Here is a 72,089-nt window from a genome sequence, read left to right as displayed (position 1 = left end):
CAAGTGAAAATGAGTCAAAAGGAAGCTAAAATAGACAAAAGAAATCTGCCCAGTAAATTACCATTCGCGAACGCGAAGGGTTAGATGTGAACGCAAAGCTGAAGGACAACAAGCCTTTGCGAACGCGAGGTGCTGTACGCAAACGCGAAGAAGAAGGAAGCCAACCTTCGCGAACGCGAAGAAGCAGGAGACAAACCTTCGCGAACGCGATGGAGATTTCGCGAACGCAAAGTGTTGTTCGCGAACGCGAAGAAGAAACTGGGCGGAACAACTGGGCAGTTCTGGAATTTCATGATTTTGACCCCGGACCATTTAATACACGACATAGCTCATTTGTAGGAGATCTTTTGGCTTATTTTTCAGTTCCTAGACAAGAGAAGACAAGTTTTGAAGCTAGGGTTCTTGCACACATACTTGGGTCTTGAAGATTTGAAGCTTTTGATTGAGAATTTCTTACTCATTTATGCTCATTTCTTCATTTTCTTGCTTTGTATTGAATATTTAAGTGTGTAGTATTTTTTCAAACACTTGAATCTTGTTTATGGGAATATTCATATTTAAAGTGTGGATTAAATATCTTGTTGTGCTTATGTATTGAACGATTTTTATTTATTATGAAGTGAGTTATTGTTCCTTTAATTATTCTTGTTCTTTATTATTTCCAAAGGGATTAGCTAACCCTAGGACTCACCCATTAACTTTGAATTAATTTTGGGAAAGATAATTTGGGGTTGGGAAAGATTAATTAACAAGAACTTGAGGCTTTAACCCTCACTTTATAGATTCTACCTAGGGATAGGATTGAACTACTTGTAGCCATATTCGGGTGTGCTTAATCTTTAAATTATTTTAGGGATAATTCAATTAGGAAGTATTGTTAGTTTTCGAGGGAAGATAATATAGAATTATTATCCGAGGCTAATAAATAATAAACTCGCTCATATTTATAAAATTGTAAAATATATTGGATCGTTACTTGAGTATAATTCCCATTGTATCCATACTTGTAGCCATTGATCATTTTACTTTCTTTCTAGATTAGTTTACATTTTCGCATTTAGCTATAATATTTTCTCAACAATCATTCTAAGTGTTTTGCATTGCATAATAAGTGATAATTCTCTTACATTCCTAATCGCCTACATATTATTCTCTGTGGGATTCGACCCCGAATCATAGTTGGGTAAATTATATTGCATGCGACCGTGTCCATTTACTTTTTAGTAGTGGATTTGGACGTCATCAAAATTGGCACCGTTGCCGGGAAACAATTTGGAGTAATTTAGGTTGTTTGAGAAGTAAGCGTAAGTGCTTTGATCCAAACTTGCGAATATTTGTGTAATTATTTTCTTATCTTTGTTTATCTTCTTGTTTGTTTCTTGTTTATTTTCTTAATTTTTTAAAAAAAAATGGCATCATATAATGAAAATTGGTCGGATGGTAGTTGTGCATACTTTGATGACCCTTGTCCTTATAGTGGAGGACCACACTCGTGGCAAAATTGTTTAAATTCTCCCGGGGATGGATTGTGCGCACAATCTCAAACCCATGAGTGGAGTATTTGTGATAAATGTGGCCGTCAAAATGATCATTGGGATAATTGTGCTTATTTGTCCTTCCCTTCCCAAGCCCCCGCTATGATGATTCTACTTTTTGTGATGAAAATTATAGGGATATGGTAGTGGAAGAAATTTAGCATGGTCAAAATGGAGAGTTTAAGCTCATGTTAGAATACCTACTTGAAGGAGGAAACAAAGAGCAAAATGCCTTGGAGGAACTTTTGGAAAATAGTCTCCAAAATGATTTGGTGCTTGAAAGGTCGAACTTACAAATGGGAGAAATGCTTGAAGCTTTAGAGGTCCAAAAAGCCTCGGAAGTGAATGATAGCCAAGAACCTTACTTAAAGGTTGAAGCCGAAAATCCCTTTTTGGCACTTGATCAAAACCAAGAAGAACTCTCAAATGCTCAAAATGAGAAAATGATGCTCATGATGGAGGCCATTCTTGAAAATGAGGAGAAGCACCACTTGTTACTCGAGGACTTGAAACAAGGCTTGACTCAAAATGATGATGATATCCGCAACTTGGAAAAGCAAATGGAATCATTGATTGAGGCTCATTATGCCCATCAACTTGAGAGTGTAGAAAGAGATCAAGAAGAGTCCTACTTCGAGGAAGAAAGTGAACTTTATTTTGAGGAATCAAGAATTGAACATCCGCCAATCGACTCCATGAGTGTTAATGATGCAAAAAAAAATATGGAATTAGAGTCAACCGGTGTAAGTGAAAATATGGTTGAAGTTGGCTCTGGTTCGGGGGAAAAAAGGATGTCAAAATTCGGGAGGAATTGCAATTTGAAGGCTTGAGGTCGCATTCCAAGCATTTTTCAACCATGGAATTGCATGGTGATATGGGAATTGATCTGTGTGAATCCATATGGAAGTGCAAATAAGAAAAGCAAGAGCCATACATTTTGCAATTTGCATGTTCAAAAAAGCAAAATGACATTCCTCACATGAGAGACAATAAATGCAAGATGAAGAAATTAATGCTTGGCTTGATCATCTACTTACCACCCCCACCGTTCGTGGTCACAAGCTTGATTCCAAGTTAGGTGCCCAGTTCATATCGTCTAAGTGGCGAGAAAAGTGGTAGAGTTGATCTGTGTCGTGCTACGACATTAAATGCGGCGCTTGGTGGGAGGAAACCCATCGTTTTCGAATTTTTTGGTCATTTTTTGAAATTTCCTCTTTTAGAATAGCTTAGTATATTATTTTTGACTAATCTGCCAAGTTTTAGAATTTTTGGAGTTGATTTGAGTAGGTCAGGGTGACCGGACAGCCAAAACCAGTAGTTGTTGGAAACTACAGACACAATGCTTCGCGTTCGCGGTGGACCTTCGCGTTCACGAAGGTTTATGAAAATTTAACCTTTCGCGTCCGCGATGAGATCCTCGCATTCGTGAAACTTTGGCACTTTTTACTCTTCGCGTAGGCGACAAGGCCCTCGCAAACGTGTAAGGTCAGGTAAGCTAAAATATTATAAACACGGGAAACGGGCACTTGACCCCTTTTTGGCTCAGGAACAACTCTCACTACTCCTTAACCTTCAAAAAAAATCAAAAAATCAATTCTCCATAATCTTCAAACTCCATTCTCAAGCTATGTAATTTCCTCTCTTTTCTCTTGAATCTTTCTTCCCTTTCTTGGTGTGAAACAATAGAAGGGCAGCCATGGTTGTTTGTGCTTAGGGTTCAAAAATTTGAAGTCTGAAATGTCAAAATTGTATGTGGAATTTGTTGTGCTTGCTGGGTGAGGATTGATTGAGTGTGAGTGTCTTTTTATTAAGAAAATTTGGGCAAGACCTGTGCTTCAATGGTCTATAAAACGAACAAAGAAAATAAGGGACCCCAACTATTTGAAAAAATGCCTGAACAAAAAATAGTGCTAAGCGAAGAAGATGACCTTCGCGAACGCGATGGTCGGCTCGCGAACGCGAAGGCCAAATTTCTGGGAAAATTTTTTTGACCTTCGCGAAGGCTATGGTTTGCTCGCGAACGTGAAGGTCTAACTCTGGGCAAAAAAATTTGCTCTTGGAGAACGTGATTGTCTTCTAACGAACGTGAAGAGCAATCACTGGCGGTCCCAAAAATGAAAAAAAAATAATAGCTTTGCACAGCTTTGCCCGGGACCTTTTTCGCACATTTCTTTGGCCTAAATACTTCCTAATATATTGTTTTAAGTGTCTATATGAGCTTTTAACATTGTTGATATATTTTGTAGGTATTTTGGGCATAAAATGGATCCTGTACACAATGAAATTGAGCAAGAACATGTCCTTGAAGCTGAACAAGAGGAACCTTTTGATCATGATCGGTTTCTATCTGCAGCATGTGAGCGGAAATAGGATGAACTCTTGTCAAAGACCATCGTCCGGGAAAGAGGCATATACATGGAAAAGGTTGAAGCTAAAATGTCGGGCTTCTACACAAAATTGGTAGAAAGCAGGTGGATTTGTTTTGCCGAGCAACCAAATGATGCCAATCACACAGTAGTTTTGGAATTTTATGCAAACGCCTTGAGGACCGACTTCCAAGGTACCTTAGTTACTACTGTGAGGGGTGTGCAAGTCCATTTCAGCCCTGAGGTAATCAACAGAATTTATGGCCTTCCCAATGCTGATAATGAGGTCTACAGAGACAGAGCTAAAGCATGAGGAAACCAGTGGTTAGTAGACAAATTACATGATGGGGTGACCCCGAAATGGATGATAGTGAACAAGGGACTTGATTCTCTTGATTTCATGACTGAGGCAAAGATATGGCTCTCTATTATCTGTGCAAGAGTCTTGCCTTCTACAAATGACACTGATGTGACACCAGAGAGGGCACTAATAATTGCTGCTATCACAGATGGGCTACCTATGAACGTGGGGGAGCATATTGTTAGAGAAATCGAGGAAGCCACCCATGGGAGGTCCAAGAGCATATTCTTCCCATCCTTGATCACTCGACTATGCTATGATGATGGGGTGTTAAAACGCCCAAATGATGTTGAGAAAGCCGATGATCCATCCTTTGCTGAAAAGGGGACCTAGTGACAAACAGAAAAATAGGAGAATTGATGTGGCATCCTCTTCATTTGGGCAGTTCTCTGAGGCCACCACCGATCCCGCTGGATCCTTTGCACCTGCACTAGAGTCATTTGACCCCATGGGACCACTCCAGACCGTCCCTCACACTATGTGTCACTTATCCAGTCAGATACACGGAGTAGATGCACACATTAGGCAACTAATAGCTGGCCTTCCTACTGGCCCACCTGGGGCTAGCACATCTACTGGCACTGCTACCCCACTATCCCTGGATGGCGTGGTCCAAGAGCAAAAAGCAATAATTGGCAAGATAGAGGCCACGAACAACAGGTTGGAAAATATGAGCCATCGGTAAGGGAAGATTGAGAAGCGGCAGAAAAAGTTCAAGGAGCATGAGAAAAAGAAAAGAAAATTTATGTACAAAATGATGTACAAGCTGAGTTCATTCTGTGGCTCACATGAATCAGAGGACGATGATGATGAGGATTTGGAGCTCAAATTTCCCACCACCTCCAGCTCCGAGTGATGCAGTTTCAGGGAGCACCTCCTTCATTTTATCTTGTTTTGTTTAGTTGCATTGAGGACAATGCAACACTTTAGGTTGGGGGTGGCTCATATATGATGGATGTATATGGAGCATGATCATTTTTGTGAACTCGTGTAGATTAGTTGACATTTGTAGTTTATTAGTAATATTTCGTAGTTTAATTCTAGCATGTTAGCATTAGCATTTTCTTGTTAGTTTTTATTTTTCATAGTAGTATTAGTGAAACTCCTTGATTTTTCTTTATACCGCGGTTCTTTTCCAAGGAAATAATTTGTGTCGAACCAGGTGACTTTTCCCTATGATGGATGGTGTGACAACTTTCTTAAGGGATTAGTCGTGTTTAATTTCTTTTGTCTCTTTAGGTAAATTTTTTTTTTTAGTTAGTATAATAGCTAGTAGTGAATAAATTGGTTATAGGGTGTGATCTTTTATCCATAAACCAACATGTGGCTTGTTTGATACCAACATGATTTAAACCTTGGAATATGAAGTTTTGATTTTTAAAATAAAAAATGGTTGAAGTAATAATCCTTGTTGTGACTTTTAGGTTCTATTTTTGGCTCGTTGATTCATTAAATAGTCTTTTAGGGTATATATGATTTTCTTTGGGTTCATTAGTCTTAATTGGATTTTGGATTTATATGCCACTCGAGTTTGCATGTGCCATGTGGGGTGAGATTCGTTATGAGTTCTTTTGCATTATTTGTAGTCTAGAACTTGCCTGGAATGTGCTTCAAGGCAAAATCCTAGACTAACTTGGGTTAAAAAATGATGTTAGGCCTTCCTTGGACCGTTATTGTGCCTTAAATTTCCTACCCTTGCATATTTTCCCTAGTCAACCCCTTTTGAGCCTTTAAACTTTTTATTTGGCAACCATGTTACAAGCTTTAACCCTTTGTTCTTTATTGATCTAGATTTTGGCACCCTACCTCCCTAAATACTTTAAAAGTGTAATCATAGGTTAAAAGCCTAAGATTGGGGGTGAAGGTTGAAAAAGTTGTGATGTGAAAGTTGCTTAAAAGGTGAAAGGTAATAAAAATAAAAAAAAATAAAAATAATATATATATATATATATATATATATATATATATATATATATATATATATATATATATAAGGAGTTGTGAATAAAGGGAAGAATAGGTGTGGAATGAAAAGTTAAAAAAAAGATGGAAAATGTTTTCGAAGGAAGTGTGCATTGATTGTTGCAAATTGTAGTGTTTAGGGAGGTTTTGAGTCACTCTTATCCAAAGTGTGCCCTACCCTAACCAAAAACCAACATTACAATCCTTTAAGTTCTACTTGATTTTGAACCAAGTGTGTCTACATTAGTGGAGAAATACATGAAGGGCAAGCCTATGGCACTACTTTTGTGCATTTGAATATCTTTGTGAGAGTGGGAGTTAATTCTTTCCATTTGATATCCCATATGTGTTTAAATTGCAATCTATAAGTTGGGATTCTCTCTTAAGTGTGAGGGCACATGAAAATTTTGAGTTGTGAACTTAATCCAATCTCCAATTGGGAAGAATGAACAAAAGAAAATTGCTTGTGAAAATGAGGCAAATTTTGAAGCTTTAGTGTCATGACTTGGTTGCTACTTTGATTAAAAGTAGTGTTTGAGCACTTGAATTGAAATGAAATTTGTGAGAAGTTCTTGGCGATTCATATGCTTTGAATTAATTCTTGGTACCAACCGAAGTCATTAGATTGTGCTTAAGTTGAACTTTTTTGACTTGAAATGATGTTTGGTATGCCATTAAGCTTAATTGATGATTTTATTGAAGGATGTTCATATTTTTTAAATTGTTTGAGGACAGCAATAGTTGAAGTTTGGGGGTTTGATAAGTTAGTATTTTACCCACTTATCTCTTCTTGATACTTAGGCTTTTGTATGATTTTGATGAGAAACTAAGGCATTTATTGAGGTTTATTGGCATATTTCAGGTATCAAGTGATTTAGAAGTTATGGTGAAGAAACCAAGTGAAAACGAGTCAAAAAGAAGCTAAAATGGACAAAAGAAATCTGCCCAGTGAATTACCCTTCGCGAACACGAAGGGTTAGATGAAAACGCGAAGGGTTAGATGCAAACGCGAAGCAGTAGGACAACAAACCTTCGCGAACGCGAGGTGCTGTACGCGAATGCCAAGAAAGAGGAAGCCAACCTTCGCGAACGCGAAGAAGTAGGAGACAAACCTTCGCGAACGCCACGGAGATTTTGCGAATGCGAAGTGTTGTTCACGAACGCGAAGAAGAAACTGGGCGGAAAAATTGGGCAGTTCTGGAATTTCGAGGTTTTGACCCCAGACCATTTAATACATGACCTAGCTCATTTGAAGGAGATCTTTTGGCTTATTTTTCAGTTCCTAGACTAGAGAAGACAAGTTTTAAAGCTAGGGTTCTTGCACACACACTTGGGTCTTGAAGATTTGAAGCTTTTGGTTGAGAATTTCTTACTCATTTATGCTCATTTGTTCATTTCCTTGCTTTGTATTGAATATTTAAGTATGTAGTAATTGTTTCAACACTTGAATCTTGTTTATGGGAATATTCATATTTAAAGTATGGATTAAATATCTTGTTGTGCTTATGTATTGAACGATTTTTATTTATTATGAAGTGAGTTATTGTTCCTTTAATTATTCTTGTTCTTTAGTGTTTCCAAAGGGATTAGCTAACCCTTGGACTCACCCATTAACTTTGAATTAATTTTGGGAAAGATAATTTGGGGTTGGGAAAGATTAATTAACAAGAACTTGAGGCTTTAATCCTCACTTTATAGATTCTAACTAGGGATAGGATTGAACTACTTGTAGCCATATTCAGGTGTGCTTAATCTCTTAATTATTTTAGGGATAATTCAATTAGAAGATATTGTTAGTTTTCGAGAGAATCTAATATAGAATTATTATCCGAGGCTAATAAATAATAAACTCGCTCATATTTATAAAATTGTGAAATATATTGGATCATTACTTGAGTGTAATTCCCATTGTATCCATACTTGTAGCCATTGATCATTTAACTTGCTTTCTAGGTTAGTTTATATTTTCGCATTTAGCTATAATATTTTCTCAACAATCATTCTAAGTGTTTGGCATTGCATAATAAGTGATAATTCTCTTACATTCCTAATCGCCTACATATTGTTCTATGTGGGATTAGACCCCGACTCATAGTTGGGTAAATTATATTGCATGCGACCGTGTCCATTTACTTTTTAGTAGTGGATTTGGACGTCATCAACGAGTACTTATGTGCCACTAATTTATCTATTTTTCCTTGATTTCCCGTTTTTTCATATTATCTCTTTCCCTGTATTAATTGTTACATGCTCCCATTTGTGTTCCCATGCCTAATTGCTACGTGTTAGACATTGTTTTCTCTTGTTCATGATATTGTTCTTTCCATAGTTCCATTATCTCCTATTATTTGCTTAAGCTGTTTTACTGGTACCTTTCTGCTGTATATTCTGAATTGGTCTCGCTGTGTAGCATTACTTATGTGAACCTTCATCGTGTACAAGATTCCTATTTGTGTCAGTTTGAGGTTTAAGTTTTGTGAAAGGATTCTATGACTTAAATTGAGAAATATCTGTATATATTGAGTAATTAATATTGATATGGTGGGATCGGGTTGCACGCCACAACATGAGGAATAAGGGTGATTTGATATTGAACGGTGGGAACGGGTTGCACGCCGCAACAGGTGTAATAAGAGTGGATTGTTTGGTGGAATAAGGGTCAACTATGATTGTATTATTGTGATATGGTGGAATCGGGTTGCACGCCACAACAATTTTATTTATATTCACTGTCATTTATGCTATTATGAGGATATAAGGGAGGAATATGAGATGTACGGTGGGATCGGGTTGCGCGCCGCAACAACCTATGTGTTTATGTTTCTCCCCGAACTGTGTTAGCCTTATGGTATTCTCTTTTGCACTTAAGGATTGGTAATCTATGAACACTGTTGATATATCTTCGGGAGTTGACGTATTTCTTGCAATTTACTACTTTCTTCTATTCTGCATTTCCTATCCTGCTTTTATTATATATACTGCATACAGGTTGTAGTGTTAGTGACCAGCCTTAGCCTCGTCACTACTTCGTCGAGATTAGGCTCGGCACTTACCAGTACATGGGGTCGGTTGTACTGATACTGCACTCTGCACTTCCTGTGCAGATTTTGGTGCTAGTCCGAGTTGATCGTGAGGTTGGTTGCAGGATTCGTCTGATAGGAGACCCAAGGTAGATCTGTCGGCGTCCGCAGACCCTGACGTACCCTTCTATACATTATACTTTACTGTTTCTTTCATTTCAAAAACAGTTGTATCTCTTTCAAACCTTTACTTGTAGAAAAATCTTAGAAGTTCATGAATTTTGACTCCAGATCTAGGTAGTAGTATGTATATATTGAGGTTGTTATAAATTTCCGCACTCATTTGTAACTCGTTATAGCTTATTTGTTATTAATTACTGAAATGTGAAAGAATTGGCTTAATGATTCTCTAACGTTGGCTTGCCTAGCAAGTGAAATGTTAGGCGCCATCACGGTCCCGATGGTGGGAATTCCGGGTCGTGACATGTTGGTATCAAAGCACTAGGTTGCCTAGGTCTCACAATTCACGAACAAGCTTAGTAGAGTCTGAGGGATCGGTACGGAGACGTCTGTACTTATCTCCTAGAGGCTATAAAGTTTAGGAACAAATTTCACTTTTATTCTTCTCTGTTGTGGGATTTTGTTTTCTCAATACTGATTGAACTCTTCTACTCTTATTCTCTCGCAGATGGCGAGAACACGTACCACTTCTTCAGCTGAGCAGCAGCCAGAGCCTCCAGTGACAGCTCCTACGAGGGGCAAAGGTCGAGGCCGAGGCTGTGCCAGAGGCCGAGGTAGGGGCAGGGCTCATCCCAGAGCCCGATCAGCAGCCCCAGCCATGGAGCCTCAAGTAGAGTTCGATGAGGAGGTTTGAGCCCAGACTGTTCTTGTTGGGCCATCACAAGTTCCGGAGGGGTTCATTGCCACCCTAGTGCTTCAGGACGCTTTGGTCCATTTGGAGGGCCTTATGGAGAGTGTGGCCCAGACTGGCGCATTTCCCATGGCACCAGCCGTCTCTCAGGCTGGAGGAGGAGCCCAAACTCCTGCTACTCACACTCCGGAGTAGATGGCTCCCCAGTATCAGACTCCAGTCGCTCATCCAGTCGGAGTAGTTCAGCCGGTTGTTGCGGCACAGACCGGTGATGGGTCAGCGATGTCTTCTAAGGCTTTGTGGATATTGGACAGGTTTACCAAGCTCTTTCCAATTCACTTCAGTAGTGCACCTTCAGAGGATCCCCAGGAGTATCTTGATAACTACCATGAGGTGCTACGGAACATGGGTATAATAGAGACCAATGGGGTCGATTTTTGCTGCATTTCAGATGGATGGTTCCGCCAAGAAATGGTGGAGATATTATTTGTTGACCAGACCAGCTGGGTCGCCTGTTATTACTTGGGACCAGTTCTCTCAGCTCTTCGTTAGTTCGAGCGTCTCCAGCAGGGCAATATGACTGTTACTCAGTATGAGACCCGTTTATGAATTTCTCACGTCATGCTCTTCTTTTGCTTTTCACCAAGAGAGAGAGAGGGAGAGGAGGTTTATTGACGAACTTGCTCAGACTATCAGATTGCAGATGGCTAAGGAGACTAGGAGTGAGATTTATTTTCAGGCGGCTGCCAATGTCACTAAGCGAGGCGAGATGGTTCTTGCATAGGGAGGTCAGGGGTTTGACAAGAGACCTCGTCATTCTAGTGATTTCAGCGGTGCCTCACCTAGAGGCAGGGGTACTTTTGGTAGGGGTCATCCTCCCATGCCATTTCATTCAGCGCTTTAGGCATCCCACAGTGCTTTAGGGAGTCGTGGTCCTTATGTGCCTCATTCTGGGCAGCCAGCCTATAGTGCACCATCAGCTCCTATCAGTGAACCTCCTATTCAAAGTTACTACCATGGTCCTTCGGCCCATTCAGGTCAATCTCAGTTTCTATCGCCACAGTACCAGGATGGATGTTTCGAGTGTGGTAGTTATGGGCATATTAGGAGGACCTATCCGAGATTATTGGGCATCCCGCCACAGCATCAGGGTTCTCGTACCATGGTTCCGGTACCAGTTGCTGCACCACCTACTCAGCCAGCCAAAGGCAGGGGTCAGGCAGCTAGAGGTAGAGGCCAGACTGTTAGAAGTGGAGGTCAGGCCATTAGAGGTGGAGGTCAGCCAGCTAGAGGTCGTCCCAGGGACGTAGTTTAGGGTGGTAGGGCCCATCCCCGATGTTATGATTTTCTAGCCAGGCCCGAGGCTGAGTCATCTGATGTTGTTATCACAGGTATTGTTTCAGTTTGCAATAGAGATGCTTCAGTTCTATTTGATCCGGGTTCTACTTACTCCTATGTGTCATCCTATTTCGCTTCATATTTGGTTGTGCCTCGTGATTCTTTGAGTGCTCATGTGCATGTGTCCACACCAATAGGAGATGTTATTGTTGTAGATAGTATCATTCGTGTGTAGTCACCATTGGGAGTCTTGAGACTTGTGTAGATCTTTTATTTCTCGATATGGTCGATTTTGATATCATTTTGGGTATGGATTGGTTGTCACATTATCATGCTATATTAGATTGTCACACCAAGACGGTGACATTAGCCTTGCCGGGGTTGCCTCGACTAGAGTGGAGAGGGATTCCTGGCCATTCTACCAGCAGGATTATCTCTTATGTGAAGGCTCGGCATATGGTCGAGAAGGGGTGTCTAGCTTATTTGACTTATGCCCGTGATTCTAGTACGGAGGTTCCTTCCATGGATTCAGTACCTATTGTGCGTGAGTTTCCAGAGGTGTTTCCTGCAGACCTGTCGGGGATGCCACCCGACAGGGATATTGATTTCTGTATTGATTTGGCTCCGGGCACTCAGCCCATTTCTATTCCTCCATACCATATGGCCCCGCCAGAGTTGAAAGAATTGAAGTAACAGTTGCAAGATTTGCTTGATAAAGGCTTCATTAGACCTAGTGTCTCACCCTGGGGTGCACCGGTGTTGTTTGTGAAGAAGGATGGATCGATGAGGATGTGTATAGATTATCGACAACTGAACAAAGTCACCATCAAGTACAAGTATCCATTGCCGAGGATTGATGATTTATTTTATCAGCTTCAGGGTGCCAAGGTGTTTTCGAAGATTGATTTGAGGTATGGCTACCATCGGTTGAGTATTAGAGCATCTGATGTCCCTAAGACAGCTTTTCGGACTAGGTACGGGCATTATGAGTTTCTGGTGATGTCCTTTGGGTTGACAAATGCCCCAGCAGCATTCATGGATTTGATGAACTAAGTGTTCAAGCCTTATTTGGACTCCTTTGTGATCGTGTTTATTGATGATATCTTGATCTACTCTCGCAGTCGAGAGGAGCATGAGCAACATCTCAGGATTGTACTTTAGACTTTGAGAGCTAGCCAGTTATATGCTAAGTTTTCAAAATGCGAGTTTTGGTTGAGCTCAGTCGCTTTCTTGGGGCACATTGTGTCGGCAGAGGGTATTCAGGTGAATCCTAAGAAGATTGAGGCAGTTCAAAACTGGCCTAGACCCACTTCAGCTACGGAGATCAGGAGTTTCCTGGGTTTGGCGGGCTATTACCGTCGATTTGTGGAGGGGTTTTCATCTATAGCAGCCCCATTGACCAGGTTGACCGAGAAAGGTGCCCCGTTCATATGGTCAGACGAGTGTGAGGTGAGCTTTCAGAAGCTCAAGACTACTTTGACTATAGCATCGGTGTTGGTGTTGCCTACAGGTTCAGGATCTTATACGGTATATTGTGATGCATCCTGTGTTGGGCTCGGTGTAGTATTGATGCAAGAGGGTAGGGTGATTGCATATGCATTGCAGCAATTGAAGGTTCACGAGAAGAATTACCTTATCTGTGACTTAGAGTTGGCAGTCATTGTTCATGCACTGAAGATTTGGAGGCACTATCTTTACGGCGTGTCGTGTGAGATTTTCACGGATCATCAGAGTTTGCAGTACTTGTTCAAACAAAAGGAGCTCAATTTGAGGCAGAGGAGGTGGTTAGAGCTATTGTAAGATTATGATATCACCATCTTTATCATCCCAGGAAGGCCAACGTGGTGGCCGATGCCTTAAGTAGGAAGTTAGTGAGTATGGGCAGCCTTGCGTATATTACAGTCGGTAAGAGACCACATGCATTAGATGTTCATGAGGTTGGATGTTTCTGAGGCCAGTCGTGTTCTAGCTTGTAAGGTCGCTCGGTCTTCGTTGTTTGAGCGCATTAGGGAGCGGCAGTATGATGACCCTCATTTGCTTGTCCTTAGGGACACGGTGTGGCACGGTGATGCCAAGCAGGTTACTGTTGGAGATGATGGAGTTTTGAGGATGCAGGGTCATGTTTGTGTGCCTAATGTGGATGGACTTCATGAATTGATTCTAGAGGAGGCCCACAGTTCCCGGTATTCTATTCACCCTGGCGGCGCCAAGATGTATCAGGACTTGCGGTAGCATTATTGGTGGAGGAGATGAAGAAGGATATAGTTGCTTATGTAGCTCGGTGTCTAAATTATCAACAAGTAAAGTATGAGCATCAGAGACCTGGTGGTTTGCTTCAGAAGATAGAGATTCCTAAGTGGAAGTGGGAGCGTATCACTATGGATTTCATTGTTGGACTTCCACGGACTCAGAGGAAGTTCGATGCAGTTTGGGTCATTGTGGACAGGCTGACTAAGTCAGCGCATTTCATTCATGTGGCAGTTACCTACATCCGCGAGATCGTCCGTCTCCACGGTGTGCCCCTGTCTATCATTTCTGATCGAGGTATGCAGTTCATCTCGCACTTTTGGAGAGCATTACAACATGAGTTGGGCATGAGGGTTGAGTTGAGCACAGTGTTTCATCCTCGGATGGACGACAGTCCGAGCGCACTATTCAGATCTTGGAGGATGTGCTCTGTGCATGTGTTATAGACTTCGGAGGATCGTGGGATCGGTTCTTGCGCCTTGCATAGTTTGCCTACAACAATAGCTATCAGTCGAGCATTCAGATGGCTCCCTATGAGGCATTATACGGTAGGTGGTGTCGGTCGCTAGTTGGGAGGCTCGGTTGTTGGGTATAGATCTAGTACAGGATGCCTTGGATAAGGTCAAGATTATTCAGGATCGACATCGCACAGCTCAGTCCAGGCAGAAGAGTTATGCCAACCGTAAAGTTCGTGATGTTGCATGCATGGTCGGAGAGAGAGTGTTGCTTCTGGTATCACCCATGAAGGGTGTAATGAGATTCGGAAAGAAGGGCAAGTTGAGCCCTAGGTATATCGGGCCCTTTGAGATTCTGGAGAGAGTGGGCGAGGTGGCTTACAGACTCGCATTGCCACCTAGTTTAGCAGTTGTTCATCCGGTATTCCATATGTCCATGCTCCGGAAGTATCACGGCGAGCCGTCCCATGTGTTAGGTTTCTGCTCTGTCCAGTTGGACAAGGATTTGACTTACGAGGAGGAGCCGGTGGCTATTCTAGCCCGGCAGGTTCGACAACTGAGGTCTAATAGTTATCCTTCAGTTCGAGTGTAGTGGAGAGGTCAGCCTGTTGAGGCAGCTACTTGGGATTCCGAGTAGAACATGCGGAGTAGATATCCACATCTTTTCACCACCCCAGGTACTTTTCTATGTCCGTTCGAGGACGAACGGTTGTTTTAGAGGTGGAGAATGTGATGACCCGATAGGTCATCTTATGATTTAAACCTAATTTTGTGATCTGAAATCTTTAAAATCATGATTTAGCCTTTCTCGATTTACTTGTGCAGTCCGGGTGTCTTTCCGGAAAGCTTTTATGCTAAAAATTGATAAAAATAAGAAATTTTGCCTTAAAACCTCATTTGAGTTGATTTTGGTCAATATTTTTGGTAAACGGACCCAGATTCGTACTCTGACGGTCCCATGGGTCCGTATCGTGATTTAGGACATGGGCATCTGCCCGGAATCGAAATCAGAAGTCCCTAGCCCGAGATATCGGACTATGTCAGAATTTGAAAGTTGAAAGCTTAAACAGATTGAAGTATTTGACCAAATTTTGACTTGTTGGATAACGGGTCCATATATTGGTTCCGGAACTCAATATAGGTCCAATACCATATTTATGACTTGTCTGTGAAATTTGATGAAAAACGGAGTTGATTTGACGTGATTCGGACGTCCGGTTGTGAAAATAGGAATTTCAAAGTTTTCTTGAAAATTTCATTCGATTTGGTGTTCAATTCGTAGTTCTATGTGTTATTTTGGCGATTTGATCGCGCGAGCATGTTCTTATGATGTTTTTAGACTTATGTGTGTGTGTGTGTGTGTGGTTTGGAGCCCCGAGGGCTCGGGTAAGTTTCGGATAGGCTACGGAGTGAAAATTGAACTTAAAATATAGCTAGTGTTGCAATATTTGGTGCAGGCCTCTGATCTCGCATTTGCGAGATCAGGCATCGCAATTACGACCCCTGCAGGTTCCGCATTTGCGAGCTATTGCTCGTATTTGCGAAGAATAGCTTGCCTTATAGTTTTCGCATTTGCAAACAAGTTCTTTGCATTTGCGAACGGGGAAGGGGAGAGGCAGTGATCGCATTTGCGATCACATGGTCGCATTTGCGAAAGGGTCAGGCTCGCATTTGCGAAGATACCAGGAATGGGGATACCTTCACATTTGCGATAGGTTTTTCGCATTTGCGGGGATTGCATTTGCAAACACCAGGTCGCAAATGCGACACCTGCAACTGATCAAAATGATTTCAACCTAAAATCTAGGATTTTCATAGTGGAAATTGGGGGTTTGGGTAGAATTAGGAATTTTTGAAAAATTGGGATTTAGACCTCAAATTGATGTCGGATTTCAAAACTAATTGCATAATAGGGCTCGGGGGTGAAAGGGTGAATTGATTTTGGTCTGAACCTCGGGCTTTGACCAAGCGAGCCCGAGGTCGATTTTTGACTTTTTGGGAGAAAGTTTGGGGAATCTAAATTTATGTATTGTAATTGATTTGTTTTGCAATATTTGATATTATTGAGTTGTTTGTGGATAGATACGAGTGGCTTGGAGGTGGATTCTAGAGGAAAAGCTGTAATTGAGCATTGAGTGGCCTGTGGAGCGAGGTAGGTGTTGTGTCTAACTTTGACTTGAGGGAATTAGGAACCATCGTACTATTTGCTATGTGAAATTCATGTGATCGGTGTATATGTGAAGTGACGAGTACTTATGCGCCGCCAATTTATCTGTTTTTCCCTGATTTCCCGTTTTCTCGTATTATCCCTTTCCCTGTCTTAACTGTTACATGCTCCCATTTGTGTTCCCATGCCTAATTGCTACTTGTTAGACATTCTTTTCTCTTGTTCATGATATTGTTCTTTTCATAGTTCCATTATCTCCTATTATTTGCTTAAGCTGTTTTAATGGTACCTTTCTGCTGTATATTCTGAATTGGTCTCGCTATATAGCATTACTTATGTGAACCTTCATGGTGTACAAGATTCCTATTTGTGTCAGTTTGAGGTTTAAGTTTTGCGAAAGGATTATATGACTTAAATTGTGAAATTTCTATAGATATTGAGTAATTAATATTGATATGATGGGATCGGGTTGCACGCCGCAACATGAGGAATAAGGGTGATATATATTAAGGTGGAATAAGGGTGATTTGATACTGAACGGTGGGAACGAGTTGCACGTCGCAACAGGTGTAATAAGGGTGGATTGTTTGGTAGAATATGGGTGAACTATGATTGTATTATTGTGATATGGTGGAATCGGGTTGCACACCACAATACTTTTATTTATATTCACTATCATTTATGCTATTATGAGGAAATAAGGGAGGAATATGAGATGTACTGTGGTATCGGGTTGCGCGTCGCAACAACCTATGTGTTAATGTTTCTCCCTGAACTGTGTTAGCCTTATGGTATTCTCTTTGGTAATCTATGAACACTGTTGATATATCTCCGGGAGTTGACATATTTCTTGCAATTTACTACTTTCTTCTATTTTGCATTTCCTATCCTGCTTTTATTATATATACTGCGTACAGGTTGTAGTGTGAGTGACCTGCCTTAACCTCGTCACTACTTCGTTGAGGTTAGGCTCGGCACTTACCAGTACATGAGGTCGATTGCACTGATACTACACTCTGCACTTCCTGTGCAGATTTTGGTGCTTGTCCGATCTGATCGTGAGGTTGGCTTTAGGATTCGTCTCATAGGAGACCCAAGGTAGATCTGTCGGCGTCCGTAGACCCTGGCGTCCCCTTCTATACATTATGCTTTACTGTTTCTTTCATTTCGAAAACAGTTGTATCTCTTTCAGACCTTTACTTGTAGAAAAATCTTAGAAGTTCGTGAATTGTGACTCCAGATCCGGGTAGTAGTATGTAAATATTGAGGCTGTTATAAATTTCCGCACTCATTTGTAACTCGTTATAACTTATTTGTTGTTAATTACTGAAATGTGAAATAATTGGCTTAATGATTCTCTAACGTTGGCTTGCCTAGCAAGTAAAATGTTAGGCGCCATCACGGTCCCGACGGTGGAAATTTCGGGTCGTGACAGCTCATGTTAGATTCATAACTTGATAACTATTGTTACCGACAACTTTACTCAAAAAAATAATTCAACTCACTTCGTTCGATTTCATGACACTAGTTTGCCACCTACTCGCAGACATCCGTGTTTCAGTTTTATTTCTTAACTTTTACCAATTCCTTGACACCATTGAGTATCTCGTGATATGTTTCTACCAAAAACTTGGGATTGCATTTATTTCCATGCGCACCATAGACATGCCACCGTTGCTCGTAAGCCTTCAACAATCGAGAGTTATCGTTATCACGATGGTACTTGCACCTTTTTTAATATTTGTGCTCTTTTTTGAAAACATGCCCTTTACTGGCACACTTTATTTTTGTATAGAAGAGTCTCCTCATTCAAGAATGCGTATTACATTACCCTTTTCTATTTCATCTCGCGATAAGTGTGCACATATAAAAATACCCTCTTATTCCACTTAATCCCATGTACAATTCAAAGTACTTCCTTGTTCTCTGCCAATATTTGAATTTAATTCAAATTGCACATGTCCCCAAGTTGTAGGAATACATTCGAGTTGCCCATTAAATCCTTGACTATCAAACATAAGTTTCAACATTCCTGATGCAGAACATCGTAATTATTGCTCGTAATGCGTTTGATTCCTTATAAATACTTTATGGTAATTGTACTCATTCTATCATGAAGTTACCGAAGGTTTTCTCTTCATCTTGACTGTAGTAAATAAAATATCTTATTTCTTAAACCATTACCTTTAAGGTTACTCTTACCTGCTCTGACGCTCCCCCACTTAAGCGTAAAACCCAATTCTTAAGCTCGAACCTAACACTCCAAGACTTCATTAAATTCCTACCTCGTAGGTAAACTTACATCTAATCATATACATGCTCACATGCTGCCACAAGTTTTTTTTATTCCCCAACTCGAAATCTCATATACATGCTCACATTCTTTAGCATTCTTCTCTCATTCCTTCAAGTCCTCAGCAGTGCAATCCGCTCTTGTCTTTGGCACCTCTACTCTTTCAGCATTTATCTGCAAGGTAGCTAGTGGACCAGTGGTGACAATGTCCCATAGCTCATAGTCCTCTCTTATAATGTGATCTCTCATCCTATTTTTTCACCAAGAGTAGTACTGGCTGTTAAAGAGTGGTGGCCTAGCAATGGATTGCCCTTCCCAGTTTCCAGGTGGTGCACTCATGTTAATCTTCTCCTAAGGTGTAAGCCTCTTCAAGGAGAACCCGCTCTGATACTAATTGATGTTTTATACTTCAATGCCACACAATAAGAGGGGGCGATTTATGTGGTGTCCAATTTTTGCGTGCACTGATTATAGAATGGCCTGATTCTTCTATGTGTTCCTTATACTACTGTTGCGGAAATAGTAAATGCGGAAAGTAAAGAACACAAATATTTTTACGTGAAAAATACCCGGCTCAAAAGGTGAAAAAACCACGACCTACTACTCAGTAGAATTTTTTCCAACGCTTCACTAAATCACTGAGCCAAAACAGCATTTACAAAAAGAAATATAAACCTAAGGATTACCTCTAATCCCGTTGTGGCAACCAGCCTTTAACTATTGCGACAACTTCAAGTTAACTCTAACTTGAATACTCAGAGTACTTAATACAATTGCCTCTAGATAAAGCTGAAAGGTACAATTTGAAAAGCCCCAATTGAACTAGAATAAAAGACAGACACTTGAAACTGGTTCTTTTATCTCGTTCATGTAGCTTCAGATTCGCACACTTGAATCACACAAGAATTGTTTGCAAAATGTCTTGCTATTTTGCTCTCAACTCAAGTTTAACTTCAGCGTTTGTGCGTACCTGTAGAATGAGAATATCCTGCAATATATAGAATTAGTAGAATAAGAAATAACTAGAGTTCTAATGTTACTCTTCCTTGGTGGAAGAGCTTCAACCTCTAACTTCACCCTTATCTTGGATAAAGTTCTCTTCGAGTAAGGAGTTTCTCCTTATCATTTATGCAAACCTTTTCAATCAGGAGATATCAGATATAACAACTTGAGCTTATCTCCTTTACGTGCATCCCTTATGCTCGAATTTGCCCGTGTTTGTGTACACTATGTATGGACCTGGTTCATGTTTGAGTTCCTTTATCAATCATCGAAACAAAATTTGCTTGACTTTACTAAACAAGCAAGAAAGGCTTTTACTTGGCCAACATTTTCATTTGGGACCTCCTGAGAATTGATACCTGTTATGCCTTGAGTAATGTGCTAACCACTTGCAACTGAATGAGTATCTACTGATCTGCAGCATTGGCTGGGTTTGCTTCCTGGAAAGTGGCGCCTGTTATACTGTACTGGTAGACATATAGGATTGACCCTTCGACAGCCTTCTGTTAGAGTACTCATTGGGGAAGTGTACCTAACAATATCTAAAGTATCAACACCTAACACAACATTTTCAGCTGCCTCACATATAAGCTTCACCGTTATGCCTAGTGGGGGCTGGCCTCATGACAAGTCTGGTGTAGGTGGAAAGTTGCAAGTGAATACCTATTTCAGATTGAGAGCTGGGAGACGGTTATATCTTAAGGAAGAAACTGACACCTCGAAGTTTCCATCTGCTACACCAGATGCTCAAGCTTCTGCAGTGAAAAGGTTATCTAGTAAAAAGTGGAGGAAAGCCATCCCCATAAATGAATTTCCTTCAAGCCTTTATGTAGCTAAACTTGTGTCCACTGAATAAATCACTGAGTGGTAACGTTGAAGTCGCACAGAAAGCACTTCAAGAGGTACGCACTCAAATACCTTCAGAAATGTTTGATCTGTCAAAAATCATCTGTGGAACATATTTAGATTCAAGATTGTTTGTCCTTCAAAGTGTAAATGGATCTGCACTCGTTTTAACAAGATGTACAAACGATAGTTGATCGTAGTAAAAAACTTTGTTGACTCACTTTGTAAAAGATTGTTAGAGGAATAGAAGCTTAATTCGTGTATTTAAGCTCACAGAGATTCTTTTTTACCATGTTACCATTTTTCCAGCAAAAGATATATGTTCATCACAGTGCGCAACGGAAAGGCTGCGCCCCTGGACGCTCAGAGGAAAATTTACACATCAACTAACCCCAAACTAGTTAAAACCAATAGAATTCATTAATTATAACTATTCCGCTGCATCTAAGTTCATTTCATTTTAACAGGAAATAAGTTACCGTTTTAATACACATTGAATTTCTAGTATTCTTTAGAAATGTAAAATTTATCTCTATGGTAGTCCTTAACCAGGCAACAGACACTCGTTACAAATACTTGTAATCCCAAAATAGTTGCAGGCACGCTTATGGAAATTTCAGTAAACATTCATGGGAGACTGTATAGAATTTGGCGAGAACTTGAAAGGACTTCGGCAATCAAGATGCACCAGCATGCATTAATTTACCGTACAATTGTATGGCACTAAAGAGAAGATAACAGCGATGCAGTCAGAGAGAAATATTTGGCTGTCTTCGTCGGAACCCCAGAAGGCCGTGAAAACCTCACGACCAAAGACCAGGACTCTGTTCTGAAAATAAATTTAATCTAATAACAACAATAGCCTATCTAAAGACAACCTCGCTAATACAAATACATTTCATACATTTCAAATAGAGGCTTCTGTCTCTTGTCCCTCTCCCGCTTAGTGAATTCTAACATTGTCACTTTCGAGGGGCAGGTGGATACACCAACAATCGCTTACTGAATAACAAGTGCTTGGTCAACCAAAATCAAGACATCTGGTCTGTCCAATATCTAGGATAAAGAAAATGCATAAGCAAAAGGAACAGAAACATTTCCACCCAGGTGAACTAAAACCAATAAAACAACATACCACCAAAGAAATTGAAAAGCTCTACAGAAACAAATCTAGATCAATCCCTGGCGTTGTAGATCCGTGTATGTCTTTTTGTTGTAGATGTTGCCCTCTTGATCTTCATATTCCTCTTCAAGATCTGGGCGCCACTTATTCAGCCCTTGTTTTTCTTGGATTCTTTCCCAAAGTTGCTTGGCTTCCTGTGACACAACAAAAAATGTGCATCAGAAGCTGCAGTAACAAAGGAAAAAGGAACAGCTAGCTGCATGCAACTTACCAGTTGCAACATCTATATTCGACATTGCTGTGTTTCAGGATTAAAATAATGCCAAAACAAAAGCTAGAAGCTGTCATACTAATTTGATTTGCATCCGTGGATCTAGGTACTAATATAACCAAGACGGTAAAAAATAAGCTAAAACATGATTTAAGAGGGAAAAGAGGAAAAGAGAGCAGGGTTCTTTGAAGCTTAGTTGGCAGAAGCAGAAAATTGCATCCACTGAGTTACCAAACTACAGCTGCACTTTGTATCCTAACTATATTTATAGGAAGAACGGAAGCAAGAATGACGCCCTGAAGAAACGCACCATCGTCTGTCCAGACATGTAAAGAGGTTCATATGGTTATTAAGCTACTGAAATCACAATTTTAATAATTAAAAATCATGACGGATCAACAGCAGAATGTTAAAAGTGACCAAAATTACTACTCAAGAGCTACATGTTAGGGGTCTGGCTCTTTGAAATCAGGCGTGGCACGGTCATGGCAAGGATTTGGCATGATGGCCTTGTCATTTGCCTATGTGCGGATGGAAAACAACATGCGGGACAGTGGGGGCGGCATTGATAGTGGCAACAAACTGTTGCAAGGCCAAAGTGTGCCGGATGACACCAAGGCATGAGGTTGGTTACGTGCAAAATAAAGGCCAAGGTCTTGAGGGAGGCAAGACAAGGTTGGCAAGGTCTTGACAAAGCTATGGGGGCAAGTGAAGGCGTCATGGCATGGCATGGGCACCGGGCAGCATCGACATGGGCACTTAAGCATATGAGAGGTGCCAAGCTAAGCTATGGCAAATCAAAGCGGGTTGATGACAAAGGCTAAGGTAAACTAAGGCAGGGTGCGAAGCCAAAATATAAGCAATGGCGCAGGTGAAACAAGAGTTGTCACGGACAAGACTGAAACTCGGTCAAGGCATGTGCGAGTGGCATTGGCGATGGGCATCTGCGGCTAAGTCATGGGCAGCAGGCATGACAGATTGGCATTGGCGGGAGGCAGTGTCAAGATACCAAAGCAAGCCTTGGGCACGGAGTAAGCAAGGCCGAACACGCACATGCAGCGCACATGGGAGCAGTTGGGCAGTTTCTTTTGGTTATAACTGCGCGATTTCTTTTGGTTGTAACTTGTAACTGCTTGTAACCATGTTGCATTATTTTTGTAGCCTTTCTACACGAAATGATAATGGCCCAAGTAGTTGGGGATGTCAACTACATGTTAGGAACTGATTAGCCTTGAGTGTGACAAGTGTCGAAAGCAACGACAAGTGTCCTTGTGCTGTCAAGTACCAAAGGTTGTCACATGTGTTATAAATGTGCCTTGGGACTTGGTCGAATTGGAAGTGCGAAATTTGTGTGCAATTTCATAAGAACGGAAGCTAGAAAGAAATGTGAGGATTTCTAAAGAGTGTTCCTTAGGGCCTAAGGCTGGGCATGGGCAGGTTTTACTGTGGCATCGAACGACTTGTGTTCTTTGTCAAGTTAAGTGGGCTGTGAACGACTTGTGTTCATAGCAAGTGAGGGTGTCCTTTCTGTGCTTTGTGATTAATACTAAGGTTGGGAATTTTCCCGTATATGTTGTTCTTTACCTTCACTGCCCAAAATTAAACTAACGCCAAAGACACGAAAATTTGGCTAACGGGTGAAAGGCTGAGTCAAGTTGGAGACTGCCGCACGGAGGCAAACCTCAGGTTGATGAAGTTTACCCCTGTGACACTACACATGGTGTCTCAATAGCATGGTTCACAAAAAAATATCGCACTTGAGACGTCAACTAACATATAGTGTTATCAAAGGCGAAATGCGCAAAAGCGCTCTAAGGTCCGTTGGGCTTTAAGCGCAAAGTGCAAATAAAGCATGGGCTTTAACGAAGAAAGGCGCAAATGGAGAAGAAATAGAAATAGTTGTGTATTAAAATAACAAATATATGGATAAAAAAATTGAAAAAGAATTATGATAAAGTGAAATATCAATTGTTTAATGTCGCCTCTTCAGGATTACGCTCATGGGTGAGGAACAGTATGCCTTAGAGCCTTGATGACAACAGAAGCACCCGCTAAGCGAGGCGAAGCGCTCAGCATGTTTTGAGCCTCGCTTTAGAGCTTAAGCGCGCTTTAAGGGCGCCTTTGAAAACACTGCTAACATAAAGGTAGTAGACAATGTGAAGAGAGCAGGAAGTTTCTCCAGAAGTAATACAAAATGGAAAAATGGTTATACGGGTTATAGGCAGGCACATACTATGAATGGGTTTATACCTACGCACTTATCAGCTGGACACTTTTTTGCAGCCTCTATTGCAAACATGACAAACTTCATGCAAGAACTTATGCTTCAGCTATTAATCAAACATTTGACATCTAAAATAGATTAGAAGTCAAAATTAAGACATTCGAAGGGATGTCTCAGAGGGTAAGGACAAAGAATAGAGACCAGGACAAAAAGAAATGAGAGGGATCGTTAATTTTTTGTTTCAGAATGAGTGAAAAAAGAGAGAGGAATATCACATACAACATAGCATACCTGACGAAGATTTAATTTGTCACAAGTCTGGTCTTTTTGGCATTTACAGAATCAAAATGTTCCATCTGAAAGAGGTCTGTTCCTCTGCTTCTCTCCGAACAAAACTAGAAGTCTTTTTACATGCCTTTCTCTCCCTAGAAATTAAGGCAAGAGCAGAAGTGAAACTCCACCCCTCTCCTTTTCTTCCCAGAACATCCATTTACATTAGAAACATCACTCATCATTATGTGTTTACTGATTGAGGAAGAAACCTTTTGCTAAAACCTTACCTAATGCTTTTCATCTGATAAGATGACTTAGATCAGTACTCTAAGTTTGAAATCATCTGTATGTAGAGAGCATGCTTATAGGAGTACACTGTATGATAAGTTACCTTTGTTTAAGTCTCATTTGATAAGTCATATTCATAGACAGTGATCTTCAAGGGATTATATGTGTCATTGGATGCAAATGTTTATAGGTTGCATCCTGGACTTTAAAGACTCCTTTGAAGAAGTCTAACCAAGGTAAGTAACAGTTATGTCTAATGATCATGTGTATACAAATATAGACGCCTTTGAGATGAATAGCATACAAGAAGTCAATGTGACTAAACTGCAACTCTATCAACATTTCATTTCAATGAGTAGCAGATGTTTTAATTAGTTTAACATCTAGACAACTAAACAAATAGCATTAAATATGCAACAATGATGAACAGAGATTGCAGCTTAGAGAAACATACTTCGATTGATGTGATCTCATTGAAGTTCTTAGTATTTGGGATACCAAGACAACGCATTCCATGTTGATGTCTCCATTCCTTGAAATGCCGCTCATAAGCCCTACGGCCCCAGTAACTATGGTTCCCACATATCTCACACTTGAACTCCTGAAAGCATTCATACAAAAGTGCCTAAGAGCTCATATGTCTAAAAAAGTGTCATAGAGATGAATGACAAAGATAACACCAAATGATCCAACAAGCAATTAGCTGTAATCATTCAGATATTACAGTAAAGAAAAAGGACTATTGCATGCATGCATCCTCCAATTCTCTTCCAGGCCCCTTTTTCGTCTCTTTATTTTTCTTTTTTCTTTCAGTACTCTTTCTGAGGCAGGTAAGGGAGTTCTGATGACTAAACTTTTATGGGGCATTGATTTGGGGGAGAATGGGTGTCTCGTCTCCAAATTTAAGTTATTAGCAGTACAAACTGTACCAAAGCAACACATCTGTAATGAGTTAAGCTTAAACCAGCACAATCTATAGGTTTTCTGGAACAAAAAGAAGACCATTTCAGGCGCCCAAGCAAAGATTACACAAGTCAAACACCTATTCAAGAGCTAAAAACTGAGACTCTAATCTTTAAGTCATGCCTTGGAACTATGCAAGGAGATAACACATGTCAACATCAAAAATACAAATGGAAACCGCAAGTACAACAAAAATTCACTCGAGGCAAAAAGAAGAAAAAAAATACTAGCAGTTAACAATGTGATCACCGACCTATAACAGACATCAAAACAAAGGGCAGGCAGCCTACCATACACTCCCAAAAAAATTACCTGACCAAGGCCATGAAGCTTATACAACCAGTAAGGAATAGGCTTCCCATCCCAACCCATAGGCAACTTCAGAGGATTATAAATTTGTTGGTCTTCTTCATCACTCTCAGACTCAGCCTGTACATCATCCTGTAGAAAACATCAAAAAAGCAGGCATCATTAGAGAGGATAGCAGCTTATACATAAGTCAAGATACGCTAAAAGAAAAACCAAAACCAATTAATTAGTGCGACGAAAGGTCTCTGAAGAGCATGTTTTATGGTTCTGTTAAATTCATCTACTCCCGACAGCCACAGATTTTAGAAAGCTCAGGCAAGTTCAGTTGTAAATCTTTCTTATTAGTCAATGCACTAAATTCCATGGGGCTTTTCCTTTATATCTACCATTTCAACAGGCTATGATCTCAATGTTACGCGGTAGTTCCAAAATTGAATACTATTACACTCATTCGGACCGAATTATCTCTAAAGATTCACAAAATACACTCATTTATTTTCCATTTTCCTTTCATTAAAATGTTGTATTCAAACCCCGCCTGTGAAATATGAACAGCCAGAAGACTGCCCACACTGATGGAACATTGTACTAAGTCCTTTTTATCACATTTTAGAACTGTCAGCAGGGGGTTATCTCTGTGACTTCTAAGGGCATTTGATTATAGCAGATGTACCAAATATTCGTATAGAATTTTTTACCACGAGTTTGTGTATTAGGGGAAGTGGCTTGCTCCGCAGATACTTGTGTAAGACACAATCACTGCCTATCACGGAGCAAAGAGAAGAGGTACTTGTTCTTTCTGCTTGAAACTTGATTGAGGATGATCTTCTCCTCAAGTACTGTATGCTTTCTTGTTCATATTTTTAGAGCAAAAAAGAGATACGTGGGTGTTTAGTGTAATTAACCCATATTTTAATTAAGAGTTTGATCTCTTTTATGATGGCTGGTGCTTTCTTTCCCATATGAGGTTGCAGGTTGCTCATGAATTACCTCTTCACGTTCTGCCTCCATTTCTTCATATGTCAAAGCCTGTTTTTTCTCAACATTCTCTTTTGTCCGCACAATTGTCTGCAGGGAAATAAATATTAAGAAGAAAGTATTAGCGGACCAACTAAAGGATTAACATCACATAAATGAGCACCATGATTGCTGTCCGCTCAAACATGACTTCAAAAACTGAAAATACGGTAGCACATAAAGAATCTGTTTATGAATTTACTCCACATTCATTTGTATGTGAGCATGTTGCCTTAGATATCTTTTCCTTTGGGAGATAAGAGAAGTGTTGTGTCACCCACCTCATCCAACAGATCACATAGCTTTCTTATCTTTGCTTCCATAAGGGCAATCTCTTTTACATCATCACCCACTTGAGCAGCTGGCATTACACCATTTTGTTCTGGTTTCCGGGAGCCTTTTGCAAAATGCTTTCTGTCCAGTTTTTCTAGCGGTGTATGCTGTCAAAACATCAAACAACAAATTCATGCATGTCGAAACCAATTCGCAAATAATTTGAAACAGGAAGCAATCAAATCCACAAGCATATACGAGAGAACACTTTATTCTTGGGTAAAAAATGCTAATTCTTGGGTAAAGATACTAGCAACTAACCTTCGTAAAGAAAAGCCTCTCAGCACGTTGCTGAATAGTACCTCCAGTCTTCAATCCTAGAGCACCCAATGCCTAAAATAAATGCCACAGCATTGAAGTACATATCAACATTAAGCACCCTAAAGTCGTGCAATAATATTTAGAAACCACAGAATATAGTCTACATCATGGGAATGACATATATGAGAAGTACCACACAAATAAAACATGATAGTTGGCAGGGAAAGAGGATTAAAGAAATATTTGTGGGAATAGGAAAAATGAGAAACTGGTGCAATTTTCTAACATCAATCAGCAAAACGATCTCTTGTTTTGGCATACAAGTTGAGCTTGACATAAGCAAGTCTTAAACAAACCCCAATGAGAAGTTTAAAATGGTAAAATCAAAGTTCAGAAACCCACATATCCACAAATTTATCAATGGGGCCAAGGGAATCCCCAAATATCAAACAGTCCATGCAGTACAAAGTAATGGTCAAAGCTCTATCCATAAATCTCTTTTAAATGTGCATTTATCATAAAGATAATACAAAAAACGTGTGCATGGTTACAAAGAGAAAGCTCCAATGATAAATGAACCATAGAAAAAGAAGAGGAAAGGCTTCTTTTTCTTTTTCTTCTTTGGGGAGGTGGATGGGTGGGGAGGGGAGGGCTTGTAATTTTGCTAACCAAATCAGTTGACAAAACAAAGTCTTTAAGACTTAAAGAGCACTAGTACACCATGCTGCCGATGAGGATGGAGGCTACACCGTAGGAGATTGGACAACCAAAGAGCTAATTAACAATAATATTGTCATCGCAAAGAGAAACACTAGTTTAAAACAAAAATAAAAATAAAAGATTAGGAAAATTATGTGGTTCAAACCACCAGGTTCTGTAGATCTATAAACCATGAGATATGATTAACCAAAAGCATCTTGAATGATTAGACCACATACTTAAAGGGAATTCTCCTGTCATAGAAAGGTTTTTGAGACCAGATCATTCTCAAGATAGAGAAGACTGAATAAACATTAGGGTTCTCGTCTTGAATCTGGGAGTTCAATTTCAATAGCATAATTTTACTTTACCTCCTAAGCATCTGCCACAAGTCAGTCCAAGAGCAACTGACTTTGAAACATAGAGGGTGTTTGGCTAAGCTTATAAGCTGGTCAAAGTAGCTTATAAGCACTTTTCGGCTTATCTACGCGTTTGGTAAAGTTAAAAGTGCTTATAAGCCGTGCTTATAAGTCAAAAACAAGCCAAAAGTCATAAGCTGGTCACCCCCAGCTTATAAATTTTTAGCTTATAAGCACTTTAAGTTTGACCAAAATTTTTACTATTTTATCCTTAAAATATTCTTTTTAAGAACAAAACTCTTGCATTGATACTCACTGCCTCAAGTACTATTTCAACCTAACCCCCTCCCTCCGCCTCTTCAAGTCTGCAATGCTCATTGACTATTTAAGATAAGCAAATTCTCTATTCCTTTGCATATTTATATCTATGTGATTGTGTATTAATCTTTGAACTGTATGTAATAAATGAGGACATATCAAATTTTTGGTATGTTGCTTTCCAAGTGTTGTGGTGATAAAGACAGTGTTTGTTTCTCTTCAAATATTTTGTCCTATCTAGGTTTATTTTTTACTTAGAAACTTTTATCAATTTATTAATTATTATAACTTATGATTATATGCTTATCATAAAATAAATTATATTTATCATAAAAGTTATCTTATCTAAGCACAGTTGTATTTAAAATAAAATGACAAATAGAATATTTTGTATTTGGATCGATTTGGAATCTAAAATTTTGAAGATATTACGCCCTTATAGGTGTAAACACTTCTAAAGTTATTTAAGTCATTTTAACAGAAAAAAAGCTTATCAGCATTTTTTATCAAATACTGCATCAGCTTATTATCAATTTCAGCACTTGTATCCAAACACATAACTGCTTATTTATTAAATCAGTTTCAGCACTTAAAAGTGCTTTTCAGCACCTAATGCTTATCAGCTACTTCAAATCAGCTAATCCAAACGGACTCATAATTGACCTAAAATAGTCAGAAGAAGAAACTAAATACAAAACGAAAAAAGGGGGAAGCATTCCAATGAAAGCTAAAAGATCAGTTGCTATAAACATCAAGCCGTCCAGGAATATTGATGTTAAGATGCCTTGTGTACAAATTTTTGTAGGGTATCCAAGAGCTGTGTCAATGATATTAGTCCTCAAATAGAAGCAAAAAAGCATTTTTGTCTGCACTGCTGATTCAGTTTCACAGTACGGTGCTTGTACCATCTAGATCTGATTCTCTTATTTGGAAGGGCGATGCAAAAGGGAAGCTCACTGTTAAAAGGTGCTATAAACTTCAACGAGACCTCTCAGCCAGCATACCACTTTGGCCATGGAAGTGCATTTGGAGGAATATGGCACCTCTGAAGGCAGAATGGTTTACTGGGTTGGCTGCTCATGGAGCAAGTTTGACTCATGAAAATCTTCAAGAAAGGGGGATCACTATGTGTAGCAAATGTCCACTTTGTGAGAGGCAAAATAAGGACATTAACCATCTTTTCGTTCACTGCTCATTCACTAAACAAACCTGGGATCTCTTTTCCAGCATTATGGGAGTTAACTGGATCACGCCACAGACAACTATGGAATTGCTACAGGCTGGTGCATTAAAGGGATGGGAACGACAAAAGTGAAAATTTGAACTCAATCCCCTGTGCTATCTGGTGGACAATCTGGAAAGAATGCAAGAATTTTTTAAGGCAAAACTGATTCTGTAATTAGTATTAAGTACAGATGCATCTCTCTTCTATTTTTGGTGTAACATGGCTATTGCAAATGACATAGATGCCATGACAGATTTTTTGAGCTCTTTACATTTACAGCTGTAAAGACCTTTGTAAGTTATTTTTCAGCATCTTGTTGTCACTGGATGCTAAATAAATTACCTTTAACAATCTAAAAAAAAGGTCTCCTAAAGAAGATACGTAACAAAATCAAATAGGAGAAAACATGCTTTCGAGATGGGAATCGGTATCTAACAAATTCCATGGTTCCAGTATAAATGACATAAAAAGAAAAAGGAATGACACCACAATGAGCGAATTTTTAGACGCTATGGAACCTAAGTGATTACTTTCAAATTCAGAGAAACCATGGAATTAACAAAAAAAGGGCAAAGTTTGATTATTTTCAACTGCTACCCCTACCTCATTTCGATGATCCATTCCATGATTTTAAACATCCAATTGCCTCTTCCAGTTAATATGATAAACTAAGTTGTCTCTCATCCATTTAAAGGCTATAATCTGTGTGGTAATTATCAAAAAATGAGGGTGCACGTTATTAAAATTCAAGATTCACTTCAAACTGTTAAAAGAAATCTAATGAAGGCTGAGTGCCAATCAGACTATCTACTCAAGTTGACCCATCAGTTCATTTTGATGGAACCTAATAGCTTGGAATTTAGTACAGCTACTTTCTTCTATTTCCTGTAAATCAGATAAGCAGGCCATTATCAGCCCATTAATCTGCTCAGATTAAGTGCATGAAGAACATCTAGTTCCTATGAACCACTAGTGTATCCTCAAGTTAACATCTTCCAAAACGTGACGGCATTCAAGTTCCAATTAAAAAGACATAGATCTGAAACAATTTTAAGGCAAGCATTCAAGTTCCACCAAAGAAAACATAGATGAGAAACGATTTTTTCAAAGTTAAAAAAAAAACAATACCTCCTTTAACTTATCAGGTCCCTCTATCGTCAGCTCCTCAACTGTACTATAAGAATTAAGATCAATCACAGTATGATTCTGTGGAGCACTTCCATTTTCCTGACTGTTATTTTCCCATCCTTCTACCTTGCCTATTGTCCACTCTTCTTCGAATTCACTTGTTACCTGTCAGAAATTAGTTATTAGAATAGAAGTGTTTTTTCTTTCTTTTGGAGAGGGGGATTGGTGAGTGGGGGATAAGCCAAGTATCATTTCAAAGCACATATAAAAGTTAATCATAAACAGCACAAAAATCAATCAAATTCAAAGATAGAACTCAATAATACTGCATCTCACAAGGAAAATTTTCCCAAATCAATCATTAAATGCCAAAGTGAAAATCATATTCAAAGTATGCCAGCATAACCTCCTCTAATCGAGAAGCTATAATCCTTAAACTATACTCTTTCAGCAGCAAACTATACAATTCAGAGAAGTTTATATCATGTCTCTTATGATAAGATATGGGTCAGCAATGACTTCCACAGAGCAAGAGCGTCCCACTTACACCAATATACAAGTCACAAAACCCACAAATTGCATTAATTTTTACAACCTGATATACAAAACCTTCTCTGATCATGTGTTCACTAAACTCTCACATTATATTAAATGGAGAAAGGACTGTAATACACTTCCCGACACTGTAAGAGAGGAGCATGCAGCAAGTAAGCAATGATCACTCAATAATAAAGTCGGATTGAGAAACAGAATGTTGATAAAAGAAAATAGCACCTTTGAGAATATCCTATCAAGATCCTGCAAGGGCTCTGTCCGCTCGAAAAAATAGATTAGATACTCCAATAGTTTCTGCAAATATTCTCGGTATGGCCTGTAAAAGAGAAAAAAGACAATAATGCAATATCATAAAATTAAAGGAATCATGAAGAGGAGGGGTAAAGGGTTTTCTACATCTAGATTTGAACTACATAGGAACAACAAGATTTCACCCAAGCAAACAAGCAATTACTGAAGTAGCTGTGATTTCAGAGATTGCTTCCTGAAAGTCTATACTTCATGTAACTGTACTAAGAAACAGACTCTAAATGATATTATCTGATTTGAAAGATCGAACATTCTACACCAACTACAGAAATTTTTACCTTGTCGACTTTGCTTTACGGGGAATCTTCTGCGGTTGGGAAAATACATCAAGATAAGCTGTGTATTCAATTCGCGCACCAAATTTGGAGTTGTAATACTCGTTAAACAATTCATGCAAGTCAAGGTATCGCCCTGAACCTTCCTGTCAAATATGTCACAATAGCAAAATGGAATATAAGACAACTAGTATCATACAATTACCAAGAAGCATACATGAAGAAAGCAATAAACACTTGGGAGGGGGGCGCACATCAACCAAACAGTTCCTGCTTCAAAAGTTATACAAAGTTACAATGAAGCATAAACCCACTGCAAAATCATTCAACTATTATTGAAAAATTCACATCAATGCCATATAGATTATATGAACGTCTAGTTGTCTCTTTTGCAGTGAGTAGACACAGGAAGCCTAATTTCAAGTTTCAAAACCATACCTAGTTTCCTTGACAAGCTGTTAATAAACCCAATGACTGAGCCTATGTTTCTATACAACGGAATTGCCTCATCCCAAAGTTATAAGATCGGTGAACGTTAGATTGCCATTAGTCTTTGACACACAACTGTTGTATCAGATAACAGAAAATCCTCACTGTCAGGGAAGAACTAACTGATAAAAAATAATTTTGTCTAGCCAGCTGGCAGCTGCATATATTCAGCAGGAAAAAAGGATGCTTACAATGTAGCTAATGCCCAACAAATAAAGACTTGTAAATATGTAGTCAAAAATGTCATAAAGGAGTACTATATAAAGCCGCAGTATCTGTGAATATCTCAAGCAAGCTCACATTGAATGCAGCAATAATCAAAAAATTAAATACAAGCAGCTAATTTCCTGCCAAAAAGCAACAAGGAATAGACGAAGAGCGACACTAACCTCGCCACTAAACTCGATTTGTGGTTCTTCTATGAGGAGCTGCTCGTAATCATCGCTGGCATCAATAACAACACGCGCAGCAGGATGCCTTCTATGGTATTCCCGAATCTAAATATCACCAAGCACAAATAAACAGGGCAAGTTTTTCAAACTAGGCAACAATAGAATAGTATAAAAGATTTTAAAAAAACGTGATTGTTTTGACCTCTTTTAATCTGTCATAAAACGCACTAAATACGTTTGTTCCAGTTGCTGTCTGGCCTCCAAGAGCTGCAATTTCATCCTTCCTTGCACCGTCTTTGTCTTCATAGATATCTACCTATAACACACACACTAATGTTAACTTGACAAATTACTAAATTAAATTCAATTGCAGAAAGGAACGAGAAATTACCAGTTTATGTGTAGTGTCAATGATTTGCTCGATCATGTTACGAACTCGGTGGCTCTGGTGGAGCCGGTCCTTGTTAGTAGCCGGTTCGGTCTGGAGATCCTTCACGACGAGACGCTCGAGCCGCTCAACTTCCTCGTGCGATGCACGAGTCACCTCCAGTAGAGTCGACGACATTGTTCTTCGACTTCCACTGTTGCCAAGTTACGTTCTGCAAAGGATTAGGGTTCTGTCTCTTTCTTTTCACCAAGAGAAGTTGCCGGTTCAGGGAGGTCGGTTTTGCCGGGTTGGGGGAAATTGATTGGAGATGTGGAGAATAATCATTTATCCTCTTTATTTTTAAAACCTAAAACATTTTTTTCAATTTCAAAGTATAAATACACTTTTGTTTTTATTATGAGACTAGCCTTTAATATGCACGTGAACAATAAAAATCAATTAATAAATAACATATTTTGAGTTATAAAATAAAAATTAAAAAATATAAATTTCTAAAAGATAATAACTATTGATCTCATTGACTAACTCAATAATGAAGAAATAATGGCCTGCAGATAATTAAAATTTTACTAAATTTAAATCCATAAGAAATTTGAATTTTATCATAAATTAAATATATACTAGTCAAAATAATATTATGGGCCAGTATGATCGGATCAATTTTTTAAATCTAATTAAATTGATTTAAATAAAGGTCCAATATACTATTGGGCTAGCCCATTAGTTGGTATTCTATCAAATAGGTCGGCCCATGAGCCTCAAGCCCAATAGCCCATCAGGATTTTCTTGGAGGCTATTCCACCCCCATACCTATATAAAGGGGTCACAAGAGAAGGCTAGAACATCAATCAAGTAAGTAGAACGAAAGGCTAAAGAAGCTCTAAAGAATAGCATCAAGGTCTTCCTCCACATATGCAATCTTCGTGTGTGGTCAAATCCTAAAGACAAACTCAAATCATGGGCGGGCGGCTTCAAATCTTCCGTTCGTGATAATCCAAAACTAAATCCTGATTCGTGACGACCTTCAAATTGTTCGTGACACACCATAAATCTGAAATTCGTCAAGTTCAAGATCAATCTATCAAGCTCTTGAACCATCATTCATGAGGATAAGAATAAGAGGACTACATCTCTTTAGATTTGAGATATTCTAGAGATTGTAACTCTATCACTTAAAATCGAATATAATATTTGTCGTTGTACTTCTTGTCTTGATTATTATTTTTCAGGAACAAAATTTAGTTGCTACAAATTTTGGTATACCTAGTGGGATGATCTCTACCTCTCATCTCTTCTCTTCGAAGTTCAAGAACACCAAGATGACCTCAATAAAAATCAACCATGGATCTGACTCTAAAAGTGAATTGGAAGTTGCAATGGAGATTGTTGGCCAAATCAAAAGAAGCAAAATCGAGATGATAAGACAACAAATGCTTAAAGTGCCATCCACAACTCATGTTTTTGGTTCATCTTCTCCAAAAGAAGTAAGATCCTCTTCGTACGTACTAAAAGAAGGGAACAACATCGTTGAGGTGGTCGAACGAACTTTGGCGCGATTCATCCTTTCAAAAGAATACTATTGGTCCCACAATCCATTCATATAGAAAAATGATGACGTCTTGAGCAATGAATTTTCTCCAATCTCTCATCGTGTCACTCCACAATATGCTCTCTATCCAGATGATGATCCATACCATTCTTCGTCCTCTGTGTCGGTCATGCAAACGATGATGATTGAAGCTTCTACCATAGAAGAACAACTTGCAAATTTGACAAAAGCAGTTGAAGGTTTGATAAAGTACATGAAACATCAAGATGATAAAACTTTCCAAGTTGATGAATAAGGTGGAGAGTATGACGGAGGAAGAATCAAGTCAAGCACCTATGAAGCTTCCAGAAATTCAAGAGAAAGGAGAGTCTTCTGCAAAGCTAGCAACAATGACCAAAGAGCTCCAAGTCTCTTGTGATAGACAGATTCATGTTGAGCAATTGAAGGACTTCATCATAGGGGCCATCAAAGATAAAATTAAGCCTTCGCCTAAATCTTTCCTTACATACTCAAAGTCGTACACACAAAGTATTGTTAACTTGAAGATACCAAGCGGATATGACCCCCCTAAGCTTCAACAATTCGATGGTAAAAGAAATCCCAAGCAATATGTTGCACAATTCGTCGAGACGTGCAATGATGCTGGAACTTATAAGGATCACCTTGTCAAACAGTTTGTTTGATCTCTCAAAGGAAATGCTTTCGATTGGTACACATATCTTGAACCTGGTTCCGTTGATTGTTGGGAGTAACTCGAGCAAAAATTTCTCAATCGCTTCTATATCACAAGGCGCATTGTGAGTATGATTGAACTTACAAATGCCCACCAACGGAAGGAGGATCCAGTTATTGAATTCATCAATCGTTGGATGAGTTTAACCCTCAGCTGCAAAGACCGCCTTGGCGAAACTTCTGGCATCAAAATGTGCATCCAAGGTATGCACTGGGGCCTTCGTTGCATCTTGCAAAGAATAAAGCCTAAAACTTCTGAAGAGTTAGCCACCCATGCACATGATATGGAATTGAGGATGGATACACATGGAGATCAAAGGTTGTCTGTCTTTGAGACTCACGATAAAAAAGAAGTAGACGATGCCGAGAATAGGGGCAAGTATTCATCTAAAACTGAAATTGAAGAGACAATGCATGTTACTATGCTCCTTGACGCATGAGTCTAAACTGCAAGTCGCAATGCTCCTCCACACATGAGCCTAAACTACATGTTGCAATGCTCATTGATACACGAGCCTAAACTGTATGTCACAAAATTTCTTAAATTCGAGCCAAATCTTCAAGTTGTAAAGCTCCCCAAATTTGAGCCAGATCTTCAACTTGCAAAGATCTTCAAAATTCGAGCAAAGTCTTTAAGTCACAAAGCTCTTCAAGTTTGAGAAAAATCTTCAAATTGAAAAGCTCTTCAAATTCGAGAAAAGTCTTCTAGATGTCAAGCTCTTCAAATTTGAGCAAAGACTTCAAGTTACAAAGCTACTCAAATACTAAGACTTCAAGTCGCAAAGCTCTTCAAATTTGAACAAAGTCTTCAAGTTGCATAGCTCTTCAAATTCGAGCAAAGACTTCCATTTACAAGCTCTTCAAATTTGAGCAAGTTTTCAAGATGTAAAGCTCTTCAAATTTGAGCAAAATTTTCAAGTTGTTATACTCCTTGTCCGCACGAGTATAAGTTGCATACAAAAAAAGAACTTACACTTCTTTTGAACTACGTAATGACTTGATCCTCTTTGCTGGGTTACGTAGGCAACGTAGATTTCATTATAAGTTCAGTCATTTAAGCGGAAAAAAAGAGTCAATTCCTTTTCATAATAGCCAAAAGAGGATGTTAGCTCTTTGTATGCGACATGCGCTTCTTTGGTAAATTAAAAGAAGTAGTTACTCCACGTCAAAGCTTAAAGGATAATGCGCCATATTTTCTTTCATCCATCCACATGAAAAAATGCTTCATGTGCTTCATTCGATAAAGGTTGAAGGACGAGATGCTCTCCTCCGTAGCTCGAAATATGGAGCACTACATATATCTTTTCACCAAGTCGTGAGAAGGAAGTTCTATGCAATTCTTCTCCAAATTGCAAGAAGAGGTTGTTCTACTTCAAAGCTTGAAGTTTAGGACACACCATGCACTTCTTCGACAAGTTGAAAGAAGAGGTGGTTCCACGCCAAAGGTTGAAAGATGGTTGCTTCATGTACTTGCTCGCAAAGGAAGTAGCGCTCCAAGTGTCTTGCCAAGCCAAAAGAAGAGGAGATACGCCACATGCTTTCTCTCCAAAGGTGAAAAGGAGTCGCTCATAAATGTTTCCTTCTCCAGCCGCAAAAGTAGGGATACACCACGAGAATCTGTTGCCAAGCCGCAATAAAGAGACGAATGGTCTGGCATCATTCATGTGGACCTCTGGTGAATATTCTTATGGATATCAAGACCGCTAATACTCTCTTGAAAATCTGCAAAAGAAAAAAAAATGGAGCCCCCGGTGCCAATGGCACGAAGCTTTTGGTTTTGTTGATCGGTGTCGAATGACATGGAGCTTTAGCTCAACAGCAAGTATCGGTGTCAATGACATGACGCTCTAATACAGATGGTAAACATTGTGACATAATCTTCCCCACCAAATCTTGAAAGATGTAATGCTCCACAGATTATTCCGTCAAAACCGTGAGAAGGACGCTCCATGAACTTCTTCGCTAAGTTGCAAGAAGTCATACATGCCAAGACTCAATGGACAAGCAGTTCCATGTGCCTATTTGCCTGCAAAAAATAGATAGTTTTGATCATGTAATTCTTCACGTGATCTGTCACAAAGAACTTTCCATGTTCGTCTCTGCCAAGGCTACAAAAAACAAAAAATTAAAGTATGATGCACGAACAATCATCTCGATTTCAATGCTTGATTCAAAAAAAATTGTCGTGACTATATCAAAAAGGGTAGAGCTTCGAGTTTTGTTCGTGTTGTAAATCTCATAGTCTTCTTTCGAATGCCGTAAATGATATGATGACTAGGTCCCTCACTTTTTTTTTCACTCAGTTCACCAACATGCTTGAAGTCCCAGAAGAGCTTTCTAGAATGACTTTTCCAGACAAAGTTGAATACATCCTTGAAGAAGCTGAAACAAAGGCCGAGCATCCGACATATGCTCCATCTCTATCTGGACATAAGCAGGCAATGGGAATAGATGACAACAAAGATATTGTGAAACAATTAAAAAAAATAAGAAAATACGTTGATAAGGTAACGTCTTAAGATAATCCTAGTTGGTTTCTTTAATTTATGTTATGCAAATTATTTCTTTAACTCTTTCTATTTTAATACATAGGTCGGTTCAGACCTTGAATGTCACGACCTAATTTTCCCTTCGTTGGGTATCGTGATGGAACCTAGTCTTAGGGACTAAGTAAGCCTAACATTTACTGAATAAACAACGATAATTAAATAACATCTAACAATTTTTGAAATAGAAATCTCTATAAAATTTACAATTTCCCGAATTTGGTAGTACAAGTCATAAGCTCTGCAGAGTTTGCTACAACTTTCTAAATACAACTGTTTGAAATAAAGTAAACAGTGTGAATACAAATCAGAAGGTGACTCCGAAGCCTGCGAACGCAGCAACAGGTTTACCTTGAGTCTCCACAACAACAATCTGCACAGCTAGCTAATGATCAACTGAGTTCGAAATTACCTGGATCTGCACAAAAATGTGCAGAAGTGTAGTATGAGTACAACACGGCAGTACCCAGCAAGTATCAAGACTAAACTCAGTGAGTAGTGACGAGGAACAGTCAAGACACCTACTGGACTAAATAACCTGAACAAGTATAAGTATAGAGACAACAGAGTATGATATCTACATAAGGACTACGCGAAATGGCAAATAATACGGTAACTTCAGTAAGAAAGGAAAACAACAACTACCAGTGGAATACCATAGTAATGACATAGGAGAAAGAACGAAAACACAGCCTAAATCCGATGAACACAATTAAAAGAAAGGCAGGTATCAGCTAGATGAAAACAACCACTTTCACACCAGGTTTTGTCAATAAACTCCACGAGGTACCGAACCTCATACTATTCACAACTCACAGGTCCCAATACCTGAACCCTAACACTGGGCATCCCGTGCCCTCATTACACTTCATAACCGCACTAACGACTCATGTGCCAAATAGAACCATCCTCACATAGAAGGCAAGTAACAAGAATGTGCATCTATACTCAGCAATATCAATAAAATCTCTTAACCGATAAGAGTTCTCAACTACGTGTATGCTTGTGCAAGTGTCCTAACATGGTTCATGCCAGCTAGTAAGTATATGAAAGGAAATGGACAGCACGTAGAATATTTTCTCACAACTTTCCACAAGATAAAACTCACACAGGTAAGCGTACCACTACACAAACATCAACAACAAGAATGCCCCCAGGCTATCACAAGTCATCACAAATCAATCCCTGACATAGCTCACCTTGTCTCGCCACGTGTGCAATAATATAGTAAGTACCCGCCTTGTCTCTCCACACGTGCATAATAATGTTCCCCCTTGTCTACCCATATATATATATATATATATATATATATATATATATATATATATATATATATATATATATATATATATATATATATATATATCCCGCCTTGTCACGCCGCATGTGCAAATATTAATAGTAACAATAGCCCGACAGAAAACTCGTGCAACCCAATAACACTCGCACGACAGAAACCTCGTGGATCACAATAACAACAACTGCATGACAGAAACCTCGTGCGTCACAACAACAAGTACAACATCAATAATGACAATAATGCAAGGGTATGACAAATAAGTCAACTCAGAAATTCCAGAACTCAAAGAAACGGAGGAACTAATTCATAAGGAGTAGTCACAGTAGAGAATGCTAGTCATAATAAGAACAACTCAACAAGGAAGAAAATAGTATGTAACAACGGCCCGCAATGTACAGTTCAACAACAAGGGAACTAACACAAGTCGAATGATTCCAAATAAGGACAAGTCGGCTAATATATAGGATATCTAAACTTCTTCTAAGGTCGGGCAATTACGAAAGAGACACACCAAATTCAATTAAGGATAAGCAGAAGAAAGATAATCATAGTCTCAATTAAGGATGAACAATTACAGAAGATATAATTATAACTTTAAATAAAGATAAGCAGTTAGGGGAAAAATAACTGGCAATAGAAGAGATAACAATTTCAGTTAAGGCACAGATGAATCAAATAAACAACAAGAGTGGATCATGAAGCAATTAACTCTAATTAAAATAGGTAGAGGTGAAACCAATAATTAAGAAACGTAAAACAACTACATATTCGGTAAATACAAGAACCTAAGAACCCTAAAAGGCCAACTTTCCACAAATAAGTCCGAGAATGTACTCGTCACCTCGCGTACCTGGACTACAATTAGCATAGAAACTCAAATCCTGAGGGGTAGTTCCCCCATACAAAGTTAGGCAAGATACTTACCTCAAAGAAGACAGACCGATACTCAAAAATGAACTTCTCAGGTGAAATGGCCTCCAGACTGCTCAAATCTAACCAAAATAACTTCAAAGCACAAATAAAACTCATAAGAAACTATTCCGGATCATAAAACCTCAATGTTTATCAAAATCTAAAAATCGACCCAAAAATCGACCACAAGGCCCGCACCTCGGAACCCGACAAATTTCATAAAATCCGAACACCCATTCCGATACGAGTTCAACCATGCTAAAATTATCAAATTCCGATACCAATTCGTCCCTCAAATCATGATTTTTCATTTTGAAAAATTTCTTCAAAAACCACCATTTTTCTCAACTCAAAATATAAATTAAATGATAAAAATGAAGATAAAATCATGGAATATAATAAATTCTAGGTGAAGAACACTTACCCAATCGATTTACTTGAAAAACCCACAAGGAAGCTCCCAAAACCGAGCTCTCAAAGCTCCAAAGTGAAATGAGATCAAACCCTCGAAATTTCCCCTTTTCTGCCCAGTGGTCTCGCACCTGCGGACTTCCAGTCGCACCTACGATGCCGCACCTACAAAAATTCCATCGCAGTTGCGGAAATGACTTAAGTCCTCATGTCTGCTTCTGCGAGCACAAGCCCGCACCTGCGAGTGCGCGCCTGCAGATTCTTGTCCGTATCTGCGACCCCCGCCCATACCGCTCCTGCGACCATCATTCCGCATCTCCGGATGCGCAGATGCGGCTCCCTTCTCGCACCTGCGCTCATAGACCTTCTTGATCAAAAGCGCACCTACGCCCTTCACTCCGCACGTGCGATCCCGCACTTGCGGTCTCCCTACCGTAAGTGCGAAACACCAGAAACCAGCAAAGCTTTAACAATTGCATAAGTCCAATATTTCCTCCACTAAGCACCCAAACACACCTGAAGCCCCCGGGACCTCAACAAAACATACCAACCAGTCCTAAAACACCATACGAACTTAGTCGAGCCCTCGAATCACACCAAACAATGCTAAAAACACAATTCACCCTCCGATTTTAACTTGATGAACTTGAAACTTCTAATTTTTACAACTAATGCCGAAACCTACCATACCACATCCGAATGATCCCAAATTTTGCACACAAGTCATATTCAATCTTACGGACCTACTCTAACTTTCGGAATCGGAATCCTACCCTGATATCAAAAAGTCCACCTCCGGTCAAAATCTCTAAAAATTCGACTTTCGCCATTTCAAGCCTAAATCAGCTACAAGCCTCAAATTCACCGTCTGGACACGCTCCTAAGTCCAAATCACCCAACAAAGCTAACGGAACCTCCAGAACTCCATTCCGGAGTCGTCTTCATACAGTTCCAACTACGGTCAAAATCCTAAGACTTAAGCTTCCATTTTAGGGACTAAGTATCCCAAATTACTCTGAATCATCCGGTAACTGAATTCAACCACGCACGCAATTTAATACACATAATACGAAGCTGCTCTGAGCCTTATTCCGCCAAACGGGACTTAAATTCTCAAAACGACCGGCCAGGTCGTTACATCTGATTGTTCAAGAAAGAGGTATACCTAATTCTTGATTTTTAGTCTTTCTTGTATATATATATATATATATATATATATATATATATATATATATATATATATATGTGTGTGTGTGTGTGTGTGTGTGTGTGTATGTGTAAGCCTCTAATTGTCAGATACATTATAAGCCATTTTTTATTCTTTAGGGTTTTTAAAAACTAGGTAGCATTCGGCTACTCAATGATTCCATCAAGTCTGTGTTACATGCAATAAAAAGTCAACAGGGTACGAACATTGATTCTAAGATTTCATTCGAAATATATTCATTTTGGACAACAATTTTTACCATGTTTATGTTTATATTAGCATTCATAAAGTACATATCCTAACAAATTTCCAATGCAGTTTACTGGTAGTTCTACGAAAAATGATGAGCATTACAAAGAAAAGAACAAACAGAATCCGTGCAGTAATGCTAAACCAGTGTTGGGAAATAACAGTAAAACAAGTATTTTAACACAATTTGATGACAAATAATCTACATTATATTTACATAATATCTACATTATATCTACATATAACCTAAATTACCAACAAATAATCTACATTATATTTTCAATTATTGTGTTAGATACATGACACATGTCTGACATTCAAAATGAGGAGAATGTTCCTGTAGGTATTGACTTATCTTCCCAATTTCAAGGGGCATTGGAGGAAGAAACTGCAGGTATGATTTAGTACATTTTATCTACATATTTCAAAATACATATTACATCTGAGCTACATGACAATATTTCAACAAATTAACTATAATTTATCTACAATATTGTTTCTGTTTATTACAAATGATTTATAATTTTATTAAGTTGTACACATTTATTGTAACAGAGAAGGAAACTATGCATGTGGACTCTCCAAAACAGGATGCAGAAGTTGGCATACAAGGAGAACATTTAAAAGAGGAGAAGGAGACTATGCCTTTGCAATCTCTCATTCAACAAGCAACAGTTATACAATAATGAGACGATTGCAATGAAGATTTTAGTGGTATTATATGTTACAATATAATTGTAGGAAAAAAATAACAGCTTTCATATAAGTTTCAGTTTTCCCAAAAGAACAAATACAACCAACATACAATGTTGTTCTTTTGTTTTAAATTTTGTAGGTGAACCATCCGACTACATCAATATAGGTGATTCGTACAATGACTCCAGGTTTAGAAATAAGGCAGTAACACTTGATGCTTTTGAGCTACCAGAGAACTTCTTACAGATTGTTAAGTTCGGCGAGGTAAAGATGAAACAATCCTTGTGCATCAGGGAAGAACAAGGGTTCCTGGAAAGCATGCAAGATCCCCCCTTTCTCCCTTATTTCAGTTATGGGGGAAGCATTTCTGTTGGACCTCCTCCAATTTTCAACATCAAGCATCCATTTACTGAGGTTATTGGCGACGATGTTGATCCTGATTTGTTGGAAAAATTCAATAAGTGGTTATATTTAGGTACCGACACAGTTTCAAAGAGGTTAGATTATACAATTTTTTCATATTATTGAGCGCATACAATTTATAGATTTCAAACTGAAACTACATTATAATTGTACTTGTTATGTCTTTAAATAGGAGGAAGGCGCCTTATACTTTTAAAGATAGCCAACTCAAGCCGTGGTTTGATCTTGGAGTGGAGAAAGTTGATAAAAAGGAATTGGTTTTATACTTTGTTACATCCCGGGCAAGTACTCAACAACACGGTACACACATACCCTGGCAGAATTTAAATGATTAGCTGTAGTATTCTGTTATTTTAGAAATCTATAGATTTTTTATTTGAAAAATATAGTTAAATTGTATAAAGCATTGAGAAATAATGAAATCTATTTTTTGCAGCACATTGATGTTATTTTATACTATTTGAGGTAGAAAGTATGGTCCTAAAAACAAAACACGGTTTACAACCGCTGACTTTATGTTCAAGATTAGAATTGAACAAATTTATGAGAGGTACATTAATGCTCCTGCCGATAAGAAGCTTGTTGTCGCCAAACCCCAAGACGCCGTATCAGAATACATATTGGGGTACCGATTACTTGCAAATGTTGCATGGGACAAAGTTGATTTTGTGATTATGCCCATAAACATTGTGAAATTTTTTTATTGGTTGTTGGTTGTATTTGACATTACCGATAGGGTTCTATATATTTATGATTCTATAATGTTTTCACGAAATCACAAACTTGTTGAATATGTTGTCGACAAGTTTGCTATTATGACTCCCCTCTACTTGTCATGCACCGGCTTCTATGGCAAGCGTCCAGACATCAACTACAAGAACACAAAGGCATACATTGAAAAACGTGTTACTAACTCTCTTGACATTCAGTGGTTGGTCGGTGAGATACCCCAACAAAAAGAAGGATCACTGTATATGCTGCTTTTCCTTCTATCTATTTAACCAATTATATTTTACATTGAATGCTAAATCTTTTTCCCTATTATTTTTTGCAAATGACTGTGGTGTATACATGGCGGTATTTGCAGAATATGTCAGCATTAGAGAGCTATTGATTTCAAAGGAAGACCTTTCTGATATTGATCAACACCGTAGACGCTATGGAGTGCTCCTTTGGGATTATTCTAGGAAAAAACAAGAGCTTGGTTCAATTAGTGAAAGTGAGGTGACTGACAAATTAACAAGAAGAAAAGGTGCACTAGCTGTGAATAAGAGAACACAAGTCCGGAAAAAGAAGAATTAGTTGCCCTTTTCAGTAGAAAAAATATACTTAAAGTGTTTAGCTGTAGCTGGATTATAGTAAAGTTGTAGATAAATTATTTATTAAGAAGGAGTCAGCTTCAATTTATTTGTAGCAGATTTGTGCTACAGTTGTTTTACTTTTTATTTTATTATTTTGTCAAGAATTCTACTACATAGAATAGAAAACATCTGTGGCTTTTTTTGGTTGAAAGTTATTAGTACTTGATCTCGATATTGGTACTATATAATTTCTTTACAACATAACTACAATTATGTCTACAACTACTATACAAAAATACATAATCTATTTAATTTTAGCAGTGTTGTTAAGAAAGGCTGAAAAGTAATAAATAAATCCAGTATTTGAACAAAACAACTACAAACCAATTGCATTATGAGTTGAAATATGTTTAGCAAACATTCATTATAGAAGACAATCTTTATTCAAATTAGCAACACAATAACACCACAACAATAATTCTCCAGAACAGAACAAATACAACTTCATATGTCTTAAAGGACAGATTATCATTAACAATACTCAGTAAAAAAAAAAAACTTTAAATTGTATCAATTTTTATTTCCTTTTGGGAGCATTCCTACAAGATCTTTTGTTATGTCCTTCTAGTCTGCAGTTGCCACATGAAACCTTGTACTTCTTTGCATTTACTTCTTCATATGGTTTGTATCTTTGTTTTTTAGGTCTCCTTGGCTGCCTTTCCCCAGTAGGTGGCTTTACAACTTCTTCAGCTATATGTTGTAGAGCATTCCATTTACTTTCGTCAGGCATCGGGTCTACTGGTATTTCATAAGTATACAGAAGGCTCTCCCTCGTGTAATAAGGAGAACAATAGCTTTCATAAGACTCGTTCCTGTGCCTCAAAGCCGCCAAAGCATGTGCACAAGGAAGTTCATCAAGCTGGAATTATCCACAACTACATCTCTTGTTTTGAAGGCAAACAATGAAGCGCTTCACACCATCTACCACAATATGGATGTAATTTGTTGAAGCCCTCACCTACAATTTCATTACAAACACACAACAAGTTATCAGCAACAGATACAAAATAAAATAACTACAATTATACAACAATATTTCTACAATTAACAGTATATATTTAGTTTGATGAAATCAATGGTCTAATGTTATTGGCTATAGCTTACTCTCATCTTCTGCGATAATGTCCTGTTGTCCTCCAACTCTTTGTTGTATTTTTTCCCAAAGTATGTGAACGTACCCTTTGCATTCACTAACTTTTCATTAGTCCAACGTTCAAGAGGAGTCCTTATGTACTCTAATAGTTCTACTATGGGCAGCTCCCTTGTATCTTTGGTTACCGCATTCAATGACTCTGCAATGTTTGATGTCATCGTCCACGTTCTGTTCACCGTAGCATGTACCCGAGAACATCTATGATATCCAATATTGTATAGGTATGCTTTAACACGTGTGTCGATCTCTTCAATCTTTGACATTCTTTTATTAAATTCATCAAGCGTGTATGATTGTGCCGTGGCAAAGTACAATTCGCTTAACTTTAGATGACCCTTCTTGAGCTTTGACCTTACATTTGTTCAAATATGCCACATGCAAGCATAATGTGGCATGCCGGTATAAACAATAGATGTTGCCTTTAAGATACTCCCATTCCGGTCCGAAACAACACACATATTTGGTTTTTCACCATATGCATGTTTGAATTGCTCAAAAAACTACCTCTATGATGCGTCATTTTCTGAATCAACAACGACGTATGCTAGTGGTAATATGCTACCTATCATACATGTGGCAAAAAGAAATTTATTTTCTGTAATAAAACTTGAAAATATAAAAAATACAGTCTCAAAAATAACTTTATAACAACACTTTTACAATTAATCTACATTACATGTTGCATCCATGGTGCTAGTTGTTAGCATGATTCCCATATATGCCGACTTCAAGAAGGTGCCATCAACTACTACAATTGTCCTACAATGCTCCCAACCCTTGATGGACGTACTAAGTACAACAAATGCATACAGGAAACAGTCATCTTCAGTCTTCTGAAATTTCACTACCGACCCCGGATAAGTCTTCTCCAAAACATACAAATAACTCGGCAAACGACTGTAGGAATCAGCAGGATGACCTCTCAAAAATTCCAAAGCCTTTTCCTTTGCTCTCCAAGCTTGCATGTATGTTAAGTTCATACCATGATCCGACAATATGTCAGTTTGTATGTCTTTTGGTGTGTTTATTGTCTTAGGATCCGCATATTTTGGCATCATCATGCTGTCAACTACCATGGCAGTATGTTTGCATTGTATATATGTGTTGTCCATCAAAGAGCATATGTGCAAGCTGTTGAATTTTCGAACCTTGAACAATGCTGATTTATTTATGATGATGGACTTGAAGTGCCACGTACAATTATCCCCAACACATACGAGGTAGTAGCTACAGAATAAAAATAATTCAAAAACTGTTATGCAAATTGTAGCTACAAAATACGAGGTTGTTTATGCACAACAACTTATCTTAAACAATTTATATACAGAAAAACTATAACTTATACACAATATGAATTTGACAAATAAAATATTCCTACCTTCTTGTACTAGACCTTTTCACCCTAAATTAAAATTTATTCATGACAGAATAGTGCTTCATTGCACTAACAATTGTTTGCTTGTCTTGGTAAACTTGGCCTACTTCAATTACATTTGGCGTATGTTCTGTTATGATGATACTTTCATATTCTATAATTGCCGGAGATGTTTGCATATCAATCAACTTCACTGTTCCTGATACTTCTCCAATTGTGTTACAATTGCTTGACAATTGTACCATGTTAGTATTACGATAATCAGAAGTACCTGCACTCAATTAAAAGTATAGTAATTCCGACCTCTGTATATTCATGTGTTCAGTATTTGACAGAATGCTTGTAGAGACATAATAGTTGAACTACATTTGTTATGCAGTATTACTGTAGATAAATTGTAGTAAAATTGTAGAATACTTGAAATTGAAAAAACATTAGCATTGGAAAAATAGAGCAAACTTTCAATTGTGCTCGCATTCGACATACTGCATTCAAAATCGAAATCACGCACTGTTATACACGACAGACATATTCCTAAAATTTTGTTTTCCTTTTTCGTCTCCATATACACTCAAACTCCCATATCGTTCTGAATTTTCATTGGAGGACAACGTTCATTGACAGTGTATTTGATTTCGATAATTTTTGCAGAGGTATCGATCATTAGATGCTCTGCAATTGCGGAATTCAATTGACTATAAACTGAATCGTCATTGACTACAATTCCATCAACATCAAAATATTTGTATCTCCCAACACTATCCCACCGACTATTGAGCTGAATCATAATCGCTAATTTTGACATTATGTCGCGAAATTCAATTCAATTGTAGCTAATTATTTGCAATTGTTTTCTTCAAAACCTTTGTTTATGAAAAACCAGAGGAAACCAGAAAAAATCAGAGAATAGAAGGATACTACAGATATGTTGCCTTGATTATGGTGCGATGATAACTAGTGAAAAGATGCGTAATAGAAGGATTTTACAAATATGTTGCCTTGATTATGGTGCAATAATTGCATAAGTAAAATCTCTAATTGAAATATAAGCGATCCCAAAATTCCGCGTCTAAATAAGGAAGACTATCGTAGAAAGGAGTCTAGTGTAAACAAATTTATATATTTTATAGCTAAAACGTATTTAGATCGAATAAATACAAAAACTTGGACATTTTTCGTAATAAAGTTTCAAATAGTGTATAGGAACGAAAAAATAAAAGGTCCAATATACTATTGGGCTAGCCCATTAGTTGATCTTCTATCAAATGGGTCAGCCCATGAACCTCAAGCCCAATAGCCCACCGAGGTTTTTTTGGAAGCTACTCCACCCCACACCTATATAAAGGGGTTACAGGAGAAGGCTAGAACATCAATAATGTAAGCATAGGGAAAGGCTAAAGAAGCTCTGAAGAATAGCATCAAGGCCTTCCTCCACATATGCAATCTTCGTCTGTGGTCAAATCCCAAAGGCGAACTCAAATCATAGGCGAGCGGCTTCAAATCTTCCGTTCGTGATAACCCAAAACTAAATCCTGGTTCGTGAAGGCCTACAAATTGTTCATGACGCACCATAAATCTGAAATCCGTCAAGTTCAAGATCAAATTCTCAAGCTCTTGAACCATCATTCGTGAGGAGAAGAATCAGAGGACTACATCTCTTTAGATTTGAAATATTCTAGAAATTGTAACCTTGTCACTTGAAATCAAATATAATATTTGTCGCTATATTTCTTGCCTTGATTAGTATTTTTCATGAACGAAATTTAGTTGCTACAGTCCCATTATACTACTCACTTCTTGTGACTTTTTGAGATCTTCTATGAAATATAAAAAAAAAACTTAATTATGTAATATAGTACTGAAAATAAATACTTTTTTGGGTAAGTAAGATATTTTATTTATCAATTAGGACAAGAATACTTTTATCGTGGTTAGGGGTGGCAAAATGGTTAAAAGAAAATAGTTAACCACCCATATTATCCACTAAAAAATGGGTTGAATAATGAACTATTTAAAACTGGGTCAAATATGGATAAAGAACCATATTATCCATTTAGAAAATGGATGACCAATGGATAACTAATGAGTTTACCTTTTATATTTGTAAAGCTTCAAATTGAGGGTTTTTCGAGTTTGGGAGACTAGGAATTCTCCCAAAAGTGATCATATTAAAGAAGTCATGGATAATATGGATCCGCCGGTTAACCCGTTTTTATCCGTATTAAATATGGGTCGGGTCGGGTCAGATAATTTATCCATTTTTTTATTACCCGTTTTTGACCCATCCCATATCCAAACCGACCTACCAGTTTGCCATCCATAATCACGGTTCTTTAAAAACTTATTAATAATATAACTTAAAAAATCAAATATTTTGGTTTTTTTAAAGAATCGAATAGGTCCACCCTATAGCTTCTAAAAAATAAAAAATGACAATGTGAAGTCCAAAAATAATTAATGTTGGGTTGATATTTTACATCAAATAACTTAATATATATATATATATATATATATATATATATATATATGTCGTTTGCTTAGAATATATTTTATTTTCTATTTTTCTCTTTAAGTTTGATTTTAACCACTTTGACTCTTAATACTATATTATAATTGATTTTAGTCTATCTTCTGATTTCTTTTACGTCGGTACTTTGTTTATGAAAACAAATTTATGTATCTTATGAGATTTTCAACTTCAAAAATATTTTACTTCTATGATGAAATTGGAAAAAGATCGAAGTGAGTTCTTTCATTAATTAATTAATTCAAATGCTTAATTATTTATTCTCAATATTAAGATAAATAATTTATTTATTTTTTGTTTATTTAAAATCTTAATCAAGTTTAAAATATCTAGCATCAACATGGAAGGATTATAGTTCTGTTACATGTTCAATAAGAAAATGATTCATCTTGTATTTGAAATTATAATTGAATCTGTACATATTTTCATAAAGCTCTTTAATTATCAAAAAAATATTATAGTTGTTTAAAGTCTAAATATTATGATTTCTTACATAATTTAAATAAGAATAATTTATTAAAATAAAGTTTTAATGGATCTCAAAGTACTAGATATTTGAAAACTTATTATAGAAGGTAATATTTTTATTATGATACATCAAAAAAGTAAAAAGACTTATATAAGATAAAATTTTAATTGATTTTATAATTTGAATTACTAAGATTTCTTGCATAGTTTAAATAAGAAAATATTTAATAAGCAGCATTTTAGTTGATTTCAAAGTTTAAAGCTTAGAAAAATAAGCAAACTACAACTTTGTTCATTGTGAAATGTATTATTAAGGTGTAAAAGAATCGTCAATATTTGGCTTCTTGCATCTTTAATAGTATAGAGGGATCTATAGGGATCACTTTCGAAGGTGGTAGATTACCTTCCTAATAGATCTTCATGGATCACTTTTGAATATTGTAGAAATATATTAGAGTGAACGATTTGCATTATAAGCTAAACTATTCGTACTTTGGCTCAACTTACTCAACATCGCAAGTGTAATGAGTTATGAGTAAGTAGAAATTTGATTTTTTTTCTTTTCAAAAACTAGTTTAAAAATACATGATGATATGTTATATAATTCATGTCTAGTTGTGACTACATGAAGTCGTTATGAGAGGTGTTGTTGGCTTTAGCATTAGAAAGCAATCTTACGGGGTTGAAATGAGCAAATCCTGACTGCAAAAATATTTTTTTATACAAGCTTCAAAAAATAGTGGTTATGTAATGGTAAATATTTAAGTACTTGAATTATATTTTTTTTACTTTTTGTGCATATTGAGATGTGGATGCGACACTGGAATAGGAAAGAGTGAGCTGTGATGAGGAAGTCGTCATTGGATAAAGAGTACTACCACTGGGGCATGTGAGAAGTGTTCTCCTGATCTTCAAATCATTAACAAAAAAATTCAAAAGTGAAGCTCAAGAAAATAATTATTATCTTTGGTGAATTTTTTAACAAATAGAAGATTTTTACGCAAGGCAGGAACATATAAAATAGAGTTTAGGTAAAAGGTTGGATTAGGAGAAACAATTATTGAACAACCAATATAAGAAATAGGAATGATGCTACCATCGCTAAGCGAAACAGATTGATAACTTAAAAGCAAAAAGGACAATTATATCTTACCTTGATCATATGTCGTGTGAGAATTAGCACTATTGTCTATATATATGAAGCATGATTTGGAAATCTTGAAGAGCGAGCCCAGCAAACTGTCGTGTAAAATCCGAAGAGCTATATTGATGTTATTCCAAAATGCTATACTTTTAATACATCACTCACATTACATGTTGTTAGTTTAGTGGTTAATTGTGTGATGTTTTGAGTTAAATCATATTGTTTTATGTGTAGGAGTATCGAAAGACACAGACGAGTGAAGGTTGTACAAAAAGAGGACGAAAGTGCAAGAAAAGAGCACAAAAATGCCAAGTACCCAAACCGTGCTACAGACCAGGCTTCGCAAGGTCTATAGCCAGCTTGACTGTGCTACAGACCAGACTTCGCGAGGTCTATAGCCAGGTTGACCGCGCTATAAGCCTGGCTTTCGCGAGGTCTATAGCCCGAAAATTAAAAGTCGTGGGTTAAAAGTCTCCAACCTGGATTTGGAATCAAGGACTTCAACCCTAGCCTATAGATACTCCCTAAACATGTCTAAGAGAGGGAGAGGACATTTTTTTAGAGCAGATCCAACCAAAAAGGGGGACATTATTGGAGAGGCAAGAAGGCTACGAGAACACTTGGATGCAACGAATCACAAGAGTTTTCTCTTCCGTTCTTCCTTAATCTGTATTTTAATGCTTTCAATTATTATCATGCTTGTTAGTATGGTTATGAGTAGCTAAACTTTTCCATATAGGGTTTGATGGAACCTTTTGAAGGATGATTTTTCTGTTGCGTTTAATATAATTTTGCCGTTGAATTTTCTCTTATTGTTCAACTACGTGATTATTTTAGTTGATTGAAGGGCCCCCAATTGACTGTGCCTATTTAATGTGTATTGCTTGGAAAATAGTACATATTTAGGTAGTTGTTGAATAACATCACTCCTAACGTATGTGAGGAATCAATATGAAGGGTTTAAAGGTGGGATTAAGAATAACGAAATCTTGGTGCGATCTTAGTGAGCGGTAAATTAGTGTCAGGTAGCGTAGTTCAGAAGAATATGTCTAGTAAATTATGGTAGTTGCCCGGAAGAGAATTACGACACCCAAAATACTCACGATCGGTAGAGAATACTTAGGCGAAATTATAGAAGACGTAGCGGGAAGGATTCCGACAATTGGGAAAATCATAACTCTAGACCTTCTTAATCTTGTCTCCAACCCTTAGTATCCCTAGTTATTAATCTACTAATTTAATTTGTTAGTTAATTAGATACAAGAATCTTAACTTGTCTTCTTAGTGATATTAAACAGTTGTAGCTAAACCTTAGTTCTCTGTGGAATTCGACTCCGGACTTTTAGACCGGATTATATTTGCAATGACCGCTTATCCTTTTTAGGACTAGAGTTGGACGTGATCAAATTTTGACGCCGTTGCCGGAGAACTAACAGTGTAGCTGCACATATTATTATTTTTTGGCAAATTATACTACTAGGCGTGCCCAATAGTTATTTTATTAATAATAGAAAAAAAAAGCGCAATACGTAGGAAAAGTACAAATAAGGGGAACAATAGCACCAATAGTATTGCTTGTATGCCTTGACTATATAATCACTCCTCTGCTCCTCACATTGCCTTATGATGGCAGCCTATGTAGAGGATCATGGATCTGCCGGCAAAGTCTCATGAGGGCATATAATCTCATAGCCATTTGGATATTTTTTCAAAGGCATAGGACATGAGCAACCACATACTGGGCTTAACCTTACCTTACTAATCCTATTGAGGCATAAATATCCTCGCCTACTAACAAGCATGTAAAAAAAAAGAGTTAGAGAGCACTAAATATTCTATGATCATCACAGAATTTATAACATACTCCGTGATGATATTACAAATGACTATACTAATAAAATGATAAAATAAGATGTAGTAGGAATTTGATTCTTGTCCCTTGTTGCCCAAACTTGTAACTTCTTCAATTTGTAGTTCTTGATCATCTTCATCAAACCTCTTCAGAATGTCTTCATAATTCATGACTTTTTATTGAATGTTTGGACCTTGTAGATGTAGTTGGGGCTGCCTGTTTTTGTTTGGCAACTCTCATTGGGAGTCGCCTAACGTTTACTTCCTCATTCACAGAAATAGCTGGAGTGGTTGTAACCAATTGCTGCTGTCCAGCTTGTGTAGTCGTTACTACAAAACATGGTTGTAAATGTTGCTTTCCAGCATTTAGAGTTGATATTACTGCTTGTAGCGTGCTTGCAATTTGCTTCTGCTGTCCAGCAACTGCTGGTGTTGTTGCATATTGACCAGACACAAAAGTATCAACTAGAGTGTTTGCAAAAATCTACTGCTGCCCAGTCCTTTTTGTTGCTGCATTTTTCATCCAGATAGCACCTGCTTTGCTTGTTTCAATATGTTTCTGCCCAGCATTTGGTGGGGTTACTGCATTGTGAATGCATGTAGCACCAGGAGACTTTCTAGGAATGAAATCTGGAGCATCCAAATTAAGCTTGCTCTTTAGTTTTTCAGTCGAAGTACTTTCAGTTTTTGGCATCAGATGGGTATCCTTGATAATTTTTTCAACGCGAGGGCTGGAAAACTGTAGCATTGTACTGTTTCTTGAGGCTGCCTCATGTTGAAGCTGCTGTACCTTTTTCCCAACACCATCCACAACTTGTACAATTTCTTTGTTATTGCTAGCGGACAGTATCGGTTGCCCAGATTCACCCCCATATTCACCAAATGACTCCCACGATTGAGAGGGAATGTCATACGCCGATGTGTTCAAGGTGACAATGGTTACTTGAACATAAGATTGGCATTCAACATCATTTCATTATGTGATTCTTTGATAATTTTCTCCACTTGTGGACTAGAAAAATAAATCGTAAGAGTGCTGGAACTAGGTACATGCTCTCCCTTTAACACTTCTGCCACGCTGCTATTTATAGCCTTTTGTCGACCTCTGGAAACCTTAGCCAAATTATCGATGGTTTTGCCTCCCTTGTTACTGCTTGAAATTGGGACTATTTTCTGGTTAAAAGAACCATCATTTAAGGTTGTCGTGTTAGCAATCTTCTCATCATAATCATTCACGTTGGCAAGAGCATTAAAAGGATTCGAAATATTTCTCGAAATCTGCTCAACCTGCTGCACCTTGTTCTTATTTGGAGTGCCTTTTTTGCTGGACACCATTGTCCAATCTTTCTCAGTTGAGTTGTGAATTGTACCATCACCCTTAGGTCCTTGACAAATTGATTCAACAACATCAATAACAGCTCTATCAGTAGTTGTATTCAATGCACCATCAGTAGCAATAGTAAGTTTCAAATTTCCAATAGCAGGCTGCTCAACTCCATAATTTGCCACTTCCTTTTGCTCACCAACATGACACAATTCCCTTGCACCGACTGCTCGCGCACAAGAAGACTTGGACTTTTGTTGCTCTGTTACACTGACTGAGGTCTTTGGATGCTTAGTATTTGATATTGCATCTCGATCAACCTGCTTCTCTCCCATCCCAGTATCAACCAACATAGGTTCATTTTCCAAAACACCAAAATAGTTAGCAAGAGTTATGTTCTTTGAACCATTAACCAGATTTTTATGCACTGGAACGTTTTGTCTGTTATTAATTTGCCCAATAACAGTAGGTTTTTGCCCAACTGCTGTAGGAATAACATTAGTAACCTTAGGTGCTTGCACAGCTGATTGGAAGGCGTCAAGTTTTTCTGCTGGAGATGTACCAGCTTTAGCTGAAGAATGAGGTACCTGCCTAGCTCTATTCTCCTTCCCATATGTTATCATTAGGACATTAGTTTGCCCCTATTCATTACTTGTTTGTTGCCCATATTCTTCATGTATTTGTTTTGTACCTGGTCCCTCTGTAACCCCAGCAAAATCACTACCAAATACAAGAGTTGTATCAACCTTCAATTTCCTCGAAACTCTAGCAAGTTCTGCAGTCACTGGAACTATTGCAACAACAGAAAAAATTGGTACATGTTGGGACTTGATAGCATCTGATCCTTGACCATCAAACTGAGATTTTTCTGTTGATTCCAAGGCTTTTCCATCAACAATATGCTGTAATTTGTTAGCATCCAACAGTTGCCTCAAATCTCCTCGAAAACGATCAGCGCCATCCTCCCTCGCAACTTCATTGTATTTTTGAGTGTTGCTGTTAGAATTCCATGTGATCAAACGACAATTTACATCCTCATGACCTTGATGTTTGCAAACAGTACAATAAGTAGGAGCATTATCAATCACACACTCTTGATAATGCTCTATAATTTTTCCAGTTGCCTCGTCCAAATAATTCAACTTGATACGCTTTGGATGCTTGTCCAGAAGATCAAGAATAACTTTTACCTTAACTGTGCTTGGCCTTGTTCTTTCTTGTGTCGCTTTATCAACTGCTATGGGCTTCCCTAAAGCAGAAGCAATAGACAGTAACGCTTTCTTTGCAAACAAATTGGTCGACAAATCTGGGAAGGAAATCCAAACTAATGCTTTTGAGGTTTCTTCTTTTGGATCGAACCATTGTGACCAAGGAAAGGTTCTAAACTGGTGTTTCTCGCCATTAAATTGAAGATGACGATGTGCGCGCAAACCTACCAAACACTTCCCTTTGACGCCAAGTTTTTGCGGCAGTGTTGTCTTCAAATCTTTAAAATTCGGTGCTCCATATGATAGCTTCATCAAAATAGCTTGATGAAGTCCCTCTTCAATGGAGAAATCATCAAGCTCCTTAAACGTGAACTGAATTGTAGGTTCACCATATATAACTTGGATTGGTTTCAATACTGTTTTGGCTAAAGGTTTTGTAGTTTGATTATTTGTAACTAGAGCAGTATAGTTAATAGGATTTGAGGTCTCTCCCACAACTTTAAACTGGGGAGAGGTCGCTGCTGCCATGGCAGCCTAGTTCTCCATCAGTTTGCCTAATATATAGAGAAAACGAGATAGAGGAAACGAAATAGTTGGTACCTGCAAGAACCCAGCCGATATTGCGCTACAGTGCGCGTCGTACTATTTTGTAGATCTGTAATAGTTGGATGTGAATCTGAAGATGAAACCAATTGTGGATTGTTCGCAAATACAAGGTGCTTCTTTTGAGACCAGTCTGGTGGTTTTCCGCCGCCGGACGGCGGCGCGGTGGCCTTATATCTGCTGCTGCGGTACTGTAGCAGCCAATCACAATTGTAGAGAGAAAATCGGCCAACAATTATTCTTGTACATATTGTTAGGTTTCAAGTTTGAACTATTTTTTTTTGTATTTGATTTTTTAATTTTTTTTGACTTGAGAGACATTGCATCTTGGAATTATGAGAGTTTTTATGTTGGTAATTCTACTTTTGATCCTCCTTATGCTTATTGTGGAGGAAACCACCCATGGCAAAATTATCAAAATATTCCTGAGAGCGAGTTATGTACACCAACTCAATCTTATATGAGGAATGTGTGTGATATGTGTGCCGGTCAAGATGGTCACTTTCATGGTTGTGCTTATATTTCTTATCTTCTACCAACCCTTTACTTTGATGGTTCTTATTTTTCTTGTGAAGTTAATAAGAACAAAGAATCCAGGGATGATGACCTGAAAGAGATAAAGGATATGCTAAGGTGCCTTGTGAAACAAAATAATGAGAAACAACTGCACATACAAAGGCAAGATGCTACTATTCACAACCTGGAGGCACAAGTGAGTCAATTAGTTGAAGCATTTAATGCTCAACAAGCCAAAATTGTGGATAGTAACCAAGAAGAGCATGAATTAGATATCGAAATTCAGGTTCTAATGGAGGAGGTCACATTAGAACACCAACAATCTAACCAACAAGAATTTTAGGATACCGATGTTGAAGAAGTAATACTAGAGTCAACCAGGGACATTGAAGATACAAATTTAGTTGACTCTAGTGTGATTGGTGTTGATGAGGTTGAAAATCTTGAAGTTCATGTATTTGAGCGCGTTGGGCCTTATTCCAAACACTTTTCCATATTATGTTCAGATGGTGAAATGGAAATTGATTTGTATGAGCCAATGCAAGAGTCAAAGGAAGAGGTAGATGAGCTCTGTATTCTGAAATTTCAAGGCCTTCTAGGCAAAGTGACACTCCTCGGTTAAAAGCCAAAAAGTGCATAAAGAATCATTTAATTTTGGCTCGCAACAATTTGTATCGCCCCAAGAGCGTGATCATAGAGCAGAATCAAAACTTGGGGTCCAATTCATAAGTTCAGAATGGAGGCAGAAAGTGATTCACATCGTGCCGCGAAGTTAAATCAAGTGCTTGTTGGGAGGTAACCCAGCTTTACTGCTTTCTTTTATTTTTTATTTTATATATTTTTATTTTTTTAGTTGTATTATTTTTGTAGTGTCAATTTTTGATTTTCTAGGAGCATGGAAAGCAAAGCTACTGGAAGGATGCAATATCAAACCAGATGGTTGGAACTAAGTGTAAGGTACCCGCACGAAGGACCAGGCCTGGGAGAAGTTTGAGTACCCCATGAGCTGCTAGTGCTTCGGTCTTTGGCCTATTAGGGAGTTTCTTTTACCCTCTTATTAGTATGGTGTGCATTTGGGACAATGCACAATTTTAAGTGTGGAGCGAGGATATGGTCTTGGTAACTTTCTATGCTATTTTAGTTGTGTTAGTTTAATTGAATAATCTTTTTTTTTAGAAAAATGAAAAAATATTGGACTTTTCCCGACGATGGATATCCTAGACAATTTTCTTGAGGGTTTAAAGTCTGACAAAAAATTAAAAAATAAATAGAAAAATGAAAAAATATTTCGTTTATTTTTGTAGGTAGTAATAATCCCCTGTGGTTTTCTTTGTGCCTCGATTCTTTTTCATGGGATGTAGTTTGAACTAGGTCATAGTTTTTTATTTTTAGAGTAGAATAGGATTTAGGGAATAAAAGAAGGAAGATGAAATTCCTTGGCGCTTTTTGACTTGTTTGATAGTAGTATATTTAGGTGCTAGCATGTATATTACCTTCCCTATAGTTTGAAATTGCTTATGATGTTGTATTGAGTTAGATAGCATGTCTGTTGATGTCTATGCCTCATTTTCTTGGCTCGTGTTCACTTTGTGCTTAATGCTTAATATTTTGTTGCTCCGTGAATACTCTTATTGTTTGAGAATCGGAATGGAACCGTCCTTAGTGAGTCATGTGCCATGTGTGGTGAGAAATTGTATAGTCCGTGTCATTGCATTAGAGTCTAGAAATTTCCCGGCATGTGAGTTGAAGCGAAATTTTAGGTTTGCTTGGTTTGAAAAATGATTTTAGGCTTTCTTTGATCTTTTTGAACTTAATGTCTACCACAAAAAAATAAATCTATCCCTAGTAAATCCTTTTGAGCCTATAGACTTTTATTTGGCACCAACATTACGAGCCTATACCCTTTTGTTCTTATTTGACATTATTTTGATCCTTTTATCTCTTAAAATACTTTAATTGTGAAATGAGCGCTAGAAGAAGTAAGGACTAAGTGTGGGGTGGCTTTCGAGTGGAACCAATGAAAGAAAAAAAGATGCACTTATTTTGTAAAATAATACACCACTAACGAAAACTGAAAAAGGAAAACAATAGTAAAACAAAAAGAAGAAAAGAAGGAAAAATATAGATGAATAAATTATTGTCTCGTTCTTGCTAGTGGGGTATAAAGTAAAGTAGTGCTTAAAGAAAGAGGGAATATTTTTGGGGTGTGATCTTGTTTGTGAAATTGAAGTTAGGATTGAGAAATTTGCGCTTAAAGTTAATTTTGTGATGTGTTAAAGTGTTTAAGAGGGTTAGCCACTATTCCAAAAATATATCCTACCCGTCTTGTAATACACATTACAACCATAAAAAAGTTCTAATTAATTTTAGATCGAGCAAGCCTATATTAGTGGAGATTTACATAATGGGCAAGCCTATGGTACTTTGTTTATGCATGTGACGTCTTTGTGAGAGTGAGGAATTTCTTTGACGTATGTGAGTCCTTAAAATATATTTGAGCATTTGATTCGAATGTGTGGATTCAACTTACTCTCATGTTCTTAGGGTGAGGGCACATGGTTTCATAAGGGATATGTGACGTTATTAGATGTCTCTATGATGTTAAGTGTTCAAGCCACGAATGCATTGTGGTATTGAGTCGGTTTGTGAGGCTAGATTGTTATAAGCATATTGTCTTGTTGTTGAATAAATTTTTGAAGTATGACATGGAGTAAAGGGAAGTGTGTGTTGAAGGCATATGCTAAAGTTTGATTGTTGCTATCAACCATAGTCATAGGTATGGTGTGCTTCGGATGTGCTAAACAAAAATAAGGTGCTCTAGGAATTGGTGGTTGACTCGAGGACGAGCAACGTTTAAGTATAAGGAGGTGATGTTAGGCCAAAATGCTATACATTTAGTATATTGCTCGCCTTACATGTTATTAGTTTAGTGGTTAATTGTGTGACGTTTGAGCTAAATTATGTTGTTTTATGTGTAGGAGCATCAGAAGACAAAGACAAGTGAAGGTTGCACAAAAAAGAAGACGAAAATGCAAGAGAAGAGCACAAAAATGCCAAGTACCCAAACCGTGCTACAGACCAGGCTTCGCGAGGTCTATAGCCAGCTTGACCGTGCTACAGACTAGGATTTGCAAGGTCTATAGTCAGCTTGACCGTGCTATAGACCAGGCTTCGCGAGGTCTATAGCCAGGTTGGCCGTGCTATAAGCCTGGCTTTGCGAGGTCTATAGCCCGGTAATTAAAAGTCGCGGGTTAAAAGTCTCCAACCCGGATTTGGACTCAAGGACTTCAACCCTAACCTATAAATACTCCCTAAACATGTCTAAGATAGGGAGAGGATGTTTTTAGAGTAGATCCGACCAAAAAGGGGGACAATATTGGAGAGGCAAAAAGGCTACGAGAACACTTGGAAGCAACAAATCACAAGAGTTTTCTCTTCCGTTCTTCCTTAATATGTATTTTAATGCTTTCAGTTATTATCATGATTGTTAGTATGGTTATTAGTAGCTCAACTTTCCCATCTAGGGTTTGATGGAACCTTTTAAAGGATGATTTTTCTGTTGTGTTTAATATAATTTTACCGTTGGATTTTCTCTTCTTGTTTAACTACATGATTATTTTAGTTGATTGAAGGGCCCTCAATTGATTGTGCCTATTTAGTATGTATTACTTGGAAAATGGTACATATTTAGGTAGTTGTTGAATAACATCACTCCTAACGTACGTGAGGAATCAATACAGAGGGTTTAAAGGTGGTATTAGGAATAACGAAATCTTGGTGCGATCTTAGTGAGCGGTGAATTAGTGCCATCTAGCGTAGTTCGGAAGAATATGTCTAGTAAATTATGGTTGTTGCTCGGAAGATAATTACGTCACCCAAAGTACACACAATCGGTAGAGAATACTTTGGCGAAATTATAAAAGACGTAGGGGGAAGGATTCCGACAATTGGGGAAATCATAACTCTAGACCTCCTTAATCTTGTCTCCAACCCTTAGTATCCCTATTTGTTAATCTACTAATTTAATTTGTTAGTTAATTAGATACAAGAATATTAATATTTATAACTTAGGAATTGTTCGAGCTTGTCTTCTTAGTGATAGTAAACAATTGTAGCTAAACCTTAGTTCTCTGTGGGATTCGACTCCTGACTTTTAGACCGGATTATATTTGCAGCGACCGCTTATCCTTTTTAGGACTAGAGTTGGATGTGATCATATATGCATGGTTGTGAAAGTAAGGATAATCTAATGCTACCGTCATGAACCAAATTTCCACTATAGGCCGTGATGGTGCCCAACATCGCCGCTAGGCAAGCCAACAGTGAATTATCCATGTAATTGTTCCTTTTAATATTTTTAAAATAATTGATTTCATTTAATAAGAGAATCATTAATATGTAATTATAGTAAAGTAAAGCATAAAATAACGAAAGAGTTAAAAGGTGAATTTAATACTCAAAACCATAAAATGTCTAATAAAATATTCCCAAAACCCGGTATCACAAGTGTATGAGCAAACTAGTAGAATATACAAAACATCCTATACTATTGTCTAAAGTAAGATAGACAGAAAAGTAAATAAAACAGGAAGACACTCCGGGCGCTGCAGAACGGGCATAGAGAGCAGCTCACCATTAAGCCTCTGGATAACGAGTGTACGCGCCTGAATGGCCGCCAGATACACCTGCCTCAGATCTTGCACGGTTAGTGCAGAAGTGTAGCGTGAGTACATAAACAAACATGTACTTAATAAGTATTTATTCTAATATCGACGAAGTAGTGACGAGGGATCGACATCGACACTTACTAAGGGTCAATAAATAAAATGCACAAATTATAAATAGGCAGGTAGTATATCAATAATAGCAAATAAGTGAACAATAAATAAGTAGTTTTTAAAAAGTAAATATCGGTTAGAGTCTCCAACTATCACATACTCATTTCAACAATTAAAAGCCATCAAGTATTTACAAATTCTCAAATCATGGAGAAAATATCAAGTATATTCAGACTCCGAGTAATATCAAGCACGATTTATGCCGATGTCGTACGACCCGATCCAGAATAATGTGTACACCGTCGAGGGTATACCGACACGAACCATAGATGCATCTATTATACTTCCGATGCGTTCGACCCGATTCACAATAAGGGAGAATACTCTACCAACTCCGATTAATGGCTACTACATAAGAATAATACTCAAGGAAGGTATAGTTTCCACCAACACTCAAGTAACCCGCCAAAAACTCAAAGTAGTGAAACTCAGTCTTTACAAATCCTTTACCCAATCTTAAAATATAATTTAAGGAATCAAACTAACAAGTTGAGCACAAGTAATGCAAGCAATACATGGTAGAGTCCTAAAACTACCCGGACATAAGCATGATTTCTAGCTACGTGCAGACTCTCGTCACATCGTGCGCACGTAGCACCCACAATTATTAGCAAAACAACCATTCATAGCACCTACGGGGAGAATTCGCTCTTACAAGATTACGCAAGAGACTTACCTCATTTTCAAGTTCTCTTCCCAGTCCACAATTCACACTAAATCCTCAAATCGACGCCACACAATCCGAAACTAGCCAAATATTGTATAAATTAATCAATATATGCTCAAAAGTCTATAATATAACTATTGGAGTAATTACCCAACCTAAATTGGAAGATTCCTAAAATTCACCACTAGGCCTACATGCCCGGATTCCGGAAATATTTGTAAATAATTATTACCCATAACCTCACGAACACAAATATATAATATATTCCAATTTTCACAACCAAATCCATGATCAAAACTCAATTTCACCTAAAACCTAGTTTTTTCATAAAACCCCATAAGTTTCACTAATTTCCCATGTTTAATCTTCCTATAATTTGCGTATTTAACTTAAAAATGGGTAGAGTTTACTTACTCTACGATGTTGATGAGAATCCCCCATAAAAGTGCTCTCAAAATCGCCCAAGACCAAGTGAAAGTGTGTAAAAAATAGGCTAAATCTAGAATTAAAAGTCCTTATACCAATCTCAGATGTCGCATTTGCGACATGAGGTTCGCAAATGTGAAAATGTCATCGCAAAAGCGAAGCCTGACCAACTCTGCCTAAGTCGCAAATGCAAAGCTGGGCACCTCGCAAAAGCGACAAAAGGATCGCAATGCGGAAAATGCTACGCCTAGGTGCCATCGCAAATGCGATCAATTTCTTCGCAAATGCGAACTCAACAATGCCACCCCAATATCGCAAATGCGTAGACCTCCTCACAAATGTGAGGTTCGCAAATGCGAACAAAATCTCGCATTTGCGAGACCTGAAGCACCAGACCAAAACCAGCAAAACTGAAGTTCTTCCAAACACTCCGAACCGTGTTCGAAACTCACCCGAGACTCGAGGCTCCACACCAAAACATCCACACAAGTCTAAAAATATTATACGAACTTGCTTGAGTGATCAAAACACCAAAAGAACATCTAGAATCACGATTCGGATGCCAAAACGCATGAAAATCATAATGAACTTCAATAACTTTTAGAATCGCAACCAAGCGTCCGAACCACATCAAATCAACTCCAAATAACACCAAATTTTGCGTAAAAGTCATAATTCATCGTACGAAACTATTCCCAGGCTCGAAATCCCAAACGGACATCGATAACACCCATCTATACTCTAAACCTAATTTGAAGAACATGAAAACCTTCAATGCGCCAACTTTCAACATTAGGCACCGAAACGCTCCCGGATCATCCAAAACCGGATCCGAACACACGCCCAAGTCCAAAATCATCGTACGAACCTATTGGAACCGTCAAATCCCAATTCTTAGACCGTTTACTAAAAATGTTGACTCAAGTCAAATTTGGCCATCTTAGGCAACCATTAAGGAACTAAGTGTTCCGATTTCAACCCGAACCCTTTCAACCCAAGTCAACCATCCCCGCAAGTCATAAAATATTAAAGGCACATACAAGAGTCTTAATTAGGGGAACGAGGACTTAAAAAGAAAAATGACCGGCCAAGTCGTTACATTCTCCACTTCTTAAACAAACGTTCGTCCTCAAACGGATCTAGAATCATACATGAAGTGCTGAATATGTGTGGATATCTGCTCCGCATGTCCTCCTCGGTCTCCGAATTAGCCTCCTCGACTGGTTGAACCCTCAACTGGACCTTTACCGCAGAAATCTTATTAGACCTTAACTGGCAAACCTGCCTGTCGACAATGGCAACATGCTCCTCCTCATAGCCTAAGCACTCATCTAGCTGAACCGTGCTGTAATCTAACACATGTAACCTATCGGCATGATACTTCCGGAGCATAGACACATGGAAAACTGAATGAACTCCCGATAGACTAAGAGGCAAAGCAACCTCATAAGCAACCTCCCCTACTCGCCTCAACACCTCAAATGGGCCAATAAATCTTGGGCTTAGCTTGCCCTTCTTTCCGAATCTCATGATTCCCTTAATCAGTGAGACCTTCAAGAGAACCTTCTCGCCTACCATACATGATAAATCACATGCCTTATGATCTGCGTAACTCTTCTATGTGGACTGTGCTGTGCAAAGTCGCTCTTGAATCAACTTTACCTTATCCAAGGCATTATTCACTAAATAAGTGCCATATAACCTAGCTTCACCGGGATCAAACCATTTGATGGGCGAATGGCATAGACGATTATATAAATCCTCAAATGAATCCATCTCAATGCTGGACTGGTAAATGTTGTTATAAGCAAACTCGGCCAAAGGCAAGCATCGATCCTACTACACTACAAAGTCAATCACGCATGCTCTAAGCATATCCTCTAGGATTTGAAATGTTCGCTCCAACTGCCTGTCAATCTGCGAATGAAAGGCTGTGCTGAGATCTACCTGAGCACCCAACTCGCTCTGCACTGCACTCCAAAAATACAAAGTGAATTGATGGTCTCCATATGAAATGATGGAAATAGGCACACCATGTGTAACGACCCCATCAGTCGTTTTGATCTCTAGCGCATCGTTCAATGATTTGAGGTCTTGAGTAACTCCATTTCAGGTATTATGACTTGTGCGTGGGGTCAGAATTAAACTTCGGGAAGTTTGGAATTGATTTGGAAAGAAAATTCTAATTTTGAAAGGTTTAAGTTGGGAGAATTGGCTAAGGTTTGACTTTTGAATAAACGACCTCGGAATTGGGACTTGAAGGTTCAAATAGGTTCATATGATGATTTCGTACTTGGGAGTATGTTCGGGTTGAGTATCGGATCACCCAGGAGCAATTCAACACTTATTATGGAAGGTGGCATTTTTGAAAGTTTTAGAATTTCATAAGTTTGGTTTGAAGTAGAGTTTTATGCTATCGATGTCTGTTTGGAGTTTCGAGCCTTGGAATAGGTTCGTATCATAATTTGTGACTTAGACGTAAAGTTTGGCATCATTACGGGATGTTTAAGTGTAATTCAGACGCGTTCAGCAAAGTTTGAAGGTTGGAGTTAAAAGAAAGGTTTTGGTCGTTGATGTATAATTTTGATGTTTTTTGACGTGATTCAAGGTTTCAACTAAGTCCGTATCATGTTGTGGGATGTGTTTGTATGTTTGGACAGGGTCCCAGGGGGCCTCGAGTGAGTTTTAGATTGAAATCATATTAAAATTTGAAACTTAGGAATGCTGGTTTTGGCCAGTTGCTGGTGCAATCGCACCTGCGGAAAAAGATTGCAGGTGCGACGCCGCAAAAGTGGCCAGGAAAGCGTAGGAGTGGGTTTTGTTGGGCAGTGTTGGGACCGCAGATGCGGTCATCTCGCCATAGAAGCGGGACCGTAACTGCGGAGTGGGCAGCGCAGAAGCGAGGGTGCAGATGCGCCTAAGGGCCATAGAAGCGGCCGTCAACCTGGATTTGGGTTCTCGCAGGTGCTAGGCTTGGAGCCGCAGAAGCGACTGTCGCAGAAGCGACTTCTGGACCGTAGAAGCAAAATTTTTGCTGGGCAATAAGGTTTTTATAAAAATGGGATTTGGCCCATTTTCTTTCATGTTTACTCGGTTGGGGTGATTTTGGAGAGCTTCAAGGGGAGATTTTCATCAAGCAACACAAGGTAAGTGACTCCCACCTATTACAAGTTAAATACATGGTTTGTATATGGATTTAAACATGGAAATTAGAAGGAATTTGGGATTTTTGGTAGAAAACCTAGAATTTGGAATTTTTGGATTTTTGACCACGAAATTGGACATGGAATTAGGAATAAACTATATATTTGAGTTCGTGGTGTTATGAGTACGGTTTATCTTCAAAACAAATTCGAAATCCGGGCATTTGGGCCCGAGGGTTGACTTTATCGACTTTTCGAGCGAAGTTAAAAATTGTTTAAATTGATTAATTATGGGTATTAGAGTATATTTTGATTGGTTTGCACATTGTTTGAATAGTTTTGGATTGACGAGCATTGATTTGAGGTGTTAGAGAGGCCTTGGAGCCGGTTATGGAACTTTGGAGTGAGGTAAGTCTCCTGTTTAACCTTGTGAGGGGGAAACTACCCCTAGGTGATATTTATTGTTATGTGCAACTAGTTGTGGGTGCTACGTACGCACGAGGTGATGAGAGTCCGTACGTAGCTATAGCATGTTTATGTCCTGGTAAACTTAGGATTTTATCATGTAATATTTGAATTTTTTGAACTCATTCTGCTAGCTTAATTAATTGAAGTTATAGTTGAAATTGATTTAGAAATAAATATATGTACACTAGGCCAAGCCTTAATACTTTGAGTTGTGGGCGAGTTATTTGAGAAATGGTAAAGATTATATTCATTTTATGCTCATGCGCTGTATTGTAAACACGTGTCTCGTAATTCAGTAACTTTCTTCCTTTTCTTGTAGAGCGGGCCGAATGCCTCGACAGTATATATATGCATCTATGGTTCGTGCCGCACGACCCTTGACAATGTACACATTATTCTGGACCGGGCTGAACGATCTCAACAGAATCGTGCGTTATATCGCTAGTAGTCCAAAAATTCACGAGCTAATCTTTCCATTGATGCTCGACATTTTATATGGTATTTCTTATTTATTTGATAATGACACTTGACATTTTCTGAGCTGTTAAAGTAGAATACATGATTTAGAAATTTACGCTTTGAAAGAAGTAATTGGAAGATTATGTAACTTACCGATTTACCCCGTCATTGCCGTATGCTTCATATTTGCTCATGTTTTATCATATTATTTTATTGGACCTTTAGTAAGTGTCGATGTCGACCTCTCGTCACTAATTCTCCGGGTTTAGGCTAGATACTTACTGGGTACACGTTTATTTACGTACTCATGCTGCACTTCTGCACTAAATGTGCAAGATCTGACAGGTTTATTTGATGATCACCTTGGCGCGTAGGTGCACTTGTTGAGGAGACTTTATGTGAGTTGCATACAGGCTACGCATCGCAGTCCAACGAGTCTCCATAGTACTGTTTATTTTATTCTGTCTTATTACATTCGGGACAAATGTTATATTATTATTGTACTCCTTAGAAAATGCTCATGCACTCGTGACACCGGGTTTTGGGGGTTCCTACTGGTTGTTCGTTATTGTAGTTCACGTAGTTACTATCATTTTACCCTGTAAATTCTATTTTATTCTATTTAAGTAATGGAGATTATGATTTCAAAAGTAATAAAATGAGTAAATAAATTGGTAAATCAACGTTGGCTTGCCTGACGACAGCATTAGGCGCCATCACGACCTACAATGGATTTTGGGTCGTGACACCATGCAACCAGACTATCTCTCGAATGTAAATCTGGGCCAACCTTTCTGACGATTATGTAGTCATCACTGGAATAAAATGTGATGACTTAGTCAGCCTGTCGACAATGACCCAAACGACATCAAACTTCCTCAACATCCACCCTACTACGAAATCCATAGTGATGCGCTCCCATTTTCACTCTGGTATAACCATCTGCTGAAGTAGGCCACCTGGACTCTGGTGCTCATACTTAACCTGTTGGCAATTTAGGCATCTTTCTACATACTCAACTATGCCCTTCTTCATCCGTAGCCACCAATAATGCTAACTCAGGCCGCGATACATCTTTGTAGCACCTGGATGAATAAAATATCGAGAACTGTATATCTCCACTAAAATCTTCTCCCTCAATCCATCAAAATTAGGAACACATAGATTCTCACTGATAGTAACCTCCTTGGCTCCACCCTGTAGTACCGTTTCTCTAAGAACCAACAAGTGCGAATCATTGTACTGACAAGCCTTGATCCGCTCAAATAATGAAGACTGAGCCACAACGTATGCAAGAACTCGATTGGGTTATGAAATATCCAACCTCATAAGTCTGTTATCCATGGACTGAATGTCCAAATCCAATGGTCTTTCCTCTGCTGAAATGGATGCCAAACTACCCATACTCTCGGCCTTTCTGCTCAAGGCATCCGCATCCACATTCGCCTTGCCCCGATGATAAAGGATGGCAATATCATAGTCCTTTAGTGTTACACCCTATATTTTCGTACATAAAAATGCATCGTAAGCAAACTAATGTAGGACCAAAAATGAGATAATATTTAAAAGTATATAAATTAATTTAATCATGTTACCTCTGAGGTTACAAATATTGAAGATCATGAACAACAAGTACAAAGAGGGTTGGACGGTTCAGAAGATAAAGCAATTGAAGAAAATAATGTTTCGTCGAAAGTCGACAAGTTGGGAATGTTATAACATATACCTTTGGGGTGAGACTAGGGTGCTTAACATGATAAGGAGATTATGTTATGATTTATATTAGTCGTATGACATCCGTGTGTTATGTTTTGATGTCAAGAGAGTTGTGGAACAAAAGTCGATGAAAGTCATCACAAGTTACATTCATAAGTTTTACTGAAACTTTAGGTCAAATATAACTGTGATTTTCTCCCAATATACTTAGAGTTATTGGGTGTTCCACCCATCAAATTAAAGATCTATGAGTCTATTTTCTAACTCATTAAACCATTTGTCAATACGACATTGGAGTAGTAAGATATGGGCATTTGTGCGATACTGCGCAAGCTGCTAGGTGACAAGTAGGTGTGTCACCTACTTGCTTAAATGAGAGCCCAAAAAAATGGGCCATTTCGGGTCGTCCAAAGAGGCCTTTTAAGGGCCTATTTTCTTCATATATTAGACTTAAAATAGAGCATAATAACCAGACATAAGCTCTGCAAAGAATCCTCCCAAAAATTTCCCACAAACCCTAATTGATTTTCTCTCCCTTTCAAGTTCTAATTGGAGGTAAAACCTAGAGTTTGAAGAACCAAGATAGGAGCTGAGTTATCCAACAAATAAGGTGAGTTTACTGCTCTCTTTCATCCAGTTTTTCTTCTGAAAATTCATGGTAAGTCATTCTATACTTGTAAGAACTCACGGGACGGTGATCGGAAGCCGTGAGTTCGAGTTATTCACTTGTAGCGGACTGTTTTGTGGACTGTTTTGTGTTGCTGTTGGGCTGCGTGTTTTACTACTGTTTTGTGGATTTTTGGAGGAGGAAGGGGGTTTATAAAAACCATATAAATGTAGGGTGGTTGGCTGGTCATTCGTCATAACATTTTCGGGTCGTTTGACACTACTACGGTGGTCGTTTTGTGTACGAAGAGATTGGGGTGTGTTGGGCTGTTTTGTAGTATTTGATGGTGTATATAGGGCTGGAAAATGATGTATATATGTTGTTATTGTTCTGTTCTTGTATTGTTGGTGTTATCTTGAATTTGGAGGAAGTAAGGATTATAGGGGAGATGCTGCCCGTTTTAATACAAAATAAGTTTGTCGTTCGTTGTGTGATAGTTGTACCTTTCGTAACTTAACGATAGTATTATTATCATTCTTGTAGATTAAGGTGCGAAGAGGTGAGTTCAACTTGGTTATTACAAATATTGTGATAAGGTATGTTAAGGCTAAGCCTTCCTTCATTTTGGCATGATCTCGTAGCTACATGTGTTAGTAATGAGACAAAAAGAGAAGTTCATATTCATGAATTTATTCACACTATTCTAGTCTCATAAGTTACAATATTATTCCTTATCGAGATTCTATATTCAATATAGTATTGTCTTCTTCCAGTCAAGAGAGCAGCAAGCCTATATATACAGTATTACAGTATTTTCATTACCATCGAGCTATAATCGATGGGCAGGCCCCTATTGGGCAACCTCTGATCAGATGGAAAGTTATATACCGAGCCTACTGTGGCCGAGCGCCTATGAGCGAGCCCAGCATGGTCGAGATACATAGCCTAGTATGGCCGAGCGCCTATGAGCGAGCCTACTATGGCAGAGCAGTTATATATACCGAGCCTTATAAGGCCGTACAATTATTTTACTTACTATATTGAAGGAGTTGAGTCAGTATCAGCAGGTAAGTATATCTCCAGATCATCTTTGACTCCCAGTTACTTCCAGTTATTATATTATCAGTTCAGTTTTGATTTTTAGTTATGTTATTGCCTTACATACTCGGTACATTATTTCGTACTGATAGACAGATGAGTAGATCTCCTCAGTAGGTGTTTCCCGAGTTCAGCCTGATCGGTAAGCTCCACGTCTTTCGGAGTTGCCAGGTCTAGAGTGTTGTGTACATCTTATGTATATCTGTATATATGTTATGGGTAGGTCGGGGCCCTGTTCCGATCATAGTACATCTATCTGTAGAGGCTTGTAGACATATCCTGTTGGTTAGTGCAGTATGTTGGGTTTGTAGGCCTGGTATGTATAATTTGGTGGTTTGTCAACTGTAGTAGCTATGACGGCCTTTTCAGCCTAGCTTTATATTGATGTTTAGTTAGCGCTAGTTTCCATTCAATTTTATATTTTGCTTCGCAAATTGTCTTGCAAGGTGGCCCCAGGGCCAAAGTATGACATTATGTGTTCAAAGTCCCATAGTCTCAATTTGGTACACTAGGTTAGTTGAGGCACCGGGTGCCAGTCTCGCTTCCAGGTCGGGGCGTGACATTTAGTAACTCAAGCCACCGGCGCTGCCTCAAATTGAGACCCCTCTGCTTTAACAAATGCTGCAAACTGCGATGATCTGTGTAAACCTCACAAGACACCCCATAAAGATAATGCTTTCAGATCTTGAGAACGTGAACTATCGCGGCCAACTCCAAATCATGTACGGGGTAATTCTTCTCATGGGGCTTCAGATGACATGAAGAATATGCAATAACTCGCCCCTCCTTCATCAATACACAATCCAGGCCAACACGTGAAGCATCACAATACATAATATACATCCCTGAAACGGAAGGCAACATTAACACCGGTGTTGTAGTTAGTGTGGTCTTGAACTTCTAAAAGCTCGCCTCACAATCATCAGCCATCAAAACGGAGCACCCTTCTGGGTCAGTATAGTCAAAGGTGTTGCAATAGATGAGAAGCCCTTCACGAACCGACGATAATAACCTGCTTACCCCAAGAAGTTCCTAATCTAGGTCGCTGTGGTAGGATGAGGCCAACTCTGTATTGCCTCTTTCTTCCTGGGATCTACCTTAATATCCTCGCCTGATACAACATTCCCCAAGAATGCCATAGAATCTAAAGAGAACTCGCACTAGGAGAACTTAGCATATAACTTCTATTCTCGCAAGGTCTGAAGCACAACTCTCAAATGTTGTTCGTGCTCCTCCATGCTACACGAGTAGATCAATATGTCATCAATGAAGACAATGATAAATAAGTCAATATATGGCTTGAACACCCGGTTCATCAAATCCATAAATGCCACCGGGGCGTTGGTCAAGCCGAAGGACATCACTAGAAACTCATAGTGGCCATATCTAGTCCGGAAAGCCGTCTTCGGAACATCTGAAGCATGAATCTTCAGCTGCTAATACCCAGATC

The 72,089-nt window shown here is 38.3% G+C and overlaps 2 protein-coding genes across 3 annotated transcripts; both read right to left on the bottom strand.

Annotated features, from left to right (window-relative positions):
* Positions 1 to 21,346: 21,346 nt before the first annotated feature.
* LOC104111273 (splicing factor SF3a60 homolog) lies at positions 21,347 to 34,029 on the bottom strand. Of its 2 annotated transcripts, XM_009620941.4 has the most exons (13): positions 33,666 to 34,029; positions 33,477 to 33,590; positions 33,272 to 33,379; positions 32,397 to 32,539; positions 32,029 to 32,125; positions 31,255 to 31,419; positions 27,526 to 27,597; positions 27,213 to 27,371; positions 26,905 to 26,982; positions 25,918 to 26,046; positions 25,097 to 25,243; positions 21,599 to 21,780; positions 21,347 to 21,519 (listed from the first exon to the last, which is right to left on the bottom strand). In XM_009620941.4, exons 1-12 carry the CDS (start codon positions 33,837 to 33,839, stop codon positions 21,634 to 21,636), a joined length of 1,533 nt encoding a protein of 510 aa, XP_009619236.1. In that variant the 5' UTR covers positions 33,840 to 34,029; the 3' UTR covers positions 21,347 to 21,519; positions 21,599 to 21,633. The 2 variants fall into 2 exon arrangements, with proteins under 2 accessions (XP_009619236.1, XP_009619235.1); XM_009620940.4 differs by having other exon boundaries at positions 21,347 to 21,780.
* Positions 34,030 to 45,565: 11,536 nt separating this feature from the next.
* Positions 45,566 to 46,464, bottom strand: LOC104111274 (uncharacterized). The gene is made up of 3 exons (XM_009620942.1): positions 46,153 to 46,464; positions 45,950 to 46,006; positions 45,566 to 45,907 (listed from the first exon to the last, which is right to left on the bottom strand). The coding sequence occupies exons 1-3, from the start codon at positions 46,462 to 46,464 to the stop codon at positions 45,566 to 45,568; spliced, it is 711 nt and encodes a 236-aa protein (XP_009619237.1).
* Between the last annotated feature and the right edge of the window lie 25,625 nt (positions 46,465 to 72,089).

This window comes from Nicotiana tomentosiformis, chromosome 3 (assembly GCF_000390325.3).
Source record: "Nicotiana tomentosiformis chromosome 3, ASM39032v3, whole genome shotgun sequence".
NCBI classification, from domain to species: domain Eukaryota; kingdom Viridiplantae; phylum Streptophyta; class Magnoliopsida; order Solanales; family Solanaceae; genus Nicotiana; species Nicotiana tomentosiformis.
Note: the sequence above shows the minus strand (reverse complement) of the source record. Positions and strands in the feature narration are given on the sequence as shown.

Coding starts and splice junctions, on each gene's coding strand:
- LOC104111274 (XM_009620942.1), bottom strand. CDS start 46,464: ATGTCAAAGATTGAAGAGATCGACACACGTGTTAAAGCATACCTATAC. Junction 46,007..46,152: donor CATTATCGCAGAAGATGAGA/GTAAGCTATAGC, acceptor ATGAAATTGTAG/GTGAGGGCTTCAACAAATTA. Junction 45,908..45,949: donor ATGGTGTGAAGCGCTTCATT/GTTTGCCTTCAA, acceptor GGATAATTCCAG/CTTGATGAACTTCCTTGTGC.
- LOC104111273 (XM_009620940.4), bottom strand. CDS start 33,839: ATGTCGTCGACTCTACTGGAGGTGACTCGTGCATCGCACGAGGAAGTT. Junction 32,126..32,396: donor CGTAAAGCAAAGTCGACAAG/GTAAAAATTTCT, acceptor TCTCTTTTACAG/GCCATACCGAGAATATTTGC. Junction 25,244..25,917: donor AGCTTCATGGCCTTGGTCAG/GTAATTTTTTTG, acceptor GAATGCTTTCAG/GAGTTCAAGTGTGAGATATG.